At 39.6% G+C, this 72,089-nt stretch overlaps 3 protein-coding genes and 1 long non-coding RNA gene across 7 annotated transcripts; 3 read left to right on the top strand and 1 right to left on the bottom strand.

Annotated features, from left to right (window-relative positions):
• The first annotated feature begins 23,450 nt into the window (after window positions 1-23,450).
• LOC115749291 lies at window positions 23,451-33,986 on the top strand. 2 transcript variants are annotated; one of them, XM_030686037.2, is made up of 10 exons: window positions 23,451-23,999; window positions 25,026-25,211; window positions 29,413-29,505; window positions 30,386-30,568; window positions 30,650-30,752; window positions 30,837-31,019; window positions 31,610-32,539; window positions 32,579-32,682; window positions 33,045-33,448; window positions 33,542-33,986. In XM_030686037.2, exons 1-10 carry the CDS (start codon window positions 23,754-23,756, stop codon window positions 33,615-33,617), a joined length of 2,508 nt encoding a protein of 835 aa, XP_030541897.1. In that variant the 5' UTR covers window positions 23,451-23,753; the 3' UTR covers window positions 33,618-33,986. The 2 variants fall into 2 exon arrangements, with proteins under 2 accessions (XP_030541897.1, XP_030541896.1); XM_030686036.2 differs by having other exon boundaries at window positions 31,610-32,682.
• Window positions 33,987-37,105: 3,119 nt separating this feature from the next.
• LOC115749294 (pentatricopeptide repeat-containing protein At5g18475) lies at window positions 37,106-41,028 on the top strand. Of its 3 annotated transcripts, XR_004016309.2 has the most exons (3): window positions 37,106-37,257; window positions 37,806-40,307; window positions 40,567-41,028. XR_004016309.2 is itself a non-coding variant. In XM_030686039.2 (2 exons), the coding sequence occupies exon 2, from the start codon at window positions 37,948-37,950 to the stop codon at window positions 39,571-39,573; it is 1,626 nt and encodes a 541-aa protein (XP_030541899.1). In that variant the 5' UTR covers window positions 37,106-37,257; window positions 37,806-37,947; the 3' UTR covers window positions 39,574-41,028. The 3 variants fall into 3 exon arrangements, 2 of the variants coding, with proteins under 2 accessions (XP_030541899.1, XP_030541900.1); XM_030686039.2 differs by having other exon boundaries at window positions 37,806-41,028; XM_030686040.2 differs by having other exon boundaries at window positions 37,715-41,028.
• Window positions 41,029-48,164: 7,136 nt separating this feature from the next.
• LOC125312622 lies at window positions 48,165-51,962 on the bottom strand. Its single transcript, XR_007196677.1, has 2 exons — window positions 51,628-51,962; window positions 48,165-48,294 (listed from the first exon to the last, which is right to left on the bottom strand). It is a non-coding gene; the product is annotated as an uncharacterized LOC125312622 (long non-coding RNA).
• Window positions 48,278-53,770, top strand: LOC115749293 (probable serine/threonine-protein kinase WNK5). Its single transcript, XM_030686038.2, has 7 exons — window positions 48,278-49,076; window positions 50,910-51,175; window positions 51,400-51,623; window positions 51,970-52,127; window positions 52,228-52,561; window positions 52,629-53,000; window positions 53,073-53,770. Exons 1-7 carry the CDS (start codon window positions 48,969-48,971, stop codon window positions 53,492-53,494), a joined length of 1,884 nt encoding a protein of 627 aa, XP_030541898.2. The 5' UTR covers window positions 48,278-48,968; the 3' UTR covers window positions 53,495-53,770.
• Window positions 53,771-72,089: the final 18,319 nt, after the last annotated feature.

The raw sequence follows: 72,089 nt of genomic DNA, 5'->3' as shown, positions 1-72,089 counted from the left end.
CGATTTATTTTCTTGTTCTGTCTATTTTATCGTTCGATCGCTTGTTCCGCGCAACATGCACAAACTTCATGCCTTTCCTTTCGACATACCTTAGTCCATTATAGAAATCACATACTGCAACCAAAAAATTTACATCATATTAATGTGAGCAGAAAAGGACTTTTCTCTAAGGAATATCTTTGTATAAGTGTTTTTAGATAGATTTAACATAGGAAATTGTCAAAGTGCTGGCTTGTACTAAGTTTTTTTACAAGCAACTCATTACAAAAACATACCCACCAACTAAGACCTAGGTCCTATCCTACAACGATGTAATTACTAAATGACCGCATCGAGCGCATATTGGCATGTATGATCCCGTCCATTTTGATGGCAAGATCAGGGTCAACCTCTTCTACTTCGGCCTTGGCCAATTTAAGAACCTAATTGAGCAACCTAGGCGAGCAGTGCAAGTCGATGCCTTTACACTCGTCCAATCGGTCTCGGCACTTATCAAGCAATGCTTGCAATCTTATCGACTTCAAGTACCTTACAAGGATATTGCGAGGTTCTCTCTCTTCACCAATATACACATCAAAGCATCGTCTTCTAGCCAGCTTTTTGACGATTTCTAGCCAGCTTTTTGACGATTTCTAGCTTCCCGACGAGCCAATGCTTTTTTCTTCCGAGAACAGCCATCAGAACTTTCTGACGAAGACTGTCCTTAGTGAATTTGAATCTATAACCAATTGGAGAGATCTTGAGACCGGAATTACTGTACAACTTTTGGAAGCTTAGGGAATGGATTATTTATAGAGGGATCGGAAGAGAGAGTATAAACATTGCGGAAAATGATTCAGTTTACTTTTTCTTTAGGATAGGAAAGAACAAGCTTGATTTGATCTTTAAGGGTGGAAAAGAGATTTTAGGTTTGGAAGTCAAGTAGGATTCTAAAACCGGATATATAGAGATGTCCAAAACTAATCACGGGCAGAATATAACAGAATGTAAGTCCACTATTTCAGCTGATTTTCGCGATCTAAGTTATGCTGACATTAACATTTTTATATTTGTTGATGTTACCATCTATTAAAAAATTATAAAAAAATAGAGAAAATCATGTACAATTATCTCGATTTGAGGGTTGGCCTTTTTGCCTCTCTTTGACAAAGCGATGTAGAATAAAAATATCTTAAAGTGAAAAAGAACCATTTGAATTGTAGAAAAAGAGAAGAAATACAAAAAATAAAAACAATTTATTGATCCTTGATTCCGGGATTGTGCTGATTTTCGACATGACTTTGCTAACATAATAGTTTTTTGGTGATTGGCATGATGTGAGCCACAAATCCTTAAAAGAGTGAACCCCATAACAATTTAAATAAATTATAATTTATTTTTGTGGTAATAATCAATTCTCTTTCTGACAATATGCCTTTGTTACCAATAAAGGATCCACGCCCTTAACTATTTTCCTTATCTTTTGAATTTAGAAATTTTTTTAATTTTTTAGGTTAATATTTTTTGATTTAGCTATAATTAGAGGCAAGGCAGTTGCTAAACACGTGACTATAGTTGGGAGAGTTATCCATGAAAAGTGTAGTAGTTTCAGGAAGTTGATGGGTATAAGATGTACGATAATTCAAGAGTGGTTCTGCGAGAAATAACTACCCATTAACCAAAAAGCTACCCAATGCATGAATATGGTTTGGACACAAATTTTCTCTTTATAACATTGTAGATTATCTTGTTAGATTTTACTTAAATCTTTGTTTAGGACTATTTTGGAGTATAAAGAAAGCTTATCTTTTAAAAAATTTAATATGAAAAATCGAGATTTGTCATTTCTCTACAAAATGGGGTGTCCCCCATTGATCTTTTATTGTTTTTCTGAATGGTTTGTTCAAAACTAATGTTCACGTAATCTCTCTCCACTTGATAGTCGAAATTTTTCGAGTGGAACATTCTATCGTGTTACCAAAACACAAGTCATAATTTCGGCGACCTTCAACACTGCCTATGATACCAACAGTATCTTCTATTACCTTAAATCGGACAATGATTATTGCTCGAAAAGATTTTCTCTATAAAAGATTGCACCAAATTCTATAATAATAACGACTTATGCGGAACTTGAGGTACTGTATCTATGCTTGTTTCAGTTGGGCGAAGAATAGTTCTTCTCAAAAATATGCAAACAGTCTATTGGAGCAAAGAAAATATCTTTTTGTTCAGAGATCACTCTTGTCAAGACGAAACCTTTTTTGGTAGCACTCTCGGCATTCGATCCTTTGGAGAAAAATCGAATAACAAGAGCCAACTTAGGAATCTCTTTCTACAAGTGCTTTTAGATGGATTTGACCTAGGATGAACACCTCCATGGCAAGAAGGAGTCAAACAATGCCGGCTTATGCTAGATTTTACTAACAATTCATCACAAAATAAACCATCAATAACAATACCTGCAGAGAAAAATTAGATACTTCCTTCATTCATTCCTTGGTGAAACCTTAAATTACAAAATAAGCTCTTCACCTATACATTAGAACCTAATCCAGCGGAGAAACCAAGATCAAGTCTTCTATAACCACAACGAAATTACTAAATGACTGAATTGGGTACATATCGGCACGCATGATCCCATCCTTCTTGATTGCGAGATTACCTTCGGTCTCTTCTGCTTCGGCCTTGGCCAGATCAAGAATCCAATTGAGCAATCCAAGCGAGCAACACAAGTGGAGGCCTGTGCGCTTGTCCGATTCGTCATGGCACCAATCAAACAATGCTTGCAACATCAGAGAATTCAAGTACTTCACCGGGATCTCACGACGCTCTTTCTCTCTACCAACATACACGGCGAGGCATCCTCTTCCTGCAAGCTTCTTGCCGGTTTCTAATTTTTTTATGAGCCAATGCAATTTGCTTCCGAAAACGGCCATCCGAACTTTCCAACGGAGAATGGCGAATCCTTACAGAATTCAACTCTCTGGCTCATAGGAGAGATGTTGAGATCGGAATCAAATGGACAAATGGTTGGAGACTCAGCGAATGGATAAGTTATAAAGGGACCAGGAAGAGAGAGAATAAACATTGATTGACAGTAGGATTAGGTTTCCTTTTCTGATTAGATTTGGCATGAAGAAGCTTAGCTCAATTTTAAGGGTTTTGGGATTTAAAACCGGAAAGAGATGGCCAAAACTAACCGTGGGCAGAATCTAAGAGAATATAAGTCCGTTAATTTATCTGGTTTTCGCAATCTTGGTCATTTTTACATTAACATTACTCAAATTATTGATGTTGCAATCTATTATCAAAATTAGAAAATAGAGACAATCGTGTCAAATTGTCATGAATTGAAACAAGGCCTTTCCGCCTCTCCTTTGACCCCCCCCCCCAAAAACCCCCCAAAAAAAAAAAGACGAATAAACGCTTCTTTGAATAAATAAAAAAAAGAACCAATTTAATTGAAGAAAAAGGAAAAAAAAAAAAATATAATGAAAATAGTGTGTTGAATCTTGGATTCTGGTGATTAGGGGGTTAATATTGCACCAATAAAGTTTGAGCATTCAATGCAAAAACTAAGCAATCTCGGTTTTCTTGGTAGCATCTTATTTTCCACCTTTTTTCTTCTCTTTGCCACATGACGAGATAATTAGTATGATTGATACATTATGCTATTTCCTTTATCTTTAGGATTTTACAAAGGATTTTGCTAACATAATAGTCTTTGGTTGAGAGTAATGGTAGATCATGAGCCACAAAATCTTCAAAGAATGGGCCCACAATAATTTTTATTTATTTTTTATTTATTTTTTGTGACTCAAGACAGATTGTTAGCATAACTGTCACCCAAAAAGACCGTTATATAATCAATTCTTTTTAGAAATAGTTTTTAGTGTTTTAGGTGATTTTTTTTATTTAGTCGTAACTGAAGGCAACGATAATGCAAGAGCAGTTTTATGAAATTATCTAACAATTCAAAACAAAAAAAAAAAAAAAAAAAAAAACTACGTAGTCGAATGGATATAATTACCATCTTCCATTCTTTTGTTGTAAGAATCATATAAAAATTGGTGTATTTTAGTATATCTGAGCATAGTTTATCTTGTTTGATTTTATTTAGATCTTATATTTTTGGTTTACTCCATACTCGTTCAGGTTATTGAGACTATATATTTGTTATATTCTGTTATCTATTAAGAAAGATTTTCTCTTTAAACATTTATATGAAAAATTGAGTTTGGTTTCTGGTTTTATGCTTTAAGGAGTGTATAAGAGTATGCAGCGTGAATCTTTATTTACTTCAGACCAAAAACGGAGGAACCTTTATTTATTACTTAGTTTCAATTTTTTCCATTTCCACAAATTTGCCCTAAATTTCAGATTTATAGATCGCACACGCCACATAATTACGTGAGACCGCATTCCCGATATTCTCGTTAATGTAATTAGTTTTCCCTAATGAGACGAATAGTTAAATGACTTAGATGGGATTAGTAACATCAGATCTTTAAAACATATATTAACTTGATTTTCATGAAGTACTGTATACAATCGGTATTAATGAATTAGTGTTTTTGTATTTTGCCAATTCACTCCTCGCTTCAGTCTAATTTTGACTTTTCTAAATTAAAGAAAAAAAAATGAATCCGAGTGGGAGCAAATGAACTCGAAAGGGAAGTTATCGCGAAGATGATAAAGACTTCCTCTCTCTATCATTACTTTTCAAAAGTTCGCAGGTTCACAATTGACCATTCTTTAGTGATAAGCTAACATATAGAATCGCAATCCGAATTTTAACAAATTATACTCTGGATAAAAACATTTTGTCCCACAATACTTATATTATATTTAATCAGGCAATGATTATTGCTTGAAAAGATTATCACAATAAAATCTTATACCTAGTCTATAGAGACAACGATTTATATGAAAATTAAGGTAACTGTATCTACGCTTGAAATAGTTGATGTCACATATATGCACACAATCTATTCGAACAAGATAGTGTCTTTTTGTTCACTCTTGTCAATATGAAACTCTTTTCTTCAGAGACCACTCTCGGCATGCCTTAAAAAAAAACCGAATAACTTGAGCCGCATGAGGAGTCTCTCACATGTTAGATGGACTTGACCTATGATGAACATCTCCATGACAAAAAAGATTGTGAAAAATGGTGGCTTATACTAGTTTGTACGAGCAATTCTTCACAAAAATAAACCTCTCAATAACAATACTGCAGAGAAACTTCATCCATTCGTTCAAATTACAAAACAAGGTCTTCGCATGTACAGTAGAACCAAATCCAACGGAAAACTAAGATCAGTCCTATACTAATACCATGAAGTGACTTAACGACCCGATCGGGCGCATGTCGGCATGTCTGATCCCATCATCCTCGATCGCAAGATCATGGTCGATCTCTCCTACTTCAGCCTTGGCCAATTCAAGAACCCCATTGAGCAATTCGGTTGAGCAACCCAAGTAGAGCCCTGTGCGCTCGTCCGACTGATCTCGGCACTGATTCAGCAAGGCTTGCAACATTATAGAACGCAAGTACTTCACCGGAATCTCGCGACGTTCTCTGTCTTCACCAATGTACACTGCGAAGCATCCTCTTCTCGCTAACTTCTTGCCGATTCCTAACTTCTCAATGAGCCACAGCAGCTTTCTTCTGAGAACGGCCATGAGAACTTGCCGATGAAGCATGGCGACTCCTTAGTGAATTTGATCTCTAACCGGCAGGAGAGATATTGAGAGCGTTAATGTAGCAGTTGTTGGAGGCTTAGCGAATGGATTAATTTATAGAGGGATAAACATCGTGGAATTAGAGTAGGATTAGGCTTACTTTTCTTAATAGAATTGGGTGAAGAAGGTTGACTTAATTTTTAAGGAACTAAAAGAGATTTTGAGTTTCAAATTCCAGTGGAATTTTAAAACCAGATATAGATGTCCCAAACTAACCATGTATAGAATTGTTTGCTTAACTATATCCTCTAATTGCAGATTCAGGTATTATAAATACGATGGACTTTAGTTATGAAAAAAAGAAAATTTTGAATACAAATTGATGGAACCTTGCCCTGCAAATAAGATTAGTTTGGCTTTCTTTTTCCGTTTAAGTAATTCATCTTATTAGAAAATTCTACCCAAAAAGTTTAGTTAACAGATGGATGGAGACTACATGTTGATAAAGGACATATAAATCTCATAATCAAGCAATGTATGTTATTTTGGTAGGTAAATGGAGATCGCATGTATATAAAAAATCATATTAATCCTACAGCTAGGAAATTTTAATCCATTTAGTTTTTTTGTTTTAACGAGGGATGAATCCATATTGACCATTGACTTGGATGGTTAGTTTAATTGAGTTTTTTGACTTTCTTTATCAGAATATAAAGTCCTCTAATTCATCTGATTTTCGCAATATTTTGACAATAACATTTTTCAATTTCTTGACATTGCAACCTACTATAAAGCAAGAAATCGATAAAATCATGTCAAAGTATCTTGAATTAATATGTGGCCTTTGACAAAAAAAGAAAAAGATAAAAGAAAGAGTAACAAAAGTATCTGTAAATAAAAAAGTACAAGTTCAATTGAAGAAAAAGGAAAAGAAAAAAAATGTGAATCAAAATAATTTGTGGAATCTTTGATTCTGGTGATTAGAGGATTAAGATTGCACCAAGAAAGATTGAGCATCCAATGCAAGAACTAAGCAATCTCGGTTTTCTTCGGTAGCATCTTATTTTCCACCTTTTTTTCTTCTTCTCTTTGCCGCGTGAAGAGATGATTAATTGATTAGTACGATTGGTACATCATGATAATTTCCTTATCTTTAGGATTTTAGAAATAGCTTTCAATGTTTTAGGCGATTTTTTTATTTAGTCATAGTTAAAGGCAACGATAATAAAGGCCTAAAGTGCTCTTTTTGTTTCAAATAAGGGCCTGGCCGAAGGGTATTTCTGTCTTTTACTCTTTTTTACAAATTTTTTTTCTACTTTCCTTTTCTTTTTATTGTTTCCTTTCCTTTTTTCTTTTTCCCCTCCCCTCACCCAGCCACGGTCCACCATTGACGTCCACCTGCAATCCTCCCAAAAAGAAGAGCATGGCTCGAGACAACACCCTCCTCCAAGGAAGAGCATGACGTCCACCTTTTTTCTTAGAAGCAATGTCGCGAGCTGGTCAAGAGCAACCACGAGAGGTTTCAGAAACCTCGATTTTCATCTCGATGCTTCAACTCAAGCTGAGATTTTTCCCGCGTTGATCGCCAGCAGAAGACTATTTCCAATTGTTCGACGATATAAGGGACTAAAGAACCGTGTTGAGTCGAACCAAAACCTAGAGTGATAATTTCATTAAAACACGTGGACTTGCAACGTTGAAGACGACCCAATTGCTCGGACGAACGTACGTTGAGCCTCGTCTCGTGACAATGGTCAATGGGTAGGCGACGAATCGAAAGGAGGAGGAAAGAGTAAGCAGAAAAAAAAAAAAAAAAAAAAGGAAGGCTTTGAGATGAGATGGAAGTTGGGGGAGAGAGAGGTGGTGGGAAGTAAACAGTAAGAGGAAGAAGATAGATATACAGGCGCCGTAGGGGGAGAACAAAACCAGGGCCATCTCGGATGGGCGCGTAGTCCTCCGCATGCGACGATCACCTTCCTCCTCCACCCTCCCATGTGTGCGTCGTCCTCCTGCTCCCCCTGCTCCTCCCGGTTCGGCGCCTTGAGCAGCATGCGGGTCCCGCATATCGGGTAGTATGCCACCAGCATCGACAACACCACGACCACGCGCACTAGCACGAGCATGGCCATCGCGATGCCGAGGAGCAGCTTCTCTAGTAGCGTGAGCTCGCCATGGCCCTTGCTGTCATAGGCATTGCGGAGGATGTACGCAGCGAACCGCTTCTTGAGCTCGGCCAGGTTCTCCGGCGTCGGCCTCTGGCTTCGGCTTGAGGAGGGGTGGTCGTCCTTGTCGGCAAGTTAGTGGGGGAGAGGTCTTTGAGCTCGCTTTTCATGGCTGAGGGGAGATTCCGTTGATGCGGCGGGGGGCGTTTCCATGGAATCGAAGCACCGGTGGCGGCGGTGCACTGTGGAGGAGGAAGAGAGGAGTGCTTCGTCAATGGTGGACCGTGGCTGGCTAAGAGGAGAGGAGGGGAAAAAGAAAAAGGAAAGGAAAAAATGAAAAGAAAAGGAAAGCAGAAAAGAAAGATAAAATTATAAAAAAGAGTAAAAGACATAAATACCCTTCGATCAGGCCCTTTTGTGAAACAAAAAGGACACTTTAGGCTCTTATTTGAAACAAAGTCCATTTTAGGCCCTTATTTGAAAAAATCAGGCCACTTGAGACCCTTAATTGGAATTTTCCCTTCTATTTTTGACATTTTCTTTTCAGGAGCAGAAATGGGAAGGGGGGTCTAGAGCACCTTCGGAGGGGGAGGGGGAGGGGGATTGCTCGGAGGCACTCTAGTGCTAGCTCTTCTCTTGCTGGCATTCATTCTATGGTAATAACGATTTATGTGGACCTTGAGCTACTGTTTCCATGGTTGTTTTAGTTGGGGTAAGAATAGTTGTTGTAAAAAAATATGCAAACGGTCTACTGGGACAAGACAAAATCTTTTTGTCCGTAGATCACTCAGTGTCAAGATGAAACTCTTTTTAGTAACACTCTCGGCATTCGATCGTTTAGAGAAAAATCGAGTAACAAGAGCCAACTTAGTAATCTCTTTGTACAAGTGCTTTTAGATGGATTTGAACTAGGATGAACATCTCCATGGCAAAAAGTTGTCAAACAATACTGGCTTATGCTAGATTTTACGAACAATTCATCACAAAAATATACCCATCAATCACAATAACTGCGGAGACAAATTAGATACTTCCTCCGTTCATTCCTTGGTGAAACCTCAAATTACAAAACAAGTTCTTCACGTGTACATTAGAGCCTAATCCAACGGAGAAACCAAGATCAAGTCTTATACCACTACAATGAAATTACTAAATGACCGAATTGGGTGCATATCGTCATGTATGATCCCATCATTCTTGATCGTGAAATTACAGTCGGTCTCTTCTACTTTGGGCTTGGCCAGATCAAGAACCCAATTGAGCAATCCAAGCGAGCAACACAAGTAGAGGCCTGTGTGCTTGTCCAATTCCTCTACGACGCTCTTTCTCTTTACCAACATACGCTGCAAAGCATCCTCTTCTCGTGAGCTTCTTGCGGGTTCCTAACATCTCTATGAGCCAACGCAATTTTCTTCCGATAACAGCCATCAGAACTTTCCAATGGAGAATGGCCACTCCTTACTGAATTCAATCTCTGACTAATAGGAGAGATGTTGAGATGGGAATCAAATGTAAACATTGTTGGAGACTCAGTGAATGCATTAGTTATAAAGGGATCAGGAAGAGAGAGTAAGTATTGTTGGACAGTAAGATTAGGTTTCCTTTTCTGATTAGATTTGGGATGAAGAAGCTTAGTTTAATTTTAAGGGTTTTGGGATTTAAAACCGGAAAGAGATGGCCAAAATTAACCACGGGCAGAATCTAAGAGAATATAAGTCCGTTAGTTTATCTGGTTTCGCAATCTTAGTCATTATGACATTAACATTACTCAAATTATTGATGTTGCAATCTATTATCAAAATTAGAAAATAGAGACAATCGTGTCAAATTGTCTTGAATTGATACAAGGCCTTTTCGCCTCTCCTTTGACCAAAAAAAACAATAGACGGATAAACGCATCTTTAAATTAAAAAAAAAAAAAGTAACCAGTTTAATTGAAGAAAAAGGAAAATAAAAATATATATAATGAAAATAGTGTGTTGAATCTTGGATTCGGGTGATTAGAGAGTTAATATTGCGCCAAAAAAGTTTGAGCATTCAATGCAAAAACTAAGCAATCTCGGTTTTCTTCCGTAGCATCTTTTTTTTTTTTTTTTGGGTTGAAACTTCGGTAGCATCTTATTTTCCACCTTTTTTTAGTTCTCTTTACCATGTGACGAGATAATTAGTACAATTGATACATTATGCTATTTCCTTTATCTTTAGGATTTTAGAAAGGATTTTACTAGCATGACAGTCTTTGGCTGACTATGAGAATAATCGTAGATTGGGAGCCACAAAATCTTCAAAGAGTGAGCCCCACAATAATTTTTTATTTTTTATTTTTTATTTTTTATGGCCAAAAAGAGACCATTAGCATAACTGTCATCCAAAAAGACTTTTGTATAATCAATTCCCTTTTTAAAATAGTTTTCAATGTTTTTAGGTGATTTTGTTTGATTTAGTCATAATTGAAGGCAACCACAATGCATGTATATGAAAAATTGAGTTTGGTTTCTGGATTTATGCTTTAATGAGTGTATAAGAGTATGCAGCGTGAATCTTTATTTACTTCCGACAAAAAACAAAAGAACCTTTATTTATTACTTAGTTTCAATTTTCTACATTTCCACAAATTTGCTATAAATTTCCAATTTATATAGTACACACGCCACATAATTACATGAGACCACATTCGCGATATTCTCGATAATGCAATTAGTTTTCCTTAGTGAGACGAATAGTTAAATGACTTAGATGCCATTAGTTACATCAAATCTTGCCGACATATATTAATTTGATTTTCATGACGTACCGTAGATGATCCATATTAAAAATGAATTAGTGTATTTGCATTTGCCCAATTCACTCGTCGCATCATTCTAACTTTGCCTTTTTCTTAAATACAAAAAAAAAAAAAAAATTGAATTCGAGCAGGAGGAAATGAACTCGAAAGGGAAGTAGACCCCTAAATTAATCGCAAAGATGGTATAGACTTCCTCTCACTATCGTTACTTTTAAAAAGTTCGTTGCTTCACAATTGATCATTCTTTAGTGATAAGCTAACATATATAATCGCAATCCGAATTTCAAAAAAATAAACTTTGGATAAAAAGATTGTGTCTGTGCTTCGATAATTCTTCTATTATATTAAATCAGCCAATGATTATTGCTTGAAAAGATTATACCAAGTCTATAGAAACAATAATTTATATGAAAATTAAGGTATTTGTATCTCGCTTGATATAGTTGTGCTAAGAATAGTTGATGTCACAAATATGCACATAATCTATTTGAACAAGATAGTGTCATTTAGTTCAGAGATCACTCGTGTCAATATGCAACCCTTTTGTTCAGAGACCACTCTCGGCATGCGATCACCTAAAAAAAAATCGCATGAGGAGTCTCTCACATTTTAGATGGATTTGACCTAGGATAAACATCTCCATGGCTAAAGATTCTGAAAAATGCTGGCTTATATTAGTTTCTACGAGCAATTCTTCACAAAAATAAACCCCTCAATAACAATACTGTGGAGAAACTTCATCCATTCTTTCAAATTGCAAAACAAGGTCTTCGCATGTCCATTAGAACCAAATCCAAAGGAAAAATAAGACCAGTCCTATACTAATACCGTGAAGTGACTAAACGACAAAACCGGGCTCACATCGGCATGTATGATCCCATCATCCTCGATCGCAAGATTACGGTCGATCTCTCCTACTTCAGCCTTGGCCAATTCAAGAACCCAATTGAGCAATTCGGGTGAGCAACCCAAGCAAAGCCCTGTGCGCTCCTCTGACTGATCTCGACATTGATTCAACAAGGCTTGCAACATTATAGAACGCAAGTACTTCACCGGGATCTCGCGACGTTCTCTGTCTTCACCAATGTACACTGCAAAGCATCCTCTTCTCGCTAACTTCTTGACGATCCCTAGCTTCTCAACGAGCCAAGGCAGCTTTCTTCCGAGAATGGCCATGAGAACTTGCCGATGAAGAATGGCGACTCCTTGGTGAATTTGATCTCGGCAGGAGAGATATTGAGAGCGTTAATGTAAATGTTGTTGGAGGCTTAGCGAATTGATTAATTTATAGAGGGATAAACGTCGTGGAATTAGAGTAGGATTAGGCTTACTTTTCTTAATAGAATTGGGTGAAGAAGGTTAACTTAATTTTTAAGGAACTAAAAGAGATTTTGAGTTTGGAATTCCAGTGGAATTTGAAAACCAGATAGAATTATCCCAAACTAACCATGTACAAAATTGTTTGCTTAACTATATCCACTAATTGCATATTTAGTTATTATAAATACGATGGACTTTAGTTTATGAAAAAAAGAAAATTTTGAATACAAAATTGATGGATCCTTGCCCTGCAAACAAGATTAGTTTGACTTTCTTTTTTCCATTTAAGGAATTCATCTTATTAGAAAATTCTACCCAAAAATTTTAGTTAATAGGCTGAGGGAGACTACATATAGATAAAGGACATATAAACCTCATAATCAAGCAATTCATGTTATTTTGGCCGGTAATGAAAACGCATGATATAAATATTTTATAAATCCTATACCTAGGAAATTTTAATCCATTAATTTTTTTTTAAACTAGGGGTGAATCCATATTGACCTTTGACTTGGATGGTTAGTTTAATTGAGTTTTTTCAATAGCATAGATAACCTTGTTAGATTTTATTTAGATCTTTATTTTTGGTTTATTCCAGAGTTGTCCAAAGCATTGAGACTATATATTTGCTATATTCTGTTAACTATTCAGAAAGATTACCTCATCGCTTTCGATTTCTTTTTCTATTTTTTTGTTGCAATTAACTTTGTATTTCAAATTTCTTCTTTTTACTTTTTGTTGAATATAAGTTACATAGACCTCCACAAATTTGCTTTGAATTGCCGAGTTATATATATATCATACACCATATAATTACATGAGACCATAATTCGCCGTATTATTAATGATGCGACTAGTTATCCTTAGTGAGGCGGATAATTAAATGACTTAGATATGATTAGTTACATCAGATCTTTTGGACATATATTAACTTCATTTTCCTAAAGTACCATAGATAATCCATATTAACGAACCAGTGTGCTTGTATTTGTCCAATTCAATCCTCACACCGATCTAATTTTGCCTTTTGTGACGTAAAAAAAAATTAATTCGAGTGGGAGAAAATGAACTCGAAAGAGATTCACTCCTACATTGATCACGAAGAAGAGGATATAGTCTTCCTCTCACTTTTAGAAAGTTCGCAGCTTCATAATTAACCATTCTTTAGTGATACGCTAAACTAACATATATAATCATGATCTGAAATTTAACAAATTAAATTCCGGAGAAAAACAAGGTGTTTGACATTGTATTACAGTCGAACATTAATTCTTCATGTCCCATTTGACATTTCGTCTATCATATGTTTTTGTCTATCTTATTCCCTGTTTCTCAAATTCATGCGTTGTTTCGCATACGAAATCAAGGCGTCAAACTGATCTCTCTTCGTTCGAGTCTCGTATTGATGTAATCTCTCTCTACATGAATCGAATATTCAGGTGTTTATTGAAACACAGATCCTAAGTTTGAACTTTTTATGCTATTTGTTATGCAAACAATACTTCTATCATACTAAATCAGGCAATGCCTACAGCTTGAAAATATTTTCACAATAAAAACCCTACGCCAAGTCAGCGACAAGCATTTATGTGAAAATTTCAATATCGTATGCTTGAAATGGTTGGGCTAAGAATAGTTGAAGACATTCTATTTGAACAAGATAGTGTCTTTTTGTTCAGAAATAACTCGTGTCAAGATGAAATCCTTTTGTTCAAAGATCACTCTGGCCTTGCGATCCTTAATAAAAATTAAATAACAGAGGCCGCATTAGGAATCTCTTTGATAAGTGCTTTTAGATGGATTTGACCTAGGATGAACATCTCCATGGCAAAAACAATTGTCAAAACTGCTGGCCTGTACTAGTTTTTCCTTCGAGCAATTCATCACAAGAATAAACCCTTCAATAATGGTACTGCGGAGAAACTTCATTCATTCATTCAAATTGCAAAACAAGGTCTTCGCATGACATTAGAACCTAATCCAACAGAAAACTATGATCAGGTCCTATACCATTGCAAGGAAATTACTAAACAACTGAATCGGGCGCATTTCGGCATGTCTGATTCGATCATCCTTGATCGCAAGATTATGATCAGTCTCTTCTACTTTGGCCTTGGCCAATTGAAGAACCCAATTGAGCAATTCGGGCAAGCAACCCAAGCAAAACCCCGTGAGCTCGTCCGACTGATCCCGACACTGATTCAACAACACTTGCAACATTATGGAGTGCCAGTACTTCACTGGGATCTGGCGACGTTCTCTGTTTTCACCCGATGTACACTGCAAAGCATCCTCTTCTCGCTAGCTTCTTGCCGATTCCTAACTTCTCCACAAGCCAACGCAGCTTTCTTCCGAGAACGGTTATGAGAACTTTCCGATGAGGAATGGTGACTCCTTATTCTCATCATAACCATAGCCACTGGCGCTGCATCTTCGCCTTCTGACCATCTCATGACCCATCAGGACGTGGAGTCACACACCCTGGATGAATCAATTTCTGATCCAAAAGCTGACTCAGAGTTATTATGATTCCTTTTAATCAAATTAATTTGATACCAAAGTTATTGCAGGTTAAGAGAAATTTCTCAGACGGATGTTGGGCACATGTATTACTGGTCTCTGAACCAGCACTTGAGTTGACTTGAAGCTGCACAGGATGCACAGATTCATCCTTCAGTCGCTGCCAACACCAAGGGTTCTCTTCTCTTTGAACCGAAGACTTCTCCGTTTTGGCCTCAGTCTTTCGCCGCCTTCTCCCTCCCCACACTCTCTGCTCTTCCTTTTGCCCAAGAGGCCCCGGCCCCAATGAGCTCTCTCTTTCTTCTCTCCGTTGTGCTGCTCTTTCTTCTTTCTTCTCAAACGAGAGCCTTTTTTTTCTTCCTCTCGGTCCTCCCTTTTTCTCTCTAGTTCCTTCCTCCTTTTATGCTCCCTGCCTCAACTTCTCCTCCAAGAGTCTGGCAGTCGCAGATTATGTGGATGGCCTTGGCGGAACACCATACCCTGTCGACTATGATATATGCCTCAAAAGGGTGAGCGCAGCTGTTGATGGCTCGACAGATAAGAGGTAAAAACAATTGAAGAGGCAATAGCATAGGGATTCATAACTATTTTTCATAACTCTTGACGTGCATTCTTTGTTTCTGTTGATGGGGAGTTTCGGGTTTCCGCAACAGCAGTCGGGTGAAATTTGCTTTCAGTATTTGGAGAAGGGTTATAGTGGCTCTCTCCTGCTTGTGCTGCAATAACATTACTGAATTCATCTTAATGTGGAAGCTCTGCAAAATCCCGCTGGGATCACAAACGGTAAACTTTTTGGTCTACAGTTTCCAAGAATATCTTGGTTTTGTAGTTAATGCACTGCACAATGTCAATGCTCGGCCATATACTGATCGAAGGTCTTGTATTTCCAGAAACTATTCACGAGTGAGGAACTCTGCCCGAGAGCAAGGCGGGAGACGGCATTACACAGTTAGAAAGAAAGAAGCATACCAGCACGAGGACCAGAACTATATGACGTAACGGACATTGCAAACAAGAAGACCAGGAGACTTCATCTGAAGAATCCAGACACATAGTAAATGGAAATCTCATATAGACTTGACTAGATTGCCAAAGATAGTAGTTGCCCTAAATGATGTCCTTTGGCATTGTTTGTCACCCTGCCTTCTCAAATTAATCTGAAAGTTGTTGGAGGCTTAGAGAATGGATTCATTTACAGAGGGATAAACATCGTGGAATTAGAGTAGGATTAGGCTTAGTTTTCTTAATAGAATTGGCCGTCGAAGAAGCTTGACTTAATTTTTAAGGGGGTCTAAAAGAGATTTTAGTTTGGAATTCCAGTGGAACTTTAAAACCAGATAGAGATATCACAAACTAACCACGTACAGGATTGTTTGCTTAATTATATCCACTAATTTGAGATTTAGAACTTATAAATATGATGGACTTAAGCAGAATGTAAATTCCTCTAATTCATCTGATTTTCGCAATCTTAGTCATTCTGGCATTTACATTTTTCGATTTGTTTTGCGAGCTACTATTAAATCAAAACGTTAGAGAGAATCATGTAAAATTATCTTGAATCATTGTGCGGCCTTTCTCCATTTACCTAAAAGAATAATGGAGGAATAAACGTATCTTAAATGAAAAAAAAAACAGTTTAATTGAAGAAAAAGGTAAAAACAAAAAAAAAATATAAAAAGAAAGTAATTTCCAACTATGTGTCTTTACTACTAACCTAATTGGCAACAATACCAACACACGACACCACTTGCCGATACGTTGTTTCTAAAAAAATAGAGAATTTCAACACATTGAGATACATTACATAGTAAATATATATAGATATATACATGATAAATTATCAATTTTAAAATTATTTACTCAAATTATTTTGATTCGGATCCACACATAAATAAATAATGAAAAATGAGCCTAGATGAATTTACACAGGCCCCATTTGTTTCATGAAAAATGTGAGGCTTTTGAAAAATATATTTTAGACAATTATTTTCCAGGAAAAACAAGCATATTTTTCGATGTTTGGTTGAATCTACAAATACGAAGAAAAATATTTTACTTAGTTGGAAACATAAATATTATATTCTTGGGGGCCCTAATTATCCTTTTGTCTCAAATAAAAACCTAAAGTGACAGTGCATATTTCAAATAAAGGTCTGACCTCGCCACTAATTGGTCGGCCAAATATTCCGGCTGATTAAGGGCATTTTCGTCAAAATATAATTTTAACATAATTTTTAGTTAAATTAACTTAAAATGCCGCGACCCTCTTCTAGATATGGGCGAGGGTCATCGGCCCTCGCTCAAGTCCTGGGGTGAGTCAAGGCCCTCGGCTGGACCTCGGGCAAAGGTCGCGCCATCGGCCAAATGGTTGGCAACCCTTACCCGGATTTGAGAGACGATCGCGGCCCTCGCCTTTAGTCAATGAGGTTATCGGCCCCTCGCAGCCACCCCACCAACGTTGGGGTGATGACCACAAGCGGGAGGGCATCTCCTTTCTTTTCTCTTTTTATAGTTTTAGTTTTAAAAAGACATTGAAAAATAGAAAAAGTAAAAATAACAAATAACAAAAAATAACAAAAATGCCCCCATCAATTGATGAGTCAGGCCTTTTTTTTTTTTTTAAATTGATATAGCCGCTTCAGGCCATTGTCTGAAATAATATCCATTTCATGCCGTTATGTTAGGCTCTTATTTGGAAAAAATGAAGGCATTTGGGGCCGTTATTTAAAATTTTCCCTAAATTCTTTATAATCACTTCACCTCCCTCTTCCCTCTTTCCTTCCCCTCTCTCTGTCTCTTGCCAGTCCATGGAAGAACATCAACTTCTTCTGCCGGACGACCCAGAAGCAGCAGACGAGGAGCGCTCTCTCTCTCTCTCTCTGCGACCTATCGCCCCACGACGAACCCGAAACAGAGACTCTCGGTGACTTCCCCACCCACCACCGCCGATCATCATCCGATGTGCCGGAGTTCTTTGGAGTTCTTCGGTGACTTAGGCTCTGATATGTGCCCAAGCACGCGCGTTTCTCCTTCAAGCAATCTCCGACGAAGACGATTCCCCAGGCAACGGCGAAAGGCGAAGAATTCGAGCCAAAACGTGCATTTCAGCGCCGTTCGAAGTCGCTGTCCAAGTTTGGACCCAAAAAAAAAAAAGTCGCTGTCCAAGTTGCGGAGCTCTGTGGCCCGATTGAATGGCGCCAAGTCAAACCTCACCAGGAATTGCAAGTCGCTCGATTAGGACGGGGGATAGAGAGAGAGAGAGAGAGCAAGACGACAACGACTACTTGCGGAGGAGCCGCCGAGAATCGAAAGCGTGTTTGGGAGGGGATCGAGGAGAGAGAGAGAGAGAGAGAGAGAGAGAGAGGAAGTGAAGGGATTTTAGAAGGTCGGGGAGAGAGAAATCGAGAGGAACGTGATAAGGTCAGGGAAGGGACGCACAGAAAGAGGGGAAAATAATTTTCCTTTTTCAGAAAATGGAAATCATTTTCTTTAATTTTTGCTGGATGTTGATCGGAAAATATTTTCTATCGATCGATTATTTTTCATGAACCAAACTCCGGAAAATTCGGAAAACATTTTCCTGAAGATTGTTTTCTACGAAATAAACGGAGCCTAAATACATTAATCCATCACTTGTTATTATCATTCTTTGTATCAAATTAACAGATGCAACTACATTTATCCACCATTTGTTAATTTCTTCTTCTTCTTCTTCTTTTTCTCTTTTCCTGTTAGGAATTCACGATTAGATTTATTTGGGACTGACTTGGTATATGACTTATTTTTGGGGTGGGTATATGACTTAAGAGTGTGTGTGTGTATTTATTTACATGGATCCCTTAATTTATTGAAAATATTTAAAATTGACTCCATGCTTATCGGAACAACTTGTTGGATGCTGGACTCATGTGTCGTTGATGCATCCGGAGTGTTAACCACGTATCGGATATCCGACACATGATGACCACGTGTCGATCGCCCGTCAAACGTTCATCCGACATCAAACGCGGAAGCCCCCAAAAAGTGTTCATACTTCCTAGTTACCAACAGTAGAATACAGTATTCCCGTGGTGAATATTTCAATGGAGAGGACTCCAGCCAAAAGGCAAAGACTCTTTCTCCCTACATCCAAAAGCAATACATAGATCGTGCGGATAAAAGATCCATGTCTTTGATTGTTTCGATTTTTTAGATGAAACTATTTGTCAATGAAAAATATTTTCAATTTCAAAAATAATTTACGTCTACACATTTTCGTGATTGACAAAAATATTTTTTATTCAATCATATATGTAAGTATTATAAACGATCATTTTTTGAAAAATATTTTTGTAAATCATTTATTTTCCGTGAAACCAACAGAGTCTTACTACCTTAGTGTTTTTCTATAGGATCTTAATTTTCATCTTTGTGTAGCCTCTCTTTGCGATGTGGAGAAGATACTTAGCCTGAATCTAAGTAAGTCCCTAAACCTTACTGTATGAACTACGAGACGTAAAACTTTGGGAGTATTTCCCGCCACACATGGAAGAAAAATATTTGTTTAGCAATTTGGGGTGTATGATGTGCGGACACCGGCACGTTAAAATAAGGAACGCATTTGTGGGGCTCGCCGTCCCTCTATATCAAACGAACAGGGCGCAAAGGCTTCGGTAGGAGAGAAATCTCCCTTTTCTAGTGAGGTAAACTTTAACCTTCACCAAGAATCCAGAGGAGCCCCTGGTTAAGGTTTAATAATTTCTGTAGCATCTTAATTTTCACCTTTATTTTGCGACGTGGAGGAGAAACTTAGTTTATTTGCTCATATTTAGGATTTTAGAAATGGTTTCTTAATATTTTAGGTGAATTTGTTCAATTTACTTATAATTAGAGGCCACACAGTTGCATCGAGCATGACTGTAGTCGATGCTTGTACGTAAAAAGAAAGCGAGGATTTTTTCTTTCTTTCGTGATAAGAAAGTGGGTGGTTATAAGTGGGTACGAGAGGCACGATGTAAGAGTGATTTCATAAAAGTAACTATTCATTGAAAGAAATGGTTAATATCACCGAAAACTCCGAACTAATTATCTTGTATTAATTTTTTTATCACAAAAAAATCAAACTGATACTTTTGTGATAAATTTGCTCTCTGTTAGTTTCTGTTCAATAGAGTTAATATCGCAAAAAATCCAAACTAATATACATGTGACAAACGGAGGGTAAAAATATCAAACTAATACATCCATTAAATGCCATATGCCATGTAACTCAGTAATTTCATGATAAAATTTAATGAAAACTAATAGAGAGTAAATTTATAACAGATGTACATGTTTGGAGTTTTTCATGATATTAACCCCAATAGCAAAATGGTACAAACCATAAAAAAATCTCAAACTATGTTCACTATCCAATATTAACCAAAAATATTTTTTTGTGACATCAAAAACCTTAAACTTGTACCCATGTAATATATTTATCTAAAAAAAATTTTACATAAAAAAACCCCAGACTTATATCAATGTGACACATTTACCCTAAACTTTATTTTATGATAATAAAAAAAACATAGACCGTCACTACACATTTAGCCTCCTCCGTCAAGATTTTTTTTTCCCTTTTTCTGTTTTCCTTCCCCCTTCTTCTTTTCCACCACCGCCGCCCTTACCATTGTCACAGCCACCGTCCTCACGGTCGCCAAACCAAGGAAGAAAATGAATGGGGAAATTAAAGAAAAAGGAAAAAGAAAACAAGAAAAAACATAAAATTTGTTAACTTATTTTTGCCATGTCGGTATCACTTTTTTTTCCATCATCCATGTAGGTACCCACATAAGATTTTTAGCATCGTTTGCTAAAAAACATTTTTAATAAAGGGTAAATGTGTCATACGGGTATAAGTTTGAAGTTGTTGATGTCATAGAAAAAAGTTTGGGCAAAAAGTTTGTGATTTTTATGACTTTTTCCTAAAGAAAGATGGAATTACCATTTTCGTTTTTTTTTTTGTTCCAAAACTCGCATAGACCTTAGGAGTATTTTAGTAAATTTGGGGTTGGACACCAAATTTAAGAGTTCTCTTTCAAATTGCGCACATTATCTGGTTACATTTTATTTAGATATGTTATAGAGTATCCGATCTAAAATACTGACTAGAAATATTTGAACTTGGGAATTTCCATTTTAATTTTATGTTAAAAATATGCAATCCAAAAGCTTAAGACAACATGTAGAAGGATGTCACATGTGTATAAGAGTATAAAAATCACGTAGACATGCATAGGATTATTATTTGGATTTATTTAAGAGTATTCTAGAATTTTGAGATTATATTTTTATTGTTTCCTATCAACTAGTAAGAAAGATTAGGTCTTTAAATGTTTACTTGACTTTTGTTTCCATTTTTTTTTTTTGCACTTTAATGTGTGTATAAGAGTATGCTGTGCAAATCTAGACTTTATTTATTTCGTGAAAAATGAATAATTGGAAAATAAAATTCCTAAAATAATTGCTTGTACCGCTTACAAAAATTAATGAAGGAAAAAAATCATTTTATCATCCTCAAAAATGTTAGATATAAATTGTGGTTGATAATGAAAATATTTGTCATTGCCTAATTATTTCAAGTTATATAAGCAATTATTTTTAGAGAAACATTTTATAAATCATTTATTTTTCGCGAAATAAACATAGTATATATTTGTTACTTAGTTTTGCTTTTGTCCATTTCCATTGCATTGCTTTGTCATTTCTTTCTTCAATTCTTATTACAAATTCATGCTTTTATTGTACGTAGAACATAAGTTAATAGCCTTCCAAAAAATTGCTTTAAGTTATATAAGATACCATATAATTCCATGAGACCCATAATTCACAATATTTCTCACGATGCAATTAGTTTTTCTTAGCGAGATAGATATTTCAATGACATAAAGTACCGTATACAAAAATGATTAGCGGATTAGTATGTCTGTGTCTGTCCAAATTTTCGGGTGAACACTAAAGGAGTCAAACTCCTGCCTTGATCAAGATGGAGACTTCCTCTTTCTGGCATCACTTTTGCAAAGCGTCTACTTTCACAATTGGTCATTCTTTAGTGATGTTCTACATATACGGTAGTGATTCGAATCTTAATAAGTTAAACTTTTAAAAAAGGTAATCTAAATTGATATGGGTCTTAGTAAGTTAAACTTTTGAGAAAAGCAATGTGGCTGACATTGTATTATAGTCAAACATCAATTCTTAATGTCTCGTTTGACCTTTCATCGCGCATATGATTTTTATCTATCATGTTCCTCATTTATCAAACATACGCGTTGTTTCGCATGTGAGATTAGGCGTCATATTGATCTCTCGTTGCTTATCTTTATGGTGTATTCGGGTGGCTTATTTATGTAATCTTTCTCCACTTAATGGTCGAAAACTATGGAGTCGAACATTCTCACATGCTACTAGAAGTAGGGTTAATATCGCTCATTAGTTTCCGTTAAATTCTACTAATACTACGAAAAACTTCAAACCATTACGGCCGTCAACTATCTCGTGTCATCCAGCTCAGCAATTTGATCGTAAAATTTCATGAAAATTAATGGATGGCAAATTTATCACATGTGTATCGATTTGAAGTTTTTTCGAGATACCAGTCCCTAAAAGTATAGGGTTTTTATTCGAATTCCTGCACCAATTGTTATGCAATGATTATCGCCTGAAAAGCTTTCCGAAATAAAAATAAGGTATCCAGTACTAACAAATTATGTAAAAATTGAGGCATCGTATCTACGCTTACAGTTGCTCGTCAAAATGAAACCCCTTTTGGTAATTTTGCAGCTATCATTTTCCAACGGAATCTTGGAAAATTGGGAAAGCGCCACGTGTGTTTTTCCAAAAGAATCGAAAATATTTAACACCTTATATAGAATATATATCTTTTTTAATATGATAAAATCTTTGACCAAAATAAATAAATAAAAAAAGAGAGAGAAAATCATCTGACGTCATAGTATTCCTTCTTGATAAGTCAAGCCAAATTCTTCTTCTTCTTTTTTTAAGTCGTAAGATAGTAATAGTAGTGTTAAATGTATGTCTCCAATTTAGAGAGGGAATGACACCACTTTCGGCACAACATATGAGCAGTATCGTCGCGATTCACATCATTAATTACAAAAAAAAAATCGAGCAACTTACGAGGTTTAACGGGTGAGTACCGTGATTCACATCATTAATTACGAAAAATCGAGCAACTTACGAGGTTTAATGGGTGAATCTTATAGAAATTCCGTTGACGAAGTTTTGGAACCCCATGTAACTAATTTGAATTTTTATTTTTATTTTTGAATGCGCTGAATATTCTCCCTGAAATATGTGATCAACGTCTTAATAGTCAATATATTTTTTTTTGTGGTTTGTGATGAAGTAGTGCCTTAAGGGCACTTGTTTTTAATTAGACTCATTTTTATTAGAAGACGTCTTCAATGCGCTTACTGAAAAGATTGAATTTTCATTTTCCATAAACATTCATTGTGACATACACAATAATGATTTCATACGTTTCTTCGATACTGTTGGATACCGGATCATGTAAGCTCGGTCGTTGTCCATGGATGCAAGTAATCGTCCTTGTTCGCCGTGCATGAGGGCGAAATTTAAAAAGTAATGATTACGCATTGTACGAAACAGTCGGTACATGAAGATTGCGGAGCTTGCTTAATTAGTTGTTTAATTAAGTATCCTCGAAGCATATGTTTAATGAAATCATTTTTTTTTTATCGACCGTCGGAATCGTGGTGTGTCTATCCATATAGGAGAATTAGTTTTTTTTTTCTGGTGTAAAATATATATTTTTTTTGGGTCAGAACCATGTGAAATAATTGAAAAGCCATAAATGAAAATCATATTGCACATTTTCCTATTTAGAAAAAGAAGATCCAATAAACATCGCCCCGTAAATAAAATTAAAAATATATATATAAAATGCAAAAGGGGAAACGAAAAAACCACTTTCAGTTCACATTCGGCGTTTCTGCCACTTTGCGCACCAGTTTTTCGATCAAATCCCGTTGCCCTCGATTTGATTCGTGTCGATCAGTCTCTTCCGATTCTGGATTCCGATCTCCGCCGACCCGCCGCCGCGACGATCGCCGCGATTCCGCCGCCGCAGTCCTCCTCCGGCGAGCGCCTTTGAAACGGTCCTCTCTCGCGGAGGCTGTCCGTTTGCGAGGGATTTTTTTTTCTTTTTTTCCTTCCCTTTTGGCGCTTGCGTTTTTTTTTTTTTTTCGGCCTTTTGGCTTCGTCCACGAAAACGGAGCTTTCTCGGCACTCCTATGGGCGATCATCTAGCTTGGTCGCCTGAAGCCAACGGCGACGTCTCGGAAGATAGGTCATCGTCGTCGTTGCCTTCGTCGTCGTCGTCGAGTCAGGCGGGGATTAGCGCCGAGTTCCTGCAGAAGGCGGAGGAGGTGACTCGGGGGATCATTGCCCAGATTCAACCGAATTTCGTGTCGGAGGAGAGGCGAGCAGCTGTGATTGATTACGTGCAGAGGCTTATCAGAAATTGTCTCGGATTGGAGGTACGGTTGTGGCGACGCTTATACTCGTAAACACGCCTTGCAGGTGTTTGTCTGTATGCAGTTTTGTTCTGGTGCTCGCATTCGCTCCGTTTGGCAAGTTGAATGCTGTTGTGTAGGATGATCACTTGTGATCATTCTACTTTCTTTAGAGTTCATGTATTTAAAGTTCTTGAGATGAAATCAGCAAGATGAATTGCGTGCTAAATGTTTCTTATTGAGCTCGTCAAAGTTAAAATTGCTCATTTTGTGCGTGAAGAATTCTTATATCTCTTGTCCGAAGAATTTGTCTTTTAAGCTCCTGCAGTAGCTATGTTAGTGAGTTCCGTTGGATGTTCGGATATACCAAAATCTCTCATCTTAGAGTACATTGAATGCCTGCTGTGTTCAATAGAATAAAGTTCACTGTTTCTTTTGGCAGTTATGCGAAATTGGTTTTCTCAGTAAGGAATTACACGTTGCACACTGATCTTGCAATTTTCACCATCAATTGTAGATTTTAGTCAGACAGCTTTTCAATCTTTCAGGTTCAAAGGTAGGTGATGAAATGGGATCCGGATTCCCTAACATTGCTTGGCAATGTTAGGGGTGACATGATCGATCTGGGCCGTCCAAATAAAAAATGGATGGCCCGGATTGATCCACATCACTTTTTTTAAAATTTTAAAATTTCCCGCCAAAAAATTCCCTCCCCCCCCTTTAAAAGATGATGTGGATGAATCTGGGCCGTCCATTTTGAAATGGACGGCCCAGATCCATCAATGTCACCCCTACCTTTATGGTAGGGGATTTGGATCCGATGAAATGAACGGACTGTAGTTAGTCAACTTTCCCATGGTTCGTGCATCTGCATGTTCTTTTTTGTTAGTCTTGCTACTGTTTGGTTTCGATCAGACATTCTAGTGCATGTAAAAGTGCACTTAACCAAGGTCTAGCAAGCTTGATGATAATTTTCACATTCAAAAGTATGTGACCATCTTCCGTTCCTTCTTTTGGTTTGGTTGAGATAAAAACTGGTGCTTCTTACAGGTATTTCCATTTGGTTCGGTTCCTTTAAAGACGTATCTGCCTGACGGAGATATTGATTTGACTGCCTTTGGGGGTCACCATGCTGATGATTCCTTAGCCGGTCAAGTCTGTTCAGTTCTTCAAGGAGAAGAACAGAATGAAGATGCTGAGTTTGTGGTGAAGGACGTCCAATTAATTTGGGCTGAGGTGCTTATACTTAATCCAATCTCTTGAAAGGATGCTGCACTTCTAGGTTTTGAATGTCTGGATGACATGATGAGATGTGGTGTTTCTCTATTTAATGATTACTGATCTCTCTCATTCAAGATTCTTGCATACAAGAGGACCTCAACTGTGAGTAGAGGAGGTGTAGAAATAGACCATGAGAGTCAAAACAAGTCTGTTAGAAATGATTTTAGCACACGGGTAGACTCGGAATGAGCTTGAGACTGCATTTGATTAGCTAGATGAGCACCTCATTCCTTGAATTTTTTTGTCGACATAAAGAATATATAGCACCTGGCCAAGTGAAGTTGTGACGAATAAACTAAAAAGGTAAATCATTGAATGTAGCTAGAGTAGATCAAATGTAGAACTATCACACGTTATCTTTCATGTTCAAAATTATCAGCTACTTCTTATCATGTTTTGCTTATGAAAGCTAGCATGAGTCATATTTGCCTTACATCTAGAAAGTTATCTATGTGTTTAACCTGAACTGCACGATCATCTCACTTGTGATGACAAATTAATGTCAACAACTGTTGGCCTTGTGCCTGAAATCTTCCCAGTTGGTAAATCTTTTCAATAGTAAACTATTGATAATGTAAACCCTGGAACTATACCGTATAAAAAAGGATAAATATGTTCATCGCTCTGGGGTAAACACAGCCTTCTCAGATTAAAACCAATTTTTAAGAAATGAATGTTGGCCATGCGCCTAGAATCTTCCCAGTTGGTAAGAGCTTGTGCACGTTCTTGATATTATTCCTTGCTAGTTTTGGCCTTTTTTTGTTAAATTCTTCCTCAAGAACATGCATAAGCTCAAACCAACTGGGAAGATTCTAGGCGCATGGCCAACATTCATTTCTTAAAAATTGGTTTTAATTTGAGAAGGCTGTGTTTACCCCAGAGCGATGAACATATTTATCCTTTTTTATACGGTATAGTTCCAGGAGCACAAAAACATGTGATTGAAATTACATCAGCCAAAACTTGATGCTTACTGTCATTCTGCCACTCAGAAGCTGTAATTTCCTCGAATGCACCTTGTGCTTTCTCTTGACCGCACTAGGGATGTCCTCCATTTTCTGCTTCAGTTTAGTGTTTCTAAGTTTTGAGCCCCACCCTTCCCTTTTGAATATTTAAAGCTGCACAGAACTGGTAGTGAAAAACTTTATTATCCCTGATGCACTTTCAATTTGCTGCTTGGAGTTTCTCACAATTACCTGAATCCTGAACCTCTCGCCCACATCATTCAGAGGACGTTCATTTTGCTTTTTATAACACTCCTTCAACTCCTCCTGGGTCATCATTTTGCCCTTCTAACTTGATATCTTTGTATCTCTGCAGTGTGTTTGTTATTGCATTACGTTGCATTATCGTAGTTTGATTTAGATTAAAGTTTGGTGTAGCCAAAGAATATGTGTATCTTTGCACCTTTCGGTTTTCTTGCGGCATTTGTCTGTTATTAATGGACTGACTAGTATTGTTCATCGATCACTCTTTGACCTGCTTAAGCTGTTGGGGTGACACTACAACTGACCCTTTTAAGGTATTAGCCTACATGATAATTGGGGAATATTCAGTGGTTGTAGTGATTGATGTCAAACAGTAATTGTAGTTGGTGGCTTCTGTTTTGCTTCAATGATTCATCATACTGGTTCACTCTCAATTAGAATTACAGGGATATTTTTATGTCATATGGGGTTATCTCTTTTATCAAAATCATTTGATGGGTAATGCAAGAATTCCAACATGACAGTGTCTTTGTTAGTTTTTTCTTTTATTTTTTTTTTGTTTCTTTTTTGCTGTTTTGTGTTTTTAGTAATTCTATTCCAAGGTTACACATTGCTAATTATGATTAAGCTTCCACTGGTGAGGCCGACTTTTACAATTGCGGTTTTTTTGGCTATATGCCTCTTATTAAACTTATTAAACTAACTTGTTTCCCTTCATCAAATATTTTGTAGCTTTCACTAAAAGTAGAAAAAAAATGTGAATTCGCATATATAGTTGACCTTATCAAAGAGGGTGTTTGAGTTTCTCATAGCAGCTACAACTATGAAATTGGGTGCTTAAGCTTTTCAAAGAGTTTTTGGGTTACACCTAACAATTGCAGCATCTCTGGTGGACCCAGCTTCTAGGAAGCTGCCGCACTAGCTGAAAAATATGAATTGCCAAATATGCGCTACAATCAACGTGATTACATTCCAACTCAAATACAGCACAGCTAAGCCATGCCAAAAGGACTCCAGCGATATTATCCCAAGTTTGTGGCTTTTAGTCAATTAAAGGTTTGCTTAGGATTTTGCTGCTGTGATTAGTCATTGCAAAACATCTTGGTAAAGGAAAAACCAAAATTTGAGCCACGAGTACAATTGTTTATTGATTCATTTAGGATAGAATACCATTATTGATATGCTTTATGTGTGTGGTTGGCTGAAATTCCATGCATGAATAAATTGGTAAAGGGAACCTGTCACTAGTGAGGCACCATCGAAACACAAAAATATGCACAAAAGACTATTTCTTGCATTTCAATGAACTAGAAGTATGAAATTGAACTTGCCTACTATACTAAAAGTGAAAATTGTATAACCAATCTCTAAAAACACTCCTAAGAGGATTCAACTGGTAGAAATGCCCTGTTGGAATTTTCTTATCCAAATGAGCCTCTAGGAGGGGAATCGTATTTGTCATTCTCTTCTTTCCAGCGCTAGTCCCTCCTGAAGCCAAAGATCATGTTGCATCGTGTTTGAAGTCACCAAATTTACTCTTGGAAGTGCAAAAGTCATAGTCCAATCTATCTGGTCCAACTACAATGTAACAATAAGTGAGTCATGCTCTCTTCTTCATTCTTGCACAAAAACATCTACTCACTAGTTCTGTCTTTTGAAGATTATTGTAAGTGAGGGTATGTCCCCAGGGTGCTTCCCAAGAGAAAAAAGACACATTCAAAGGTAGGCTGACTTTCCAAATAGATTTTCACAAGAAAAATGTGAAAAAATCTGAGTTGAATTTAAATCGGATTTGAAATGAGATTAGAATAGTAGGATTTGACGAAAGTAGTTGGAGAACTATAACAATTCATCTGTAGTCTATTGTCTTCTCCCAAATGTTTTGTTGCTCGACGCAACTACTCAAAAAAGTTTGAGAAAGCTTCCACCTTCCAATCTCGGGCCCTACTTGAAAAGTAAACCCTTACATCAGTTCTCCATTGTTAACCTTCAATTGATCAGCCCCAATAACTCCCTTGTTCTTCCTTATGCAAACACATCTGAAAAAAGATCTTTCTCGGGTGTGTAGCGGCTGTCCCCATTCAATCTAAAATGCCACACCAAAGTATTCATGCCGTTTCCCACTCTAATAGAATTTCTGTGGCTGAAGTCATCCCATCCTTGTCTTATGTGCTTCCAAATCCCGAACCCATGTGCTCCTTGCCGACACAATTATCCTCCTTGTATCTTCCAAACCAAATTTCTCAAACAGTACCCTCATCATTTAGCTTTATTATTGTTGTAAGAAAAAACATCTCTTACATTTTAAAGTGACCTCTCTCTCTCTCTCTCTCTCTCTCTCTCTCTCTCTCAGACAAACGCTCACACATGCAACCCCACCCCACCCCTCTTTCTAGAATCAGCTGATTGGCTTATTGTCATATGTTGTTAATAGTACTCTATGTAAGTCTTGCTCATTGCAAATGATAGTCAGGGTGCTCTTTTAGCATGTGTACTCTATCACACAGGTACATTTTGGCATTATTCTTATACTACTCTCTGACTTAATATGATTTCTGAAACCAAAAATTTGTCCTTCGATCTTCTCTTTGCATAGCTTTTTATCAGAAGTTTGAGATAGTTGGAATTCTGCCCTTTCTGGGTCTCACTTTACCACAAATCCACTTCTATAATGTAATTACTGGATTAATACCTTATTTTATCGTATAGAGCAATATATAATGCTGCTTTTGCTGGCAATCACCTGAATGCTTGATCTTGTAGGCTACTGTGTTTGGTACTAGTTGATGCCATGCATGAATGCTGGTTTGTTATTATATGTGCTCTTTGCAAAAGTGCCATTGGCACTCCATGATGGTATCAATTGTGCCCCCACCTAGTCAAACTGCTATGAAGGTGTTTTAAAAAAGTGATTTTTTGGGGAGTAACAATTAATCTTCTGATTGCAGGTCAAGCTTGTAAAATGCATCATACAGAATATTGTGGTAGATATATCGTTTAATCAGCTAGGAGGGCTCTGTACGTTGTGCTTTCTCGAGCAGGTAGCTTGTTTAATGCATGTCTTCTTAATTTTTAGTGAATCTCAATGCCCTCGGTTTTTCAACTGGTGATTGTTCTTTCTTCTCCTTCTTTATCTATGCGGGGTGGGGGCAATGATGGCTTTATTGTTATTGAAAATCTTCCTTAGCTAGTAGTTGCCCATTTATTATTACTGGGATGTTCCGTACTTTGTTGTTGATTTCCTATTTTTAAGGATGACCATTGGAATCTTGTAGTGGTTGGTCAATTGCAATGGGGGAAGTTCATTGTAGTTTTTTTGGGTAATGGTCTTTTTAATAATGCTAGGAATTGGATTGCATAATTTTTAGGCTTCTTTTCACTCATATCATGTTTGAGTCAGTAGCTGTCTCAGAACATTTCTCTGTTGTGGCTTCCAGTTTTCCCTATTAATAAATTCTGACTATCAAGAAATTTTTGTATGCATGTATATATTACCTACACACACACATATATATAGTTGTATGGATGTCAATGTCTAGGCATTGCATGAAATCTCTGTTTCTTTTTGTTTGCATCGATTTGCACATAAACATGACTACAAATGGATGTTGGTTAGCATGCATAGGCACATGTGGGACACACACGAATACTCTTATTGCATGTGTGCAGTGGCATGCACAGATGTTTGTGTCTCCAACTGGATGTGTTTCGCTGACCAATAGCATTACTCATATAGGTGTGACCAGTATATTTAGGTTATGAAACTACTAAAGTTTCCTATGTGGGTGCTATCGTATTTGTGCAAATGTTAGTGTGATTTACTGCAGTATGTCTTGTTTGTATGCTGTGCCTTGGAGGAACTTGTGTTGAATACAATGGAGGAATCAACATCCAACATTCCTACTGCTTCATATTCTACAGGTAGATCATCTCATTGACAAGGATCACCTCTTTAAACGCAGCATTATACTGGTTAAGGCTTGGTGCTATTATGAGAGCCGTATACTTGGTGCTCATCATGGTTTGATTTCCACATATGCGTTGGAGACATTGGTTTTGTATATCTTCCATCTGTTCCATTCATCTCTAGATGGTCCCCTAGCGGTAAGGTCAATGATGTGGATTGTTTGCGGAATGCCATATAGATTATGATGTTATTTCTGTACTTATTTGTGGTGATGTTAGGTTTTATACAAATTTTTGGATTACTATAGCAAGTTCGACTGGGATAAGTACGGCGTCAGTCTGAATGGTCCTGTCCTTATCTCATCATTACCAGAAATTGTTGGTAAGCTATACTGTCCACCAATTTTGTGCAAGATAGGTGTGTCTCTCACGTGCTCTTGAGATAACTTTTTGGTTCCTCTTACAGTTGAGACAATGGAACATAATGGAGAGCTATTACTCAGTAAGGATTTCCTTAAGGACTGTGTGGAACATTTCTCTGTTCCTTCAAATGGATTTGGAGCAAATGCCCGGACGTTTGTTTCAAAGCATCTTAATATAGTTGATCCGCTGAAAGAGAACAACAACCTTGGTCGCAGTGTAAGCAAAGGTATTTGTCTTATAGGCTCTTTTGAGGGCTGATCAATTATTCCTTCTTTATGTTCTTTTCTTTGAATGTGAAAGTTATGTCCTGGCGTCAATTTCTCCTTGTCATGTTCAAGAGATTGTGGCTAAGCTGCTTGAGGGGGATAAGCTGTCTAAAGCTGGGAAAAATGGTTGATTACTGGATATGTGCTTCTGAATTGTTGATAAGCAGTTGCAAATTGCAAATTGCAAACTGCTACATGTTTACGTTTCTGATTCAGTTAAAACATAGTTATGGTGTTGACATTGTCAAGGGTTAGCTCTCCTTTAAAGGAAATAAATTGAAGCTCATACAGAGGATGATGGGTAGTCATAACCAATATATGTAACTTTCCATTGAGTCATGAGGAAAAGGCTTGTCAAAATTTGTTGCCAGGTAGAATTTATGCTTAACGAAATATGGCAAATGCGTGGGTAATAGCTACTATGATGCATAGTTTGGTTTAGCTTTTAATTTGGGCTATACTTCTTTAAAATTTGGCATTGTTGTTTTTTTCTGGAATTCCTAATTACTTTTGCACATGTTGACATGTTTTAATCTCTTGAACTACGCAGGGAGCTTTTTCCGCATTAGGAGTGCATTTTCTTTTGGTGTACGTAAGCTTGAGAAAGTCCTCTCTGACCCAGAGATGGACATAGCTGATGAACTTAGTGAAATTTTCTCAAACACACTGGATCGGCATGGAAATGGTCAGAGGCCAGATGTTCAGGACTTGATACCAGTATCAGGACATAATAACGTTGACATACATCGGGAAGAAGATTCATTAGGCAGAGTTTTGAATGAAGTACAGCAAGGCTCTGCAAGATATTCAGGAATCATAGAAGTGGAGAATCCTACAAATTCCCCTATGTCAGATGTTCTTTCGTCTTCTTATGGTCAAGCAAATGAGCTTGCTACATTCCAAAGTTCTGTTAAATCAAATGGCTCGCTTAAGTCTTTGTCTTTGAGCAGCTCAGTACAGTCTTCCCTGTCAGGTAAAGCATATCATGCTCCTCATCTTTATTTTTCACGATCATCAACAGAGACGGGGGAGACAAGAGATGGGGATGCTGGCCAGGAGCACACTGAACAACCTGGAAATGACGTGGTGCCTTCTGTTGCTTTGCAATCAGATGATGCAGAACCATGTGTTTTTGCTGATCGCAACTGGGATGAGAATCAGCTCAGTAGAAGTCATGCTGTTCCGTCCCCTGCAGGATCAAAAAAGCTCTCTTCAGGTTTGAGTCCCTCATCTTGGACATCTGACGATACTTATTCTGGCTACCCTGGTGTTCAAGCCTCATGTCATATTTCTAGAAGCACTGGACAACTGAATTCTCTGTCGGATCTAAGTGGAGACCATGAGAGCAACATGAGGAGTTTGCAGTATGGCCGGTGGTGCTATGGATATGCCTTGAGTGGACAAGTTTCTCATGTTTCTCCATCATACTTTCCACAGTTCCCAGTAAAAAATTCGTGGGAAGTGGTACGAAGGTCAATGCGCCACATTTCTCAGATAAGTGCCAATGGTTCTGTCACAGGACAACCGTTATATAACATAAAGTCGCCAATTGTAGCTAATGCTCCCTTTGGCATGGAAGATATGTCAAAACCGCGTGGAACAGGAACATACTTCCCAAACACGGTAATATTCCCTTTGGCGTCCCAATAATTATGATATTGGAGTTTTCTGTGTTAACTAGATTGTATAGAGGAACTGCCTATGATGCCTCTGGGGTTGGCTCAAATATATACAAAGTTTGCACTTGTACATAGCATCCTCGATGTTGAGACGCAGTTTCCACAGCCGACTCTATTATTCATGTCATACCATAGGCGGACTAATTGTGTTAGTGCCGATCAAGAATAGAATTAATATGTTGGTTCAGTCAGTTTAAGTGTCGGGTAGACTTATTGACTTGACATCTGATTGCAGCCTCCGGTACTTTTGAGTTCGTGAAACAGCTGTCTATTGTCTTCTCAGTTTTATGTGATGTATTCTGGCAGAACCACTACAAGGATAGAAACTCAATGGGAAGGGGAAGGAATCATGCACCGGTGAGGTCTCCTCGCAGCAATGGTCGCACTTTGACACCCTTGGAGACAAATTTCTCTGAACGAAGTAATGAGTTTTCACAAACGCATGGGAAGTCTTGGCCCCCTGATTTAAACAGTGGTTCCCCTATAAGAAGACCTTATTCTACTAGCAATGGATCTTTGCAACCTTGTGAAGGCTCAGTAGAGTTTGGTTCTTTTGGACATCAACAATTGGCAACACCTCTGCCCCTGTCCCTGGAGAGAGGTAGGCAACCAATCTCTGTATCAGCACCACCTCCAAGAACTAGCGCAGGCCATTCAACACCAGGTGCTGCAACTGAATGGCCATCAGTTAATGGATTGAAACAAGATAGGTAACCGATAGCTTAATGCATTTGACTGGTTCATCAGGTCGTTAATGCTCTTTATGGTCGTTTTTATCTTTTTGCCTTGGTTGTTACGTGCAGGATCTCTCTACAGTCTTACCATTTAAAAGATGAAGATGATTTCCCACCTTTGACAGAGTCTGCAGGGAAGGGATGAGCTGTATGTATTGTTCAAACTGAGTACCAGTTAGTTGGATTGTAAATGTTAAACCGATTAGCCTGAGTTTGTGCTTTTGATCTCATGGTTTCCTCAGAACCATCTGATGCTGGCCCTATGAGTTTTACACCGGCCGTGTGATCTAGAGGCTTTTGTACCATTCACCAACTTCTTTTTTTGGGCTAGGTTCCATGTTAGCTTCACGTCACGTGATACACATAATTTTATAGGGTGCTTGAGCTGGGGTTTGATTCAGGTACCATTGTTACATGTTTAGGTGAATGCCATATCGGTGTACTTGTTCCTGATATCTGATGCAATTATAATGAAAACCGGTTCCTTTGCTGAACCAACCGGGCATTTCTTGTACATGTTTCATAATTGACTCCTGGCCAGTTGCTTTTGAGTAGGGCAATTGAAGTATGCATAGTCCCTTGACATATCTTTGGGCAAATGGGAGTTCGGATGTCCTGCTTTATTCTGGCGATGCAAAATGCATGCACCAAGCCCTTCTTCGGAGAAGTAAGTCTTCCGAATCTTTCATTCTTACGAGGGTGATGCTTGAGAGCCGATTCGGGGCATCGTGTTTGTAGCAATATATGAATTTAACAGAAAACAATTATGTGAGGTTGTATTAGCAAAAGGGTTTGAAACTTGATAGAGGTTAGGTACAAGCTTTGAAGCAATCTGCTGATCAAAAGGGTTAGTTTCAGATTGCCTATGAATTGAGCTCAACTTGGCTTTCAGATGACCGAGCTTCATTCTGATCCAGACCTAGGACAACTTATCACACGTGTTTCATGTGAGAGATGAAGGTATCGATAAGAGTTAAAGAAACTTTGCTGGAGATGGAATTGAACACGCAAGGTGTGCCACATCTTTTACCCGTCTAGTAAAAGCGTGAATGTCGGTAACTTTCTCCACTCTCCTTCCCATAGGTGGGCCGAACTTGTGATTTTAACCAACAAAGGAGGATGGCACTTCTATTGGATTTGCATCGGAGCTTCCTGCCTACATGTGTGAGTTGACAAGCTGGCCATCTTCATCGCTACTTTGGCCCACGGACCCCTTCACTCTCGCTTTCTCTCTCTCGTACGCGCAGGTGTGTCTGTCACCGTTTGTAAGAATATATATATTTTTTTCCTCGACTTAGTGAAATCTGAAAAAATAAATTGAAAATTGTTTTCCATCGTTTGGAAACGAAAACTTGATTTTACTTTTCTAAAGAAGCTCGCACCATTCGTGGTTATAAGGGATATATAGCTGCTGGGGTCTCGATTGCAGGAATTAGGATACCTCGAGTCTAGTCACTGGGAATCCTAGCATAAGCATCGTAGACTCGATTTGAGTGCTGGTGACTTGGCCATTGGGGGACTAAGCACAAAGCACCGGGTCTTGGGCCCGGCCTCGAGGGACCAAAGCTCGGCCGCTGAGGAACCGATCTCGGCGTCAATGGACTGGACACGAGGAGTTGGGTATCCGAGCATGGCCATTGGGAATCGGGCACAGGCATCGGAGTCTCTTGCGCAGCCTCTGTGGCACTAGGGTTTTGTCTACCGAGGACCCAGGACAGGCGTTGGGGTTCTGGGCACAAGTGCTAAGGTCTCTGGTCCAAGCACAATGTTTTCTATTGATTATAAAAAGATTTTTCGTTAACTCAATTTTCTAAGCAATCCAACGGTCAGAAAACGAGAAAAATGTTTGGTGCTAGACAATTTTCCACAAAACGAACGGAAGATTACCATCAGGTGTTCTTATCCCATTAGGAAAGCTGAGCACACAAGTAATTATCAATATTTGAGAACTAAAATCTTTGCTCAATTAATAGTTTTGAAGTAACACCATCATTTGCACACCACAAAGAAATATTTTTTAATATATTTATTTACCCATTCATCGCATTATATATACACACACACACAATTGTGTTTATAAAAAAAGGGAAAATTATCCCAAAGTAAGTCATGCCTAATGGTGCAACTAAAACCCCCAATCAAAATTGGATGGGGAAATTGTTTTTTTTATTAATATGGGCAGTCGATTGACTAATATCACTATAATATAAAAAGCATAACACCTGTTCGTTCAATAGAACTTTATCAAAAAAATTTCGGAAAAATATCTCAAAAAACATAAAATTGCCTGCACAATTTTTTTTTTTTTGTCTGCATCTTAAGTTCTTTATTACTATCTTTCCGGCCAGAGCCAATACATGAAGTCGAGTCGAAGTACTTTTACACTATGCTTGGGAACCAAGTCTTTGCTAAACAAAATGATGGATAGGGATTATTTATATTCCTAGCATTTTAAATTTCAATACATAAAAATTAGGAGCTGATAATTTGGTAATCACTAATAACCAAACAAATGTTTGGTGAGCCAATAAAATAAAGGCGATAAACGTAAAGTTAGTTGGTAAGTTACTTAAATTAAATTGATACCTTCGATGCACGAATTGGCAAAATTTAAGATTTTGGTAGGTTTCATAAAATTTAAGATTACGAAAATTGGTAGAGTAATGTTGACTGTCTTTCAAACTATCTACAAGGCTTCTAAAAAGCGCTTTAGTGAGATCACTCCCCATCTTCTCGTCTCATAAAGCGCTTGAGACTCGAAGGTTGGATGTGCGTTTTATGTTGTTCTTCTCTTTCGATACTTTGAGTGGACAGAAGTAGAATAGTAGTTCGCAATTATTCAAATTAAGATTTCTAATTTGATATAGGAGTTACTAAATTTACAATGTCAGTAAGTTACACTAGTTAGTAAGCAAGCAACCAATAAGACGAGTGTCGATAGGTCGCTCAAATTAAGGGTGGCCATGTCAAACTAATTGTTAACTTAAAAAAAGTAGTAAGTCATTCAAATAAAAATTGATTTTTTGACATAAGAGTTGGTGAATTTAAAACATTGGTAGATTATACAACTGAAAGTCAGCAATTAATTGCTAGTTTATTTGGAGATTAGTTGGTAAGTCACTTAAACTGATGACTAATCATATGGTATTAGAGTTGGTAAATTTAAAAAGTCAGAAACTTATGAGAATAAAATGTTTTTTTTTTGTCAGAATGAGAATAAAAGTTAACTTATTAGAAAAACCAGTAATATACAAACAACCATTTAAACGTCGTTAAATAACTTAAGAATTGGCGGGAGGTTTTAAATTCATTAGTAATTTAATCGGAGAAAAGTTGATTAGTTGCTCAAATAATTTTATTGGTTATTTGATGTAAGAGTTGACAACTAAAAGATTTTGATAAGTTATAAAACGAAACTTAATATGTAATTAAAAAAAAGTTGGTACTATACAAACAACCAGATAAGTGTCGGGAAATAATTCAAAGGAGAGTTGGTAATCTGAGATTTTATTGTTAACTCAATCAGCGGAAAGTTGGCGGGCTTCTGAAAAAAAAAAAAAATGGCAATTTCATATAAGATCTTGAAAAATCTATAATTTACAAACAAATTCTATTAAAATTCATGTAATTGTTTTGCCATTGCAGCGTTGGCTCCCTCGCCTGCTCCCTCTCTCTCTCTCCCCGCCGCGGCTATGGTAGTCCACGGACGGCTTCCTTCGCCGATTGGCCGCCTCCGCCGCCTTGGAAGCCACCGAAGTGGAGCCGCCTCCTCCTCCTCCTCTTCTGTAAGTCCTTTCTTCGGACGATTATTCAGTGATGCTACGCATTCTACATACCCTTTTGTTGAATCCCATTGATTCGTCGTCTTACTTGCATCCAGTGACTTCTAAATCTTGCTCGTACGTATTTCTACTGAAAAGTCGATGAATTTGCATGACATTGGTGTGGGGGTTTGAATTTTGATCATAAATTGGTGCGATTTTCTTTCCCTTGTCGAAGGAAATGAAGCCTAGGAATGGCGTACCTCCTAATGCATTCTAAGTTATCTTCTTCTGTTGGGCCTACTTTATCTGCATTTCTGTGATTTACCTTGCACATTATTTCTTGTTTTTGGCATTAAGGATTTCTTGGGTTTGCAACAGAGGGAGTTTTGTGCGCTTTGAATGAGCAATTGGCGACTGTTGAGCTCTTTCTTTCTGGTTGAATACTAGATGTAAACTGTTGCTCTTTTGTATGTTGTAGAATCCTCCTAATGCTGATATTCTTGCTGGAGTAATCCACCTTGCTTTTTGGCCAATGGAATTCGTGAAACTCTGCTACTTTATGGTTACAGATTTGCTTCATCCCTTGATTCTCAGATACTTGGGTGGTCCTTAGAGACCCCATTCTTTTCTGTGGAGCGCATCATTGGGTTCGTCGTTTACTTGGGTAAAGCCTAGCAAGCCACGCAAGTTGAAGTATCTGGTTATTCAAGTATGGTAGCGCACAACTCATGGACGGTGCACCAAATCTTTATGAATTGCAACAAACTTCCTTTCTCTTACCATCATGGCATCTTCTTCTCTTCTGCAACATCCTCACCTTCTTTCCCATGGATATCTCCTCTTCAAGTACCGGGATCCACCTCCACAACCGGCCCATGCCCTCCCCCCGCTTCTTCGAACATCCTTGTGGAATCCCGAAGAAAATCCAGATCAATATCTCACCAAGATGCCATAAAATTGATGGACCGGGAGAGAGATCCACAACGGGCACTGGACATATTCAACATGGTAGCAAACCAAAAGGGTTTCAACCACAACAATGCCACTTTTGCGACCATACTTCACAAGCTTGCTCGTTCGAACAAGTTTCAGGCTGTTGATGCTATTCTTCAACAGATGACCTACGAGACCTGCAAATTCCATGAGGGCATCTTCCTCAATCTCATGAAGCATTTCTCGAGATCGCACATGCACAAAAAAGTGCTCGACATGTTCCTTTTGATTTATCCAATTGCCCGTGAGAAGCCCTCTTTAAAAGCCATTAGTACTTGTCTGAATTGTCTGGTGGAGTCAAATCAGATTGGCCTTGCCAAGAAGCTTCTCTTGCATTCAAAGAAAGTTTTAAAATTGAGGCCCAATTCATGCATCTTTAATATCCTTATTAAGCATCATTGCAAGAATGGAGACATCGAATCTGCTTTTGAAGTTGTGAGAGAGATGAAAATGTCAAAGTGTTCTTACCCAAACTTGATTACTTACTCCACCCTGATGGATTGTCTATGCAAAAGTGGGAGGGTCAAAGATGGTCTCCAACTGTTTGAGGATATGATAGCAAAGGACCAGATTGTTCCTGATGCCTTGACTTATAATGTGTTGATAAATGGGTTTTGTCAAAGTGGAAAAGTTGATGGGGCAAGAAAGATAATGGAGTTTATGAGAAATAATGGGTGCAATCCCAATGTTTACAATTTTGCAACCTTAATGAATGGGATGTGTAAACAAGGGATGTTGCAGGAGGCCAAAGAAGTTATCGTGGAAATGAAGGACCTGGGTATGAAACTTGATGCAGTTGGGTACACTACTCTGATTAATAGCTTCTGTAGATCAGGAAGAACTGATGAGGCCTTGGAGTTGATTAAAGAGATGAAGGACATTGGGTGCAAAGCTGATGTCGTAACTTTTAATGTGCTACTTGGAGGATTGTGCAGAGAAGGTAGGTTTCCAGAGGCGCTACAGATGCTTGAAAGATTGCCTTATGAAGGTGTTCATCTTAACAAAGTAAGCTATAGGATTGTGTTAAACAGCTTGTATCAGAAAGATGAACTTGAGAAGGCAACAGAGTTGTTGCTCCTGATGCTCGATAGAGGGTTTCTTCCACATTATGAAACATCAAATGAATTACTGAGTTCCCTTTGTAAGAAGGGAATGGCCTTTGACTCAGTCAAGGCATTATTTGGATTAGTTGAGCTGGGGTTTACACCAAAGCCTGATCTTTGGTCCCTTTTAGTTGAAGTGATATGCAGGGAAAGGAAGCTACTAGTCATATTTGAGTTGCTGGACAAGTTGACTGAACAGAAAGGTAGGATGCTCCCTCCAACAGCTGAAATTGATCAATGAGATCTCGTCGAGAATTGAGAATGCTGTCACGATCATATAATTATCATAAGCATTTACTCTTCGTAGACCAAAAAGAGGACGTGCTGCTTGTTTCTGCATTTAGAAGTCCACAAATTCGACAATTTTAAATGTCTCAGTTCAGTCTCTTGTCTGAGCAGCATGCTGTGCTATACCCAAGTGGGTAAAGAATATCATGCACCTCAAGTTTGTTCCCGGTACTAATAGAGTGAAACAGCGAGACAAGGTATGTGTGACAGGAGTGCCTTAGACAATCTAGAATTTGTGTGGTGATTTCTTTGGTTCTGCAAGCAGTTGGCACAGAAAATTGTGTTTCTACTGATCACCATGGACTGGGGATCAGCCCACGAGTTTCTTTCTCCTGCTGGATCGTAAAAGCATCGTTTTCTTTGAGCCTGTTTGCCTTTGACTTTGGAAGATACTTATCCTGATCTCTCACTTCTAGAAGCCATGAGCAGGTCAACTCTATCGAATCAAGTGGAGACTGTTAGAGCCACACAAAGAGTTCGCTGTGGGTTTGGTTGTGCTATGAAGAAGCCTACTTTTCACTGCTGTTCCTTCCACATTTTCCTTATTGGTAGTCCAAAGTTGGGCACGCTACAGGCAGAAGCTTTCTTTACACATAAATGCCAATGCATCTGTCACAGTGTGACCATTCTATCCCATTAGGTTGCCAATCCTCTGCATGTAGGAATTGCGGCAAGCGCAAGGAATAGGTTTGACAGTTCCCCAAGATTGTGATATCACCTTGTCATATTTCCACCCATATTTTCTGCACTCCAAACTTCAAAACATAGCATTACTTAGTTGCTATGTTGAAGCTAGCTACAGTATGTCCTAGTTTCTGATGCACTGAACATAAATTCCTGACCAAGTGCTTATCTTCAGCATTACAAGACAGTATACATGCTTTTGCATGGCTTTCTGGGACATTGCATTGTTGCACTTCAGCAGAATCTTTTGATTATTCGTGAGCCAGAGAGTTTCATTCTGATGGCGGCGACTCGATTTTGTGCGTGGGCACTCCCAAGTGTCCCCTGCACCAGCACCCTTAGTTATGTCGATATCTATTTGGGCCCAGATACAAGAGCGGAAGCAATACATTATGCTGGAGAGTTGAAGGTCCCCGGCAGCTTGAAGGTTCTGTTGAATTTGTGCGGACACCCTTGGAAATTCTACTTTTCGTCTCTATATTTTTGCTTTTTTATACAAGTTATCCTACTTTTAATATATGTATTCAAGTCTTTTGGCTTTCACGAATATTTTAGCAATTAACTCATTTTGTATCGGTTACATCCTAGACATAATCGCTAAATTGAGATGCCTATTGTGAATCAAAATGAGGTAATTACTAAAAAAGTTTTAAATCTATTGTATCGATGCCAATTCAATCCCAAACTATTCAATTTGGTCACTTTTGTGGTCGAAAATCGCTGATGTAGACATTTACTGCTTCATGATCGGTGTTGACGTGGATAATTTTTCTTTAAAAAAATGTTATGATTTTTTTTTATGATTTTTTTATTTTGTTCTTTTTTCCTCCATTGGTGAGGGCTTCACGGCCTCATGTAATGGTCGGCATGTAATGGTCGGCGAGGTTTGCTGACCATAGCGAACAACAACAAAAAAATAAAATGAAGAAAAATGAAATGTACACAAAAATTTAGAAAAAAAAAAATGCAATATGTAAGTGATTTTGCCAAAATTGGTTAATTAGGAGTACGTTGACAAATAGTCAAAAGATTTAGTACTTGCCAAATTAAAAAAAAATTTAGGATTGAATTAGCATAAGTACAATAGGTTCAAGATTTATTTTTTGGGGCCTATTTCCCTACCAAAATGTTGGGTTTATTTATTGCAATTCAAGAATTGAATTGGATCAAGTCGTGAGAATCAACGGAGTATATTAATTTTTCCATTCTGTATTTGGGATATGATTACGTGCAAATGTTGACCATTAGTTTTCATATGTCATTCCATCTATTATTGGATTGTAAAGTGCAAAATTTAATTTCAATCATCACGTAACTATCAAAGTATAACATATATTGGAAGTTTGTCAAAATTACATCATTTGATAGATTAACATAATATTTGAATCACTTGAATCATAGATTTGTTGGTGAAGTGATATATTTGCTTGCAACTTGGGAGATTACTGATTTTCATAATGAATACCAATCGGAAAAAATAGCAAAAAAGTCTTAAATTTATTGTAATTTTGTCAATTTAGTCCTAAAACTTTTTTTTTTCCATTTAGCCCTAAACTTTTTTGAATTTGTTCCAATTCAGTCCATTTAGCTAGCCGAAGCTAAGATGGTTAATTTTTAATAACTTTTTATTTAATTTCATTTTTTCCCCTTCCTTCACCTAGCATTTGAGCCCATCGGCCAGAGGAGGAGGCTAATGAGGCGCGACCTCGCCATGGCTGGGTAAGGTGAGACCTCGTCGTCATTGGGTGAGGTCCCACTTTGCCGGTGGCCGACGAGGTCATTCCTCATCGGCCTCTGCCTCTAGCTTGTTGCTAAGCTTGGGGCAACTCGAAGGAAGAAAAAAATAAAAAATTCGAAAAATACTAAAATATTGTAAAAAAATTAACCATGTCGGTGCTAGTCGGCCAAATGGACTAAACCGGCAAAAAAGGGGGTTTATGATTGAATTGACACAATTACAATAGATTTATGATTTTTTCAGTAATTCTCCCTATACATATTGAGACTTCGAATCGATATGTATGAGAATCGATCCATTTGAATAACTATATTCCTAGAGTTCAATTTTTATTTTTAGGAAGAGGTTTCTCCATCAAGTGTGTCCATAAATTATTTAAAAGAACCATTTCTCTTTCTTCGATGGAAATGGAAGGTAAATTGAATTCCATTGCATAGCCATATCCATGTGCAAAGGATGCCTTACGGTTGCTCAATTCTATCTATTATTATTATTATCTCTTCCCTTCGCCTCATCATGCGAGATGGAGGAACTATTTATTATATTCTCAGAGTAATGATACATCAATATGAGAGTTCTTTTTACGAGACACAAACGGGAGAATTTATCTTGGAAGTAGAAAAACTACTGAAATTGCACGAAAGCATAACAAGAGTTTATGCACAAAGAATGGGCAAACCCTTATGGGTTGCATACGAAGATATGGAAGGGGAAGTTTTGGGGAAAAAGTACACTTTACCATATAAAATATTGCATTTCATATGCATCCCTATAGGTTTTTTTTTTTTTAAAATCTGTGCCAATTTAATCTTTATATGCGTTGCTTGTTTATTTCTTCCATCGCAAAATAGGGAAAAGTATCCAAAAATTCTAAACATGTGACAGTAGTATCAATTTAGTCCTAAGCATTTCAATTGGATCAATTTAGTCCAAACTTTTTTACATTGATACCAATTGAGCTTATTTAGCCAATTTAGACCGAAAATTGTTGATGTGTATGTCAACAATCTTATGTTGTACGATCGATCTCGATGTGGATAATTTTTTATAATTTTTGAAAATTTAATTTCTTATTATTTTTTATTTTTTTCCTTCTTTTCTTTTCTTTTTATGCATTGAGCTCCGACGAGGGTCACGGCCCTCACCATAACCTAATTGGCCGTGTGTGAAGGCCACCTCACCCACAACTAGCAAGGCTATGGCGAGGGCTTCACGACTCTCACCCGGTGGCCGTCGAGCTTTGACGATGCTCATTGAACGCAGTGGAAAAAAAGAAAAGAAAGAAACGAGAAGACAAAAAGAAATGGAAAAGGGAAAGAAACAATAACAAATATTCCAAAAAAATTGGGAAAGTTGTCCGCGTTAGATTTGGTTGTGCCTCGCGGGACAACCGATGTCCGTGATAGCAATTTCTAGCCTAAATTGACTGGATGGACTGAACTGGTATCAATTTGAAAAGATTTATGACTAAATTAGTTGAACTAAAAAGTTTAGGATTGAATTAGTACCAATGCAATAGGTTTATGACTTTTTTGGTATTTTTCCCTCACGGAACACGTATCGAGTAAATCGTCATTCATTTTCATGAACTACAATGTTCATCATGTTATGATGTTACATTTGTCTCAATGTGTAATTTGAGGCGGTGCATTAAACATGTTAACAATATCGGTTTTGATCAGTGAGCAAAATAAAAACAATTGGCTATGATGCAATATTACATAACAATATAATCTGTCAAAGCGATGATATTATACTCCAATCTGTTCATAATATCCGAGATCTCATGACAAGCCAACTTTAACATATTAAGTAAAAATCTCGACTAAAAAAACAAAAAGGACAAAAAAAAAAAAAAAAAAAGGGGGGGTTCACGATGACTAAATAAAAGAATGATAATCTTAGCTGTTTGCCATGCATGTCTTCACCTTCAACGTCACCAACATAACAGCTGTCTGTCTCCTTTGTACCATAATGTTAGAATTCCACGGCACCATGGTGAATGATGCATGATATTTATACAAGATGGAGGCTTTCCAACAACATGTATCTCTTCCGTGTGATTCTAGTGTCTAGACTGGTTGGTAATCCGGGCTCTGATATCGGTATTAGATGACCTTAGACTTTTCTCATCCCAAAAGCTAGCTCAAAGTGTGAGGCTTTTCTTCACATTTATAAATTGACCATCAGCCCCTTCCATAATTGATGTGGGATAATCCCAATAGCCGTTCAAGGTAATGGTGCTGATGAAGTGAAATCTAACTCATATCCTCAGTTTACAACAATGGCATTTCCATTAGCAGTTAGGATGGGAGTAAACTCTTTGCCTTAGATGTATAAGGGCAACAAAAAATTCCTAGAAAGAATGTTACATTGTGGTGCTGAGTATTACTTGACCTCTTGCCCACTAGCTCTCTTATTGCTGTGATTATTTAGACCTTTTTCTTTTTTCTTCCAGCCATTAAACTGATTATTGGAGTATCCGCTGTTGATCAATATCAAAGAACTCAGCATGTCAATTAAGCGGATAGAACCATCGAGGTTTAAACTGATAGAAGAGGGGATTACTAAAATGTGGGCTAGCTTGGCAAAATAGTAGTTCAGTAGGAACATTAGCGATGCCACTGTTGGCTAAAAGCAACATACGAATTGCAATTGCATCTCCTCTGGCATGTGTAATGGTTTGATTGTCATCTTCATCGTGTTAACACCTTTGAAGTCAGAGCATCTTCTCGTCCTTTTATCTCTACATATTTCTGGCGTTGGGAGATTTCTTGTCCGTTTTCTAAGTTAAAGTTAGGGAAAATTTTACATAAAGGCCCCGAGTATTCTCATTTTCTCAAATAAGAGCTTGAAATGAACATTTTTTCAAATGAAGGCTTGAAGTGGCATAACAATTTTAAATAAGGACTTGAAGTGGCCATAGAGTCTCAAAAAAGAGCCTAGCCTACAAGTCATTTTCGTTAAATTTCCTTTTGATTTTTTTCCTTTGTTTTTTCCTTTTTCAATTTTTTTAAAAGGGAAAAAATAGTTGAAAAAGAAAAAGAACACATAGGTGGGACCAGGTGGGGGTCGCCGGCCCCCGCCTTGACTAGAGCGAGCGTTAGTTACCATCGGTTAGGACTCGGTGAGGGGTCGTCAACCCCGCCCGGATACGAGAGAGGGCAATTAGGCCCTCGCCTCTAGTCGACGAGGTCATCGGCCTTAGCCGATTCCCCATCGGCAGTGGGGCAATGGCCATAGGCGGGAGGGCTCCCTCCCACCTGTATGTGTTTTTTTCGTTTACTTTTTTTAATTTAAAAAAAAAGGAGCAGGAAAAGATACAGAAAAACGAAACAAATAAAAAAAAGGGTGAAATGACGAAAATATCCTTAAAATCAGGCATTCTTTTTAAACTTCATATGTTTATTTAAAACAAGGCTCACTTTGCGCCCTCATTTGAGAAAATGTGAGCACTTCAGTCTCTTATTTAAGATAAAATTCACTTCATGTCCTTAATTGAGAAAATGAAGGTATTTCAGGCCCTAATTTGAAACTTTCCCTTAAAATTATGTTGCTTCTCTGATTTTTTTTTTCTTTCTTTCGCTGAACGAGTTTGATAATTTCTGGTGAGAGAGAGGCTTTTTTCTTTTTTTGGGGGTGGAGGGGCACGAGCGTGGTGTTTTGGTGCTTTGAAAGCTGATTGCCTTGCATGTCTTTACCTTCGACGTCACCAGCATAACAGCTGTCTGTCTCCTCGTTCGTCAACGGTTGTTTGGCTTAGAATTCCCGGTTGCAAACTGAACCTGTTTCGATGCAAAGATACATACGTCATTCAAAAAAAAAAAAATGATAATAAAACAAATAGGACAAAAAAATTATATAAATTAAAGCATGTGTTAAATTGTTAATCACTGTTTAACCGTTGACATGAGCTAAAACCTGTACGTAGCGGCAACTTTTTATCTTTATCCCCCTTAAATAATGAGCCATCATTGGACAATGTGAGCCATGTTTTATACAATCATTATCAAGGTAGATAAAGTAGTTTATTTGAATTATGGAGATGTGATCTGGGCAAAAGAAAAATTCCCAAGATGCAAGAAGCAATGGAAGCTAGTGATAATCTATTATGTTTTTTCTCGATTCAAATTTAAACCTTTTAGTTTTGTCATTCGAGTCTATCCAGCCAATTTTAGTGGAAAATCGCTGGCATTGACGCTAGTCGTCCTCCACGGCACGGCCGTAGCTGACGTTGACAAATTTTAATAATATTTTAATATTCTTTCAAATATTCTTTTTGTTATTTTTCTTTTCTCCGTTCTACTTTTTTCCCTTTTCCCACTGCGAGCCTCGAGTGAGAAATGCTCGAGCCCGGGTTGGTAAGGGCTGCCCTCGTTGGCCTTGAGCAAGGGCGACCCTCGCCAGCCCAAGCTTGAGTGCCCTCACCCAAGGATAGGGTCCTCCACCGGCCATTGACAAAGCCCGGTAGTGGCCGACGGAATGAACAAGGAAAAAAAAGAGAAAAACAAGAAAAAAGTAAAGAAGGAAAATGAAAAAATAAATAAAAATAAAAAATAAAAAATATGAAATCATTAGAAATTGTCCACGTTAACGTCTATCGTGTTACGTAGACGTATGGCGTTCACGTTAGCACTTTTTTTCACCAAAATTAACCAGGTGAAATCAATTGACAAAATTAAAAATGTTTATGACTGAATTGACAAAAATGTAAGACTAGGCTTAGGACTTTTTAGACAGTTTTCCCAATGGAATTTTGAACGATTCGCACCCTTGCTCGACTACCTCTAACCACTCACACAAATCACTGTGCCCATATAGGTTAAGTATATCGACAATGATACGAGCAAAACACATTACCATTTCGATGCCATACCTACGGCAATCAAATCGCTCGCTTAACCACTCATGACAGTAAGATCATAGTATTCTTAATGACCGCGAAATGGATCCCACATCAACTTTGCCATGAGATCTTAGAATCGATGTGGAGACCAACTAGAGAACACACGAGCTAGATTGATGCAAAAGGAATACTACCATATCCCACAACTTCATGGCCTATAGTGCATCCAAATCGGTTGCTTTACATACTCAACCAAGCCTTGGAGTTTAAATTGCAGCACTATACCTATGGGATACAAGATTGATCCTACATCAACTTATGCCTATAAATATTAGGGATTGATCGGGGACACAGTTCATTAAAAAACATAAAAATTAGGTAGACCCTAATTTCCGAACCTAGTCCTGGGACAAGAAACTCAACCGCTCTCATGTCAAATGGCCTCAAAGAGCGATTTCGGGCGAGTTTGGTAAGTGTTTTAGTCATAAAGCCTGGCTAGCCCGATTGCGGCCGAGCCAAGCTTCGGGCAGAGTGAGAAGTTAGGGTCGACCGGAATCCGATCGAGCCCCGATTGCCCAACTGAAAAGGTGCCTTGGAATGTAATCAAGTCCCTTCATAAACAAATGCCCAAAAACTGCTCATGTGGCACTCGCAAAATTACTTTTCTGAGGTGAACACATAGAGGTTGCATACCAAAGGTTTAGCGACAGCTACCATGTTGTCCCAATAATTCTTTTACCTATCCTTACCCAATCCCGAGCTATTGTCGTATGCTGTGTCATCATCAAATTACAATAGATTTGTTTCATTATCGAGGTACACGTGTGAGAGTGTTTAAGAGAAAGAATCGCAAGGATAAAAAAACCGGATGCGGTGTGAATCAATCAAGTAGATTTAATTAGTCTCTTGGCCGGGTCGATACAAATACGATGGACGGGAAAGTTGCGTCCCCCGGAACACGTTAACAAGCTCATAAGTCAACAGGCTCGTACGAACGATCTGACGGTTGACAACGGGACGTTTCGAATCCGACGATGATCGTGAAGCGTCTCTTGATCCGCGGGATGGACCAGTCGAACCGAAACGTTTCGCGCAACCGGGCGTCGACGTCCCGTCGGGGGTAATCAGCGAGAGATGGGGACTGGGTCGGGGTCACGACACGGCGAGCCACGTCACAGATGTGGGCCCCGCAAGAACAATAATTGAATAAAATTATTCTCGCAAAGAGCCTTTTTCTAAATGCCACCAACTCTTCCCCCCCACCTATTATCCCCACCATCTCTTTGGCCCCCCTCTTTGTCTTCAGCTGCAGTTCCGTCCACCATATCTCTCTTTCTCTCTCTAGACTCTCTCTCCTCCATTCCCAGAAAAAATCTCAGTCCCTCTCAATCTCCAGCTCTCTCTCTCTCTCTATCTCGCTACACCCTTGTGCTGACTCTCTCTCTCTCTCTCTCTCTAGCGTCCACAAATGATACTAGCCAAGCGTAGCCGCAGGTTCTTCAAGTTCAGAATCTCCAGCGCCCATCTCCTCATCCTCAACCATCTCTCCATCTTCTGATCTCTCCCGAAGCTTCGTCCTCGTCCACAAGATCCCCCCCCCTTCTCTTCTTTGTCTAGTTGCCTCCACTGTGCTCGGCGATCCGCGCACAGTGTTCCCTTTTTCGGCCTCTTCTCATTCTCTCTTGCCCTCGGTCGCTACATATATCGCGGAGGAGAAGCATCCATCCGCCTGCTCGAGGGAGACAAATGATCAACAAGGACTACGAGTTCTCGCGCGGTGTCGTGGAAATGGCTTGGATCCTACTCAGCGTCGACTACTCGAGGCTCTTCTGGTTGCTGTTCGGCGTCTTCTCCTACGAGAACCACGAGGGAAAGCCTCGGATCTTCGTCTAGCGACCGCCTTCCACCCCCACCCACCCTTCTTTTCCCGTCCTTAGAAGTTTCGCCTGTCCGGCGTAAAATAAAGTAGTCGATCTCTCTAGCTTTTAGTGAATAAGGTTTCAAGTATTTTCAAGTGTTGGAAGAAACAAGAGGAGGCTCTCTCGAGAAAGGCTTTTCGTTCGGGAATCGCCGGTTAACCATGCAGAGGATGGCGAGGGCCGCTGCCGCCGCCCGAGGAGGGTGTTTGGACTCGGCGGACACACGGCTCGAGTATGCCGAGACCGACCCGACCGGCCGATACGGACGCGTAAGTAGTTCTCTATCGATTTTTTTCTGAATATTATCCGATTATAACTCCTAGTTTTCCATTTTTGATCTAGACCCTAATATTTAGCTCTTATCTCATGCATGAAGAATGACTAATCCTTGATATAACACCCCTCTGAATTTAGAGTCTACGGCGACTATTTAGGGTTAATCATATCCAACGATATTCGAGTCCAGACTTCATCTTTTTTTTTTTTTACTATGATTTAAAGAAATCGAATCATCGGGTGATTTTGGTAGTCGGAAATTCTATATGAATTAGCGAGATTATTCAAACGACTAAGTTAAAAAAAAAAAAAAGTTAGGATGCTCCGTATTGTAAAAGGGAAAACCGAGGCCGTTGTATCCGTTCATCTAGAGATTTAGACGTAACTTTGACTAATATGATAATTAAAAAAATAAATTAACTAACTTATTAATAGATATGCTCTTGGACACAACTTGTCCTAGATTCGAGCGTGCGCTGAATTGTCTTATTAGGAGAGGGTGGGCCCCAATAATAATAGAAAAAAAAATGTTTTCCATGTGTTCTATTGGTGAAGCAATTATTTAATTAGTCTGGTCAACGGCAAGAGGAAGTGGAATTCGATTTAAAAACAACCACCTCCCCCCCCCTTCCTCTTTTATTAAAAATAAAAGTTTAGGTTTTCGATTGGCCGATTTTTGATGACGCACGTTTCCAAGATTATTCAAACCCATTATTGCCAATCAATGTGGCTAGAACTTAGAATATCAGTCGGACCCTCTCAATATTGCATATGTTTATTCTTTAGCACAAGACATACCAAGGGTTAGTGAATTTACGCTATAGTTATGGAGAATCGGTGAAGACGTTCATATCCCCTGATTGATAAGACGAATCAATGGAGATGTGAAGAATCTCATAAGAACTAACGGATACATAGTATATATCTCTGATTGCACAATTCGACAAGGGAGGCCCTCGCCAGCCTAGGGTTGAGCGTCCCTCGCCCGAGGCTAGCGAGAGGAAAAAGGGAAAAGAAAAGAAAAGAAAAGAAAAAAAAAATTATAAAATCTAAAAAAAAATTAAAATATTATTAAAAATGTCAATATCAACGCTGGTCATGGCACATTGGACGATAGGCGTCCACTAGCGATTTTTAGCTAAAATAGGTCGAATGGACTCAATCAAATAAATATGAAAATGATTTATGATTGAATTGATAAAAGTGTAATAAATTTACGATATTTTAGGCAATTTCATCGTAACTAGCGTTTAGTGCTTGTGATAAAAAAAGGAACCGAGAGAACCCCGAAGCCGCCATGCTGGGAAAAATACAGGTTCTTTAGCTAAACAAAGACTGCTTTTCACCGTCCTTTTGACTCGTAGTAATTTAAGTTCTGGGACAAAGTAAAGGAGTTTCATTCTGTGGACGAGGACGAATTGAGTATTGACCCTTCACTCGACTATAATTAAGTTTGACTTCGACTGATTACTGTCCAAAATGCTTTAGGGTCAATACAAATAGAGCCCCTTTTGGAGCGTTTGAATACGAGGAAACACGAATACGAATAATGTTAAAAGTACTTCACGCCGACCGTGTAAGGAGTTCGTACATTCTTTTTATACAGTTGGACCTTTTAATATGGTATTGGAGTCGGATTCTGCCTTACGCATGAGAAAGTTGTTAATTTATTCCACCTCGCTCGCTTGTTTACCGGGGATTTTAAGCCGCGAATGCGGGAATCTCGCGTATAAAATGATCCATGTCTTGAATAAGAGAAGATCAAGGTCACCACCGTTGTAGTTTTGCGGTCCTTTCTGATGCCTTTTCTTTTTTTTTGATTGCAGTTTAGGGAGGTCTTGGGCAAAGGAGCGATGAAGACGGTGTACAGGGCGTTCGACGAAGTGCTTGCATTGGAGGTCGCCTGGAGCCAAGTGAAGCTCCACGACGTTTTCCGCTCGCCGGACGAGCTGCAGAGGCTCTACTCGGAGGTTCACCTGCTGAAGAATCTCGACCACGAGTCCATCATCAAGTTCTACACCTCGTGGGTCGATCCTGACCGGAGGACCTTCAACTTCATCACCGAGCTCTTCACCTCCGGCACCCTCCGAGAGTAATAACGCCTCAATGCCTTGAACCGCCTTCTTCTGTTTTCTTTCCAATGTTCAAACTCACTCTCGGCGCATTCCAATAGATTTGTGCACTTATTGTCCGTTAAACTTAGACTCAGTTTATACAATAGTCATGAGACAGTTCGGTCCATATCTATGTCGAATGTTGCTTGACCTCGTTATGTTTCTCGATAAAATGGAATCTCTGTTTGCGAAATATATGTAGGTATAGGAGAAAGTATCAAAGAGTGCACATGGGAGCAATCAAGAACTGGGCTCGCCAAATACTGAAGGGCCTCGCTTACCTCCATAGCCATGATCCTCCGGTCATACACAGAGACCTCAAGTGCGACAACCTCTTCGTGAATGGCCATCTCGGCCAAGTCAAGATTGGCGATCTCGGCCTGGCCGCTGTTCTTCGTGGATCGCAACATGCTCACAGCGTCATAGGCACTCTCTCTCTCTCTCTCTCTCTCTCTACCTTTCTCGACAATACTATAGTTCGTGAGAAATTCCCCTAACAATGTGGCATGTGTACATGCACACGATATGGATGAATTTTTGCGTGATCTAGGTTTGACGGACTTCAATAACATATAGTCTAGTGAAAAATGTTAGATTTGCTCTGGAGTTTATTTGGCGTCATTTTTCCGCGAAGCATATTGATATCTAGGTGAAACTTTGTTTAGCTTCTTGGTTCATCCACGCTGAGATGTTTGTTAGTTCCAGTTCTATTTTGTGAAACTACCCGGGTCGGTTCGCAAGAATTCATTCGTTTTCCTCATGTGATTACCAGGTACACCGGAATTCATGGCACCAGAACTGTACGAGGAAGAGTACGATGAGCTAGTGGACATATACTCCTTCGGCATGTGCTTGCTTGAGATGCTCACTTCCGAGTACCCTTACAGCGAGTGTTCGAACCCAGCTCAAATATACAAGAAAGTCACTTCGGTAAGAGTTCGAAACCCCCATGTTCAGCTCAAATAATACAGATGCACGCATTACGTTATCGGAAGTTAAAAGCTACTCCGCTTGTCGATTGTTGGATTAGGGAAAGTTACCGGAGGCCTTTCATCGGATTCAAGATGACGAAGCACGAGAGTTCGTGGGGAAATGTCTGAAGAAAGCGTGCCATAGATTGCCCGCTCAAGAGCTCTTATCGGATCCCTTTCTTGCCTCCGATGATGGAGGGCAGCTCCTGCTCACACCAAAAGCTTCGAGTGGAACTTCAACTCCTAAAACAGCGGCGGCGGCGGCGATGGATTTAGTGGTGCCGCCGACAATTGTGGCTGATCTTTTGAGGAATACTGACATGACTATCACGGGGTCTATGAATCCGGAAGATGACGCCATCTATCTCAAAGTGCAAATTACTGACAAAGATGGTGCGTGCATGGATTCTTGTTATGTTTGCATTCAATATTCTCAAATTTGTATATGTGCTATTAACAGGACGTGCGAGAAACATATACTTTCCCTTCGATATTGTGAACGACACGGCCCTAGATGTGGCGCTGGAGATGGTGAGGGAACTAGAAATCTCCGATCGGGAGCCGATGGAGATCGCCGAGATGATTGAGGAGGAGATATCTTCTCTCGTCCCGACGTGGGAAAAATCCGGCCTCCCAATAAAGAATCACCACCATAGCTACAGTTACGAAGATGACGACGCGGATGACGACGAAACACGGCCTCCATTTCGCACTTTCTCCTCCCGTTCTTCTTCCCATGCATCTCTCCTGAATTTCAACTCGCCGTTCTCTGATGTGAATCTCAAGGACGTCTGCAACAACATGATGAATATTAGCCTGGATTGGCTACAAGGTATAGTGTTGATCTCGACTATGTTCTTTTCTATCATTGTGACATAGAACTTAATCCCGCAAATCCATGCAGATCATGATGCCTTTGCGCACGATGAGGCGACTTCCCCGAGCTCAGTGAACTCTCCAAAGTACTCGAATTTCAGCTACTGCTCAAGCGACGAAGACGATCACGATATAAGCCCCCGTGGAGACCCTCGTTGCTTAGGAAAAAACCACCAATCCACGAGATTCTGTCCCGAAGAGCACAAGAGAATGAACGATAATTACCGACGACACAATGAGCGGCTCGATGCTCGGAGAGGCCAACATTCTGCGAATCACAAGCAGAAGATAACACGGATGCAGTCGCTCATGGATGTCAGGAGCCAGCTGTTGCACCGTTCTCTCGTGGAGGAGATCAACAAGCGGCGCATGTTCAAGACCGTCGGAGCAGTCGAAAACATCGGATTCCAAGAACCCTGCGACTTAGCCCGGACTTGTTACAGAAAATAGCGAGAAGCCACGACTCGAATGGTGAAGTCGCTACTTCGATCTCGTCCCCAAACGCCAGAAAGGGTATTTGGTGACGGTTTTTACCTATACGTAATCGTGTAAATTGTGTGGTTGGTAATGCATTAGACGAACATGTAAGTACTGAGTTTAATGTGGTGTTTATGCTGTGTGTTTGAAGTGTGTTGTAGCTCTGTGATTGTATGAACCTCGTAATATTTGATTTGCAAGCATTTGCAATGGAAAATATCGAGGGAATAAGGACTAAAATTACAAGTATTTGTAAGTATTCTAATGTATAAAGATAATACATGTCAGCAATACGCATGTTATTCTTAAGCTGAAACATTGACGAGTAGGTAATACCCGCGTCAATTATTAGCCAATGAAAGATATTCATTATCTACAAAAACTTATGTGTAAACATTTTCGTGAAAGAAATTTTTTTTTTCTTGCATCCACTTTTCTAAGTGATATGGACCGTCATATTTTGGAAATTATTTTTTAAATCACTCATTTTCAGCGAAACAAACAGAGTCCAATATATGTCCAATTTGCAATGCAGCATCATACTCAACGATAAGTGAAAGAGAAAAAAACAACCGTAAGAACTTTCGCTTCAATGGTCTTAAGTCAGTACTAAGCATGTGCAGATGATAATTTCAGACTCGACTGGAGAAATCAGCACACAACTCGCCGAGGAACTCAACCGGACTGAGTTGATCGAAAAATTGATCGACCCGAACCCCCATCGGGTTGGAGTCTGGGACGACGCACAACCTGAGGAAAACCTCGATTATGAAGTAACTCGAAACCGATCCAACCCGAACCAGAGACGAACCGAATCTGACATTAGCCCTGAACATGTAGTAAGCAAACCACGATGAACCTGGAGATAAAACAAGCCTAAACTCTTTGAAACCGGAGCCAATTTGTAACGGAGCGCCGCCCAAATCGGGCTCATCCAAAGAAAATGAACTCATCAAAAGCTGATACGAAAGTTGATTGACCTGAACCCAAGCTTCATCCTTATTCAAAAAGGAAAAATCCAAAACCACCTATGCCTAAAAACAAATCCAACTCAGAAATGATCTCGCTCAAAATTGATTCAATCCACCCATTTGTCATCTCTATTCTGAAAACACACGGACCACGATTCAATTCATTTGCAACCTAATGATAGGAAAGACCTTTATGTGTCAAAGGATCTCCATGTCAAAACACAATAAATGATTAGGTATGAGAAATCGCAGGGGTAGGCAGTAGGCTCCTATATCTTTACCCTATTTATGTGAGATGTAACTCTAATGAGTAGCGACTCCTTTTAATCACAAAAGGTAACAAGGCATGCAAAGGTTTCCTCGGACTGGACGGAGATTGGGCCTTGAGTGCAAAGGCAAAAGGGAGCTTGACTACAAGACCCTATGGGCTTCTTCCTTTGCAAGGAGTGTCATCCAAATGGTCCGTGGCCAGGGTGGTCGATGTATATCCGTGAAGAAATAGTCGAATCCAAGTAGTCAAGCTTAAGATGCGCTTGGTTATAAAAGGGATAAGGCCTTGTAAAGTTCCATAAGGGTAAAGTAAAGCTCAGCCTATCTGTTGACTCTAGAGTAGCTAAAAACACCATCTAAGATTCCAAACCTCAATTGGAACTAGAAGAAACAAAAACAATAAATGATTAGGTATGAGAAATGACCTTATGCAAATTCAATTCGATCTACCCATTTGTCATTTCTAAGCTACAAGCACATTGACCACAATTCAATTAATTTGCGACCTAATGGTAGAAAAAGACCTTTATGTGACAAAGGATCTTCCTATGAAAAAACAATAAATGATTAGGTATGAGAAATCATAGGGGTAGGCTACTATATATTTACACTATTCATGAGAGATGTGACTCTAATTAGGGCCTAATTTCCTTTTAAAAAAAAAAAACCAACTTTATATCGGGTCTCAAATCTGCCCCAAACTTTTTTTGTCCTAGAAAAATCCCAAACTTTAGGTCCTAGCCCAAATTTACCTCAAACTTTTTTGGTCTAAGAAAAAATAATCAATTTTTATATTAACCTAAAATTTGCCCCATTAGTCCTTTGTCCAAAAATCACTTCTAGTCATCTCTAATTTTCATATCCTAGAATAATTTCATTTTGGAGAGTTCCTTTATTGGGCCAGATTTGTTATCCACGTGGAAATACCACTTCGGTGTACCTATTGACGCATTACTTTGCTAATGTGGACTTTATCAACGTGAAAATGCCATGTCAATTTGGGATTGGGTGACAACGCATATTTGATAATACATTCAAAATTTGTAATTTTCTTAGACTAAATAAAATTCGGGGCAAATTTGGGATTGTACCTAAAGTTTGGGGATTTTTTCGAGAAAAAAAAAAAGAGTTCGGGGCAGATCTAAAACTAGACCTAAAGTTGAGAATTTTTTCTAAGATAAAAAAGAGTTCATGATAGATTTGGTACTGGGCATAAAAAGTTGGGGGTTATTTAGTGAATTAGGCCTCCTAATCAGCAGCGACTCCTTTTAATCACAAAAGATGAGCATCACTAGTAGAGTAACAACCAAAACTATTAAACCATAACTAATTAAAGCATTTCGGAATATGGGTTTCTTCCTTGGCAAGGAGTGTTGCCCAAATGATCCGTGGACGAGATGGCCGGCGTGTACATTCACGAGAAATTAGTCGAATCGAAATAGCCAAGCATAAGATGCGCTTGGCTATAAAAGGGGCAAGTCCTTGTAAAAGTTCCATAAGGGTCGAGGAAAGGTCGGCCTATCTGTCCTACTCTAGAGTAGCTAAAAAAAAAACATCAACGATTCATCAAATTGGAACTAGAAGAGACATGGGCCAAGGCAAGGCTATTGAGTACCTATCAAGGCTTAAATGAAAGACCAGAGGGGCAGTTCAGGATTTGTCAGGTCATGACAAATAATTCACATTGACAACTCCAACCGAAAGTCTCACATGATTCGACAATTTCTATGATTGGACAGATGATCAGAGCCATTTTGCGTTTTCATCGGATGAACTTGTCGCCCCACGAAAGCAACCGATCGATGTCTTTCGGCTCTGGGACAGTTCAATTGATGAGACTCATCGGTTCTGGTTGGATATTGCGGTTAAGGTCCGATCAGCGTTGTCTCGTACGGGTTTGATTCCTCTTTCGTGAAATTAGTCATTTTGGCTGATGATTCAAGATCAGACCAGGTTTGCACCACTATAATACGAGTTTAATGTCGATAAAAACAATTATTATTAGTTTGTTAATCAAAAGATTCAGCCAATTCTTTATTTATTTATTTTCATTATGTTGGTCGAAGGGAAAAGAGGAGCATAAGTGCCATAAGTTTTCCTTGACTCACTTTAGTACCACAGCTGAGTATAATCGATCATTTGAGTGACATTTCCAAAAAATCGACCTATGTGGATTTTTTACGTAATTTTTTATCCAATGTGAAATTTTTAATAATAAACAAAAGTCTCACGTGGATTTTACTATTATTTTGTTATTATTTTATTTTACTATTTTTATTTTCTATTTTCTCTTTGTTTTTTTCTTTTGTTGGCGAGGGTCATCGGCGACCCTTGGCGATCGTCAAGGCCTTGGGCGAGGGCTTCACGGCCCCGTTGGTCGAGGGCTAGGCGGTCCTTGTCCAGGACCTTCGTGGCGTTGCCGGCCGTGGGCAAGGCCTTTGCAACTAGTGAGGGCTAGGGAAAAAAAAAGAAAATAAAAATAAAAATAAAAAAAATTCAAAAACTATATAAAAAAATTTGTCTGCGTCAGATTTTTCGGTGTCCACGTCCGATTTCCAATAAGGCAAATCGCCAATGGCACTTAAGTCATCGATTTTTTGAATTTGTGGTACTCAAGTGAGCAAAAAAAAAAAAAAAGTTATTACACTCAAGTTAGCACCGTATGAAAGTTATGGCACTTATGCTATTCTTTTCCCGAATTATCAAGTTTGGTTGATTTTGTTTAGGGCAAGGACATATTCCAGCAATAATAGTTTGTTCAACAACTTAATGCCTAAATGGTTTTCTTTTGCTGCAATAATCAACTTCTCCCACAAATGTCTTAAAAAATTGACATAGAATGTTTACGTAGAAATAGTTGCACAATATACTGAGCTGTGGAAATATCATTAGCGTGTGGCTAAGTGCCGGCTAGTTTAGCTTTTAGTAATTATTAATGGGTCCTTCAAAATATGACCAAAAGAGAAAAGGTCATTTGAAGTTAGGAGGTAACTCTGGCTTTACAAACGTGATATCGTCTATATGCAAACTTCACTAAAACAAATGGGAATATTGTCTATATTACTATTCTTTTTTTTTTATTATTCTTTTTCCCGCATGGGAAATGTTAATGAACCCGCTGGTTCTTTCCTAAGTTAATCGGTTGGTTCCTGGTTCATAGGTTGATTCAAGTTTTATGTCGGAAACTGATTCATCTTGCAGCCAATCATCCTCATGAGAGAGAGAGAGAGAGAGAGAAGTGACATGGGTAGAGGAATAGAGACAGAGGTGATTGGTCATCAGAGAATGACAGAGGCAAAGGTCATCTGCCACCTTTGAGATCTGTCGATAATTGCACCTTGTTCGAGCCCTCTTCTCTAAGGCAATAATTCCCTAGCTTCGTTGAATTTGGTATGGGCCTAATCTGACCACAACTCATACATCTATTAGTAGGAGTCTTGCTCTAAACATCTTCTGCAATGACACGACCCATTTAAAGTGGGACAAACCTCCAAAAGGATTACTCAAAGTAATCACATAAAACGATGACTATTTGTGGAGTTAATGTAGCTTATATATCACGTAATAAGGCTTCTTGCATCGGATATAGGATTTGAAACGTCACACCAATTCTTTATTTGGTTCCACAAAATTTCAAAAAATAACCAATTCCAATATATATCGGTGATGCTACGGGCATCGAGTCATTGGAATAGATATATCGAGTTCTCTCTCTATATATACATAGAAGAGCGACGACCCGAGAGTGGATTCCCCATTGGCAGGGGGATTGGAGACCGCCATCTCGAGGCACATCATGACCTATAGACAACACCAACGAGACCTGAGAAGGCAAGCACGTGCGATCTTCGATAGAAGAAAAGGTTTCATTAGAACAATTTTTTAGTTCATGACAACTTTGTCTCTTTAAAAAAAAAGCCAACTACATCAAGAAAGCAACTTTCCCTACTACCAGCTAGAGAACATTGAATGATTCTTGCCCTCGGACCGCCAAAAGAAAGATGCAAAAAGAAGGAAAACCAACCGTCTCTGCCTCAACACCAAAACGAGCCTATTCTCGCCCAGATGAGGATCTTTGGCTTGGATTAGATTCCGTGTCATATACACTAGGTTCTCTTAGCCAGACTTCAAAATGTTCGACGGAAGGAGAGGCCTATACCAATATCTAGCGCATTTCCCGATAAGATGAAAACTTAGCTCGTCACCACCACTTAGGGATTTAATATTTATCTCCGGATGTAATGCGACCTTGATTTTGTGCAACAGAAGTTCAAGAAGATGCCCAAGGAAATGATGCCAACTTCTTTCTCGACAAGGATGTGTTAACCAATTCCTTCTGTTGGATTGGTGATGGATTTGGAATATCTTACATGACAACAAGGCAAAGGAAAACAAAGATGAGATGACTGAAATAGGATGTGCTTGTCAATCATAATCAAATCAAAGTCACACCAATGCTGTCTCTCCTCGTTGAGTTTATTGTCTACTCGGGAAAATGAAAATTAGGGTTTTTTTTTTTCCATGTACTTGTTATTGAAATAATGACACATATCCGTTGACAATGGATCTTATATGTTGTGTATATTCACGTGGTCTTCTTTTACCTATTAATTTAAATTTTTTAGTTGGATTTTTTAATATAGTATCGTAGTCGGTACTATCCCTTTCGCCAATGTGCATCTGTCACGAACCAAAAGTTTCGTGACCCAACAAGTGGGATCCTCCCTTACTCATGTACCCTTGAAAGAGAAGCATGATGGTGCATCATGGTGAGTGAGAGATACAGAGGAGAAGCAGCAACTGGTTAGTGGGAGTGGCATCAAAGTGGTTTATACTGGGAGTTTTAGGTTATTGAATTTATATTTAGAAGTTTTGAAGGTGGGGTTGGCCTCCCGTGTACAAACTAGTAGGGCGCTTATGCCGTTATCCTAATGAGTTTATAGCAGGCCGAATCGGTTGTCGTGCCAAAGTGTTCTACTCATCTTGGTCGATGGACTGGATGTCCAAGCTTAGCTGGTTGTGATACGATCCGATACGGGGAAGTTATTTGCCTTCTTGTTTTATTGGATAACATGAAAAGGAAGGCTAGCTTGGTATTCTCAGCTAGCCAAGTGTTGCACAAGCTAATTCCGTGGTTGAATCATTGGCCCTTGATAAGTGGTATCGGAGCAGAATCCCTTTAGTAGGTGGGCAAGCCGGATAAAAGCCTATTATCTACATGATCCCATGAGGGTGAAGAGTAAATTGCCGGAGCATCCATGCTCGGACCAAGTGTGGCTCTCAACCAGCTTCTAGGATGTCAATGGGGCCACAAAGCATGTAGTCCACCCATTTCCATAAGGGGAAATAGTAAATCGCGGAGCAAAACAGGCTTTAAATAAAGTGCGGCTCTCAACATGCTTTGGGATGCCAATGGGGGCACATGCAAGAAACCGATTCGCTCTTGAATAGGGATAACGTTCCTCTATCAATTTTGCGAATCACAATATGGGTCTACTACCATGTTTTCAACAAGGGGATAAATGTCTATTGGTCAAGTGGGAGTAAGAAGTGCTTAGTAGGCAAAAGAGGGTGCTACCAAAAGGTGCGGTTGACTCAAAATGCTACACCAAAAAAGCGAGTGACCCAAGAAGCCCGAATGGTCTTTGATCCAAAAGAAGCTACCAAGGGAGAGGAGTTGTTATGTTGGGGTGAGCGTCCGCCATTCATGTGAGTGCCCACAACGGCATTGATAGTACCGAGTGACGCATAGAAGCGACAGAACAACCTATACCGAGGACATTGCGGAATTAAGTGGGGAGAATATCACGAACCAAAAGTTTCGTGACCTAACGAATGAGATCCTCCCTTACTCGCATGCCCTTGTGAGTGAAGCTTGGTGGTGTCATTGTTAGTAGCGCCCAATAGAAGTCCGATACCTTTACCCGGGGAGATCGCCAAGAGAGAGCCCAAGTCCAAGCCCGTCAATATATTCAGTTGGACCCACTTTCACTCAAAAGCTTAACCCAATGAGTAACTACTCAATACCACATTAATTATCCGATGTAGGACTTCTTTAACACAACTCACATGTACATCATAACAATCTCCGTCTCATGTGTAAGTTTTAGTGTTGGGTTTGACTCCTCTTAATCTAGGTATCCTTCCGCATCAATTTATCTCAACTTGAATCTCCAAGTCATTGCAATGCACCCGCAACTATGCACCGCAATTAACTAACATCAATTGCTAACTTAGGATTGCATCACCCATGGTCTCAATCTCGCGTCACTAGACCAACTGTTCATGGTCTCTTCTCGCCAAACCAACCATGATGGCAATTTTCACCCGAAACAAGCGTCGATCTTGAGATTTCTTCCTTGAGATATTCACTAAATATCGAAACAAATTGGAGGCCCACCAATCAACCATCGGCTCTGATAATATTTTATTGGAAATGTGTAGTAGAAGTCCGATACCTTTATTCGATGAGAACGCTAAGAGGGAACCCAAGTTTGAGCCTTTCAACATATTCAGTTGGACCCACCTTCACTCAAAAACTTAAACCAATAAGTCATAGGCCAACTATGGTATATTAACCGCTTAACACCATATCAATTATGCAATGTGGGACTTCTTCAACACAACTTACAAGTGCATCCTAACAATCATCATGGTGAGTGAGTGATACATAGGAGAAGATGCAGCTAGTTCGTGGGAATGGTATCATGGTAGTTTGTACTATGAGTTATAGGTTAAAATAAATGTATCCTTAGGAGCTCTAAAGGTGGAGCTGGTTGTACAAACCGATCGAGAGCTGATGTCATTCTCTTGTTGAGGCCATGGTAGGCCGATACTAGTCATGATGCCTAAAGTGTTTCGCTCATTTCGCTTGATGGACTAGATGGCCAATTTTAACTGGGCATGGTACGATCCGATACGAGGAAGCTATTCGCCTTTCTGTCCTATAGGACAACATGAGAAGAACGGCTGGCTTGGCATGCTCGACTCGCTAGACATTGTACGGGTTGAATCTGTGGCCAAATATACCGACCCATGACACCTCCACCCCTCGTGAGTCAAGTTCCACTTGCCGCTCAAGGGAATATTGAAGTATTATCCGACATCACATGATAAAGGAGTTTATCAATTTAAATTTGTGGGTTAGGCTATGACATCTTGAAAATTTGGTGTCTATAAGAAAAATTATGAATTCCAACGTGAAAAATAAAATTTGAATTTTGAGGATTTAAGAGACGATGATTGGTTGTTCGGGACACTCGTCAGAGAAAGTCAAGTTTGAATTGTCAAACATTGACTCGTAGTGTCGAGATCCTTCATGTGCAACTTCAAACTTGTCCGAACCCTAAATGCCAAAATTCTAATTTTGCCCTCGATCGATTAAGCAAAATGACTACCGGTACCCATTTTTGCCAAATTACCAATTTGCCCTTAGATTTTTAGTAGTATAAGACAAAAAAAAATTTAATTTTGAAGAGACCATGGGCCCCATTCTTTTCTTTCGTTGACCGAAACCCCCTTCCCACTCTTTAATCTTCAGCCCCCCACGTGAACCCCCTCCTCATGCTGACATCACATTTTCCCTTTCCCAAGTTTTGCTTGTTTAACTTTTCCTCTCTCTCTCTCTCTCTCTCTCTCTCGGCAACCAAAACACCTCCCTCCCATTGTACTTCTTCTTCGCCTTCAACTTCTTATTTTCCCCTTTTCTCCAACTCGCTCGACCACGCCATCACGCCCAGCCACTACCACCAAGTCGCCGCTGCCCGTCGCACCGTCTCGCATCCCACCGACCACCACCGACGCCTTCACCTCCAACCGTCGCCAAGCTCTGGCAACCGCGAGCCCGACGCCGGCTCCTCCATCCCGGCCACCCGAAACCCCCATCCGAGGTTGTCCCGTCCGCCGCGCTCATTCCCGACGCCGCCACCCAACCCCAACCCAAATCTAAACCACTCGCGACCTTTCTCTCCGCTGCTCGCGCCCTCACCCGGAGTTCCACGGCCGTGACCCGGCCTCCATTCCGGTCATGCCGTGCCCAGCCCCAATGCTTGATCAATCACCCCACGCCCTTGATTCGACCACCCACGACTACCTTAGTCCGGCCCCGGCGCCCGAGACCCACGTATCTGTGAACCCGAAGACTCGACCCACGCCACCGGATGAACCCAACCCGAAAAGTAGGCGACCGACCCGAATCACATCCGATCTGAACCAACCCGAAACCCACCGATTTGACCCGAACCGAATCGCCTACTCTGACTCCACCCGAACGGTGACCCGACCCGAAGCCTAACCGAAATTGTACCACGCTCGAACCGACCCGACCCGACCCGACCCACGTCACCATTTTTGTCGCCTTGCGCCCGACTCTACATCGAACGTTGGAGTAGTGAGTCGACCCTAAACTCTGATTAGGGCGTTAACTGCGTTCGAGAATTAGAATAATTGATGTGGACTACGATTAGAATAATTAACGGGTGCCATATGTATTTATTTAAATTATAATTGCATTATTCGTTTGAATTCGGGTTAGTTTATTATTGAGGTGACAATTAATCGAAGCATGGATTAATTGATTGGGATGGATTAATTAACTAAAGCCGGGTTAATTAGTTGAGATAGATTTAATTATTTATGTTCGAGATTTATTAATTGCTAATTAAGTTGTAATTAAATCAATTAATTAGGACTGCGATAATTATATTAATTAGTCATAGTTGGGGATAATTAATTACGTTAATTAGTAATTACATATTTATTGGATTATTATTATTGGGTGACTGTTTGATGATTGTTTAGTGCCTTGATTGTGGTAAATGGTCATCCTATATATATAGATGCAAAGTCCGGTGAACAATATGTGTATTTATGTGATCATGTGTGGACCGACATTTTAAGTATGAAAATGGCATTGAGCCAAGTTTTGAACACGATTGTTTATGAGTGTGCATTGGGTTAAATGCAAAGATATAAATTGGTTGGTTGCCTGTCGTGTGTGTGTGGTCACATAATGGATACCGTTTTCTCGGGTACGTGAGGACGAAGCCGACCCTCGGGTACGAGAGTTCGAGCCTGGTAAGTTCGTGACGAGGGTACTTGGAACCACACGACTTATTAGATATCGTTTGCAGCTTATGACCGATCGACGCTCCCTACAGGAATGCCCGACTATTAATCCATACCGAGCGTACTTGGAACCACATGATTTGTCAATTGCCGTTGCCGAAGGAATGAAACGGTGCCTAGCCCTACTAGAAGAGCATGGTTTTACTAAGACCGGGAACGGTCATTAATAAGCGAAACACGTGTGGTGCATTGTGCATGCAATATATTATGAGTGTTCTAGTTATGTGCCTTGATTGTATGCATTTGATTGCATGTTATATATGAATTGTTTAATGTGTGGACCAAGGTAGGGTAAGCTTGCATGTGATTGATGGTGGACTGCTGATTTTGGATATGATTTCGTGATAGGTAAAGCGTTGCGAGGATCGTATGCTATTGGTTTACCATCGTTGTTGTATTACATGCTTAGGATGTATTGAACGAGTTAATGTCCTACTCAGACTTAGGCGTTGACTCACCGAGATTTTATACCTCACCCCGTTGTTGTTAACAATTTTTCAGGTCCTTAACTATGGAAGCCGGAAGTGTTTGTAGATTCTTTTTGAATAGCACGGAGTAGTGTTAGCCCGTAACCCCGACCCGATATTTTTTAGGATTGTAGGAAGTGGCCCCGAGGTAGAGCTTGTATATACACGTTCTTCTTAGGGTTAACAATAAATAAATAAAAAGGATTGTGTGGTGTGATTTCATGCTTTTCAATCCCAATTTATTTTAAAATCGTTTGGGAGTTACACGTTCCGCATGCGTTTAATAAAAAGATAAAAAATAATGGGTCGATAACGTGTTTGGGACGTCGTCCTTTTATGACCCCGATGCGCTTTGGTAGGGTTGTTGCGAGCCCGGGGATAGGAGCGTGACAACCCCGCCCAAGGTGATATCAGAGTAAGGTTAGCCTGAACTACCTAGTCATGGCCTGGAGTAATAATGAGCGTTGGGATATGTGATAATTAATAGAATTGAAATCTCATGCATGTGTTTGTTACTTAAGGTTTTAAGGCTGTAAGCCTAAGTTCTCATTACGTGTTGCCTGGGGTGAACAGGGCTCCGTAATCGCCTGTAAGATCAGCAACCATAATCCTAGAGTTCCTAGAGGAGGAGCAACTCAAGGGGATCCTAGAGTAGACGGGATCCCGCAAGCCTTGGAAGCTTTGGGTGATATAGTTGGGCAGTAAGTAAGAAATCAAGCTGCTGCTGCTGCCGCTCCGCCCGAGGACCCGTTAGCTAGAAACGAGAATGGAGCTCAACGGATACAAAAGTTGGTGGAGCAGTTCCTGAAGTTAAAGCCGCCAAATTTTCCGGAGTTGGCGATCCTGAGGCTGCCACTCCCTGGATAAAGGAATTGGAAAAAGCTTTTGTACTACCGAGGTGCAATGAGGAGGACAAAGTAACATTAGCAGTCCATCGGTTGCAAGGGAATGCTACCACCTGGTGGCAAGCTATGCAAGGTAGAATCTTTCTCGAGAGTACAGTCCTAGTGTGGAATGCCTTCGTGGAGGCGTTTAACAATAAGCATTTCTCCGAGTGTGCTTGGGAGTAGAAGATAGCGGAGTTCATGTGCCTACGCCACAATCAGATATCTGTAGATCAATATGAAGCCAAGTTTTCTGAGCAGTCTACGTATGCACCTAGAATGGTGGAAGACCACGTGGACAGGGCAAGAAGGTTTAGAGATGGGTTAAAACCGGAACTAAAAGATCAGCTGGTGCCGCTGAATCTAAAAGATTACAATGGGTTGTACGAAAGAGCCCAACTGATCGAGAGAAATATAATTGAAAGGGCTGCCGCATCTGGATCACGGTTTGTGCACTCTGGCAGAAATGAACGTAGACTTGGCAAGAGGCCAATATTGGGAGGAAGTCCAACCATCCCACTTAACCGGAGGAATGCTTTGGGAAAGCCAGCTCTTGGTAACGGTGGAATATGCCGATTTTACAATCGGAGGCATCGGACTGCCCCGTGTCCCGTTAGGAATGGAGCTTGCTTTGGTTGTGGTCAGATGGGCCATCAAGTGAGAGATTGCCCACAGAGGCAAAAAGGAGTTTCGGCGCCATCACGGCAAGGAGGACAGGCACGTGGGAATACGCAGCAAAATTACCAGAGCCAACTTCCGGTGCAATGAAGAGTTTTTGCGGTCTCCCGGGAAGAGGCGGAGGATTCGCCGACCGTTATAGGTACGGTCTTCTTGCATGATCATATAGCATATGCGTTGTTTAACCCTGGAGCTACGCACTCCTTTGTTCTTGAGCAGTTTGTTAAATTAGTTGGGATGATTCCGAAACCGCTGTCAACGGTTTTTAAGATATCCACGCCGTTAAAAGATAGTGTAATATCTCCAGTATGTTATCTTGATTGTAAGTTGACAATAGGTGGTCACGAAGAAGTCATAGATCCGATTGTGCTGGAAATGTATGATTTTGATGTGATTGTCGGTATGGATTGGTCGACAAAGCAGAGAGCCACGATTGATTGCTATCATAAGGCAATTCAGTTTAACCCACTGAATGGGGTTAGTTTTGAGTTTATTGGTAGTCGATGTGGAACGTCGACCCTGTTGGTTTCGTCAGTGGAAGCGATTCGTCCGTTGGAAAGTGACTATCAAGGATATCCGGCGATTGTAGTTAACACATCCGTTGAGGAGCCAAGGATGGAAGATATCGCAATTGTGTGTGAGTTTCCTGATGTGTTTCCCCAAGAGTTACCCGGTCTGCCACCAAATAGAGAGATCGAGTTTGTGATTGAGCTAATCCTTGGAACCGAGCCGATTTCTAAAGCTCCGTGTAGGATGGCGTTATCAGAATTGAAGGAGCCGAAGGTGCGGTTGCGGGAATTATTGGATAAGGGTTTTGTCCGCCCTAGTGCATCACCATGGGGAGCACTTGTATTGTTTGTTAGGAAAAAGGATGGATCGTTGCGCCTATGTATAGACTACGAACAACTTAATCAGGTGACAATCAAGAATAAGTATCCGTTGCCAATGATTGACAATTTGTTCGACCAGCTTCAAGGAGCTTCGGTATTTTCCAAGATCGACTTACGGACAGGATACCATCGGTTGAGAATTCGGAAGGAGGATATATCGAAAACGGCATTTAGGACGCGTTATGGTCATTATGAGTTTATTGTAATGCCATTTGGTCTAACAAATGCGTCTGCTGCTTTTATGGACCTAATGAACAGGTTGTTCAAGGAGTATTTAGATAGATTCGTCATAGTGTTTATTGACGATATCTTAGTGTATTCGAGGAGTTATGAATATCATGAGCAGCATTTGAAAACGATATTACAGACTCTTCGAGACCATCGATTGTACGCTAAGTTTAGTAAATGCGAGTTTTAGCTGACTTGTGTGGCATTCTTAGGCTATGTGGTATCAGGTGAAGGAATTTCCGTAAATCCAGCTAAGATCGAAGCGGTAACGGATTGATCGAGGCCTACGACGGTAATAGAGATTCGAAGTTTCTTGGGATTGGCAGGTTACTACGGATGATTCGTGAAAAGGTTTTCCGTTATATCCATGCCACTGACGCGATTGTTGAAAAAGAATGTGAAGTTTGAGTGGACAGACAAGTGCGAGCGTAGTTTTCAAGAGTTGAAACATAAGCTCACTACGGCTCCTGTCTTAACAATACCTTCTGCTCCTAGAGGTTTCAAGATCTACAATCATGCGTCTCTCGGAGGCTTGGGTTGTGTTCTAATGCAATATAAAAAGGTAGTTGCATATGCGTCCCGCCGATTGAGGCCTCGTGAGTTGAATTATCCGACGCATGATCCGGAATTAATGTCTATTGTTTTCGCTCTTAAGATCCGGAGACACTATTTAATTGGCAAAAGATTTCAGGTGTATACGAATCATCAGAGTTTGAAGTATTTATTCTCTCAGAAGGAGTTGAACATGAGGCAACGTCGTTGGATGGAACTGCTTAAGGATTATGACCGCGAGATTCCGTACCATCCAGGTAAAGCTAACAAGGTTGCAGATGCTCTAAGTCGAAAATCGGTGATTGCTCAATTACTGGTCCAAGAATGGCTTCTTCTTGAAGAAGTGAGAGATTCAGATTTTAAATTGGAAGAAAATCGCCTGTCGAGCCTCGTAGCTACGTTGAGAATTGAGCAGGAAGTGCAAGCGAAGGTTAAGACATTGCAGTCAACGGATCCTGCCATTCAAAAGATCCTTCAAGAAGGCTCGGCTAAGCGAAAGGTTGACTTCCAAGTGACAGAGGATGGAATACTAAGGTTTCGAGGACGTCTGTGTGTGCCTGCTGATAAAGGTCTAAGGGAGGAAATTTTATCAAGAGCACATCGGAGCGATTACAGTATTCATCCTGGTAGTACGAAAATGTATTAGAATTTTAGACAACAGCTTTGGTCAAATGTATCAGAATTTGAGACACCAGAAAAGTTATGCAGATAAGAGGTGCTGACCTTTGGAGTTTCGAGTGGGAGATCATGTATTTTTGAAAGTGTTGCCAATACGTGGAACATCTCGATTTGGCAAGAAAAGAAAGCTAAGTCCAAGATATGTGGGACCATTTGAAATTTTGGAGCGGATTGGAAATCTGGCATATCGTTTGGCGTTGCCGCCGAGACTTGCTCAAGTGCATGACGTCTTTCACGTGTCGATGCTAAGAAAATACGAGCCCGATCCAGCTCATGTGTTGAGTTTTGAGGAAATTGATGTGGACGAGCGAATATCGTACACGGAACGTCCGGTGAAAATTGTGGATAGGAAAGAACAAGTGCTTCGAAGGAAGACTATCCCAATGGTCAAAGTGATTTGACAACATCATGGAACTTAGGGTGCAACATGGGAAAATGAGGACATTATGAAGAATTTGTATCCTTTTCTTTTTGAAGAAATGTGACAGTGTTTCAATTTCGAGGACGAAATTTCCTAATGAGGGAAGAGTCGTGACGTCCTGGAAATTTAGTGTTTGTAAGAAAAATTATGAATTCCAACGTGGAAAATAAAATTGGATTTTGAAGATTTAAGAGACGATGATTGGTTGTTCCAGGGACACCCGTCGGAGAAAGTCAAGTTTGAATTGTCAAACATTGACTCGAAGTGTCGAGACCCTTCACACGCAACTTCAGACTTGTCCGAACCCTAAATGCCAAAATTCTAATTTTGCTCTCGCTCGATTGAGCCAAATGACTATCGGTACTCATTTTTGCCAAATTACCAATTTGCCCTTAGATTTTTAGTAGTATAAGACAAAAAAAAATTAATTTTGAAGAGACCATGGGCCCCATTCTTTTCTTTCTTTGACCGAAACCTCCTCCCACTCTTCAATCTTCAGCCCTCCCACGTGAACCCCCTTCTCCCGCCGACATCACATTTTTCCTTCCCTAAGTTTTGCTTGTTTGACTTTTATTCTCTCTCTCTCTCTCGCGGCGACCAGAACACCCCCCCTCCCACTGTACTTCTTCTTCGCCTTCAACTTCTTCTTTTCCCCTTTTCTGCAACTCACCCGACCATGCCACCACACCCAGCCACCACCACCGAGTCGCCGCGGCCATTCGCATCGGCTCGTGTCCCGCCGGCCACCACCGACGCCTTCACCTCCAACCGTCGCCAAGCTCCAGAAGTCGCGAGCCCGACGCTAGCTCCTCCACCCTAGTCACCCAAAACCCCCATTCGAGGTCATCCCATTCGCCGCCCCCGTTCCCGACGCCGCCACCCTACCCCAACCCAGATCCGAACCACCAGCGACCTTCCTCTCCGTTGCTCGCGCCCTCACCTGGGACCCAGGGCCGGGACCCAGCCTCTATTCTCGTTACGCCATGCCACCCCCCAAAGCCCGATCAACCACCACACGCCCTTGATCTGACCACCCACAGCCACCTCGGTCCAACCCCGGCTCCCGAGACCCACAGATCTGTGAACCCGAAGACTCGACCCCTGCCACTAGATGAACCCAACCCGAAAAGTAGGCGACCGACCCGAACCGCATCCGATCCGAACCAACCCAAAACCCACCGATTTGACCCGAACCGAACCGCCCACTCTGACTCCACCCGAACGGTGACCCGACCCGAAGCCTAACCGGAACTGTACCACACCCGAACCGACCCGACCCGACCCGACCCGACCCGACCCGACCCGACCCGACCCGACCCGACCCGACCCGCGTCACCGTTTTTGTCGCCTCGCGCCCGACTCTACATCGAACGTCGGAGTAGTGAGTCGACCCTAAACTCTGATTAGGGCGTTAACTGCGTTCGAGAATTAGAATAATTGATGTGGACTACGATTAGAATAATTAGCGAGTGTCATATGTATTTATTTAAATTATAATTGCATTATTTGTCCGAAGTTGGGCCAGTTTATTATTAAGGTGACAATTAATCGAAGCATGGATTAATTGATTGGGATGGATTAATTAACTAAAGCCGGGTTAATTAGTTGAGATAGATTTAATTATTTATGTTCGAGATTTATTAATTGCTAATTAAGTTGTAATTAAATCAATTAATTAGGACTGCGATAATTATATTAATTAGTCATAGTTGGGATAATTAATTACGTTAATTAGTAATTACTTGTTTATTGGATTATTATTATTGGGTGACTGTTTGATGACTGTTTAGTGCCTTAACCGTGGTAAATGGTCATCATATATATATAGATGCAAAGTCCGGTTGACAATATGTGTATTTATGTGATCATGTGTGGACCGACATTTTAAGCATGAAAATGATATTGAGCCAAGTTTTGAGCGCGATTGTTTGTGAGTGTGCATTGGGTTAAATACAAAGATATAAATTGACTGGTTGCTTGTCATGTGTGTGTGGTCATATAATGGATACCGTCTTCTCGGGTACATGAGGACAAAGCCGACCCACGGGTACGAGGGTTCGAGCCCGGTAAGTTCGTGCCGAGGGTACTTGGAACCACACGACTTATTAGATGTCGGTCGCAGCTTGTGATGGACCAACGCTCCCTATATGAATGCCTGACTATTAATCTATGCCGAGAGTACTTGGAACCGCATGGTTTGTCGGTTGCCGTTGCCGAAGGAATGGAACGGTGCCTGGTCCTACTAAAAGAGTATGGTTTTGCTAAGACCGGAAACGATCGTTAATAACTGGAACATGTGTGGTGCATTGTGCATGCAATATATGATGAGTGTTCTGGTTATGTGTCTTGGTTGTATGCATTTGTTTGCATGTTATTTATGAATTATTTAATGTGTGGACCAAGGTGGGATAAGCTTGCATGTGCTTGATGGTGGACTGCTGATTTTGGATTTGATTCCGTGATAGGTAAAGTGTTGCGAGGATCGCACGCTATTGGTTTACCATCGTTATTGTATTACATGCTTATGATGTCTTAAGCGAGTCAATGTCTTACTCTTACTTAGGCGTTGACTCACCGAGATTTTATATCTCACCCCGTTGTTGTTAACAATTTTTTAGGTCTTTAGCTATGGAAGCCGGAAGTGTTCGCAGATTCTTTTTGAATAGCACAGAGTAGTGTTAGCCCGTAACCCCGACCCGGTATTTTTTAGGGTTGTAGGAAGTGGCTCTGAGGTAGGGCTTGTATATACATGTTCTTCCTTGGGTTAACAGTGAATAAATAAAAAGGATTGTTTGGTGTGATTTCCTGCTTTTCTATCCCAGTTTATTTTATAATCGTTTGGGAGTTACACGTTCCGCATGCGTTTAATAAAAAGATAAAAATAATGAGTCGATGACGTGCTTGGGACATCGTCCTTTTATGACCCCGAGGCGCTTTGGTAGGGTTGTTGCAGGCCCGGGGATCGGGGCGTGACATAGACTCTGTAAAACGTGTAATGGGCCCAAATGAGAATTTTGTGCTCGTGGACATTGGCATATACATAAGAGTCGACATTACTGAACTTCTACTGTCAACCCTATGCATTGATTATGTTAATGTAATTGAAATTATACTACATACGTTCCAGATTCCTTAATTTGATTTTTTATTTTTCATCGCGAGAGATCATGCTTCTATAGATATGTCTATCCCGAGCCCACAAAGGACTACATTAATCTCGAGAGTTAGGTAAGATGCGAAATAACATCTAGGATTGTTTGCACACCGTGATATAAGGAATTCAAATCGATATATTGCATACCTAACTTATGAATACGTTTTTTTCTTTAATTCTATTATTGGCATTATTATTTTAAAAAAAAACTTTGTTGTTCAGATTATGGGTGGAAAAACGAAAATGAAG

Source organism: Rhodamnia argentea, chromosome 10 (assembly GCF_020921035.1).
Source record: "Rhodamnia argentea isolate NSW1041297 chromosome 10, ASM2092103v1, whole genome shotgun sequence".
Classification (NCBI taxonomy): Eukaryota; Viridiplantae; Streptophyta; class Magnoliopsida; order Myrtales; family Myrtaceae; genus Rhodamnia; species Rhodamnia argentea.
The sequence above is the reverse complement of the archived record's forward strand: the minus strand, read 5'-3'. Positions and strand labels throughout refer to the sequence as shown.

Coding starts and splice junctions, on each gene's coding strand:
- LOC115749291 (XM_030686036.2), top strand. CDS start 23,754: ATGGGCGATCATCTAGCTTGGTCGCCTGAAGCCAACGGCGACGTCTCG. Junction 30,569..30,649: donor CTCTAGATGGTCCCCTAGCG/GTAAGGTCAATG, acceptor TGGTGATGTTAG/GTTTTATACAAATTTTTGGA. Junction 30,753..30,836: donor ATCATTACCAGAAATTGTTG/GTAAGCTATACT, acceptor TTCCTCTTACAG/TTGAGACAATGGAACATAAT.
- LOC115749294 (XM_030686039.2), top strand. CDS start 37,948: ATGGTAGCGCACAACTCATGGACGGTGCACCAAATCTTTATGAATTGC.
- LOC115749293 (XM_030686038.2), top strand. CDS start 48,969: ATGCAGAGGATGGCGAGGGCCGCTGCCGCCGCCCGAGGAGGGTGTTTG. Junction 49,077..50,909: donor CGACCGGCCGATACGGACGC/GTAAGTAGTTCT, acceptor TTTTGATTGCAG/TTTAGGGAGGTCTTGGGCAA. Junction 52,562..52,628: donor GCAAATTACTGACAAAGATG/GTGCGTGCATGG, acceptor TGCTATTAACAG/GACGTGCGAGAAACATATAC.